General features: G+C 42.5%; 1 protein-coding gene across 2 annotated transcripts; it reads right to left on the bottom strand.

The window, feature by feature from the left end:
- Window positions 1-35635: 35635 nt before the first annotated feature.
- Window positions 35636-46792, bottom strand: LOC106608111 (leucine-rich repeat transmembrane protein FLRT2). Of its 2 annotated transcripts, none has more exons than XM_014205828.2 (2): window positions 46142-46792; window positions 35636-43176 (listed from the first exon to the last, which is right to left on the bottom strand). In XM_014205828.2, exon 2 carries the CDS (start codon window positions 42662-42664, stop codon window positions 40652-40654), a length of 2013 nt encoding a protein of 670 aa, XP_014061303.1. In that variant the 5' UTR covers window positions 42665-43176; window positions 46142-46792; the 3' UTR covers window positions 35636-40651. The 2 variants fall into 2 exon arrangements, with proteins under 2 accessions (XP_014061303.1, XP_014061304.1); XM_014205829.2 differs by having other exon boundaries at window positions 46366-46792.
- Between the last annotated feature and the right edge of the window lie 25297 nt (window positions 46793-72089).

Raw genomic sequence — 72089 nt, 5'->3', positions numbered from 1 at the left:
TTTTCTCAGTTGCTCTGCTAGAATCCTCCCCCCTGGATTCTTGTACTACATGAAACCAATTAAGCAGGAACAGAGAGGCTCCTCATGTTGTGTGTGATTGTTTTTAAATAACAGTGCAGGTAAAAACAGCTCCTCTAATTGCTCATCCAACACATTACACTTCTTTGTTTGAATTCCAGCCAAGCTTCTGGGAGATCGTAATGGTTTTCTTTTAAATAGTTATCATCCAATACATTCCCACTAAATATTAAACAGTATTGAGGCTGCGTAGTAGCAAATACCATATGTGCTGCATGTGTTTGTCCATATGTTTTAAACGGCCCCTGATGCTTTGCACTGCTTGTCACCATAATTGTTATTGTCTAAAAATCCTATTTAGACCTTTGCCTGGTAGTCACACGGTCATGCAGCCAGATCTTCATAATCATAAATCTCAAGTCTTCCTTGAAAGGAAACGAGGATGAATTTGCGGCATTTGTGCCGCGGCGGTCTAAATGAATGGGAGAGCAACATTTTTTACAGAGTACGAAGTCGTTAGTGTCGTCTTAGAAATGTTACCCTTCAACAATGAATTGAAGGTTGCCTTAACGGCGAGGGAGACAGGACAGGTGAAATAAAAGGCATGCTTATAATTACCAAACCATTTCATTTTAAAATGAATGCCGTTGTGTCCTCAGAGTTCCACTGTCTCTTTTTTTTTTGCTGTGGCCCGATGCCAGGCACCCTGTCACCGTCCCTGATACTAAATATGCAGTAATGTAAACATATCATGTGTAGGACGGGAGAAGTAGTCTGCAGATGGAGTACACAGCTGTATCAGGGTACGCATCAGTGTTATCCAACACTTCATTGGAGAATTATGCTGTATGGGCTTTTGTGAATCATGAAGTTAGGTTCAAAACAGTTGATGTGTAGCATGTGCAGGGTCAGCAGTACTGTATGTCAAGAAAGACTCCTAGGCCTGTATTTTTAAGTATTTTTAAAAATCTTTATTTAACTAGGCATGTCAGTTGAGAACAAATTCTTATTTACAATGACGGCCTACACCGGCCATACCCAGACAACTCTGTGCCAATTGTGCGCTGCCCTATGGGATTCCCACTCATGGCCGGTTGTGATAGAGCCTGGATTTGAACCAGAGTGTCTGTATTGACTTGGTATTGTAGGCCTAACTTCAAGACATCACTTGCTAACTTCACGTAAACATATTAAATCTATACCAAGTACTAGATACTAGATATTCACTTTTTTCTCTATCTCGCTGTGTAAACTTCCCAGCGTATTTTGATTCTAAGACAATATGAAAAGAACCTGACATGGTAGAATGAAATAACAGAAAATGACAAATCCAGAGGTGGATTGGACATGGCATTTTTTTTTATCAGCGAGGCAGTTTATTCATTAAGAAGCCCTTGAGCCATGATACACAGTACCGGTGTCAGACGCCAGCTCCTCACAGGAAGACCGAAAGTAATCCGATTGGAGCGATGACATACAAATCATTTTATCCCCATCGTTCTTGTTGAAACACCGGAAGGCTTGTCTTGCAGACGGCCCCTGACTGTCAACCCACCCTGTTGATGTATCTCCTCTCAGGATCGGCTTCCTTTGACAGTTGGGTTTGAAAAGACAGAGGAAAACAGTAGGTCACGTATGCAGTGAGAGGGTTGTATTTACAATGTAGAAGAGGTGACGGATGGTAGCATAAAAACACAGCCGATTGATAGGATTACCATGGATATTCTATGTCAGAGCTGCAATAGAGAGAGACAAAGACTGGAAGGAATCCTGTTGATCAGGCTCGCACCTTCATCTGACACTCCTGCTGCTCCAGAATCCCATTTCCACACTGTTGTGAGACAATGTCAGCCTCCTCCACTACTGTAAATGTCAAGGACACACTACGGTAAGGGAAATGCTTACCTCAATTTTGTATTTTCTTTAAGTCAATCATCTTAAAGGGCAACAAACATGCTCCTGTCAATGCGATGGGATGGGAGTCCCGCAGAAAGAGTCCAGTTGTTGAGAAAGACCATATACAGTATGCGATGGATCTAGTAGAAGAGCCAATGGTTGTAGCCGTCACTTTGGTTACAAAACAACAACTATAAGCACCCTTTTTTCACCTTTACCACTTATATTGGAACTGGAATCCTTACTGGAGTTTTTGACATCAGCGCAGGTTCAACGCAAGGGTCAAAGTGTGTGCATCACAAAGTAAGGATTCGACCCTTACTGTTGTTTTTCACTATTTCAAACACAATACATATAGCTACACATGCATTTTAGCAGGTGGCTAGCTTAGTACTGACCCTTTCTCATAACACTGTTGCAGTGCACTAAAAGCTGATCGCCTTCTATGTACTTCATATATATATATATATATATACACTGCTCAAAAAAATAAAGGGAACACTTAAACAACACAATGTAACTCCAAGTCAATCACACTTCTGTGAAATCAAACTGTCCACTAAGGAAGCAACACTGATTGACAATACATTTCACATGTTCTTGTGCAAATGGAATAGACAACAGGGGGAAATTATAGGCAATTACCAAGACACCCCCAATAAAGGAGTGGTTCTGCAGATGGGGACCACAGACCACTTCTCAGTTCCTATGCTTCCTGGCTGATGTTTTGGTCACTTTTGAATGCTGGCGGTGCTTTCACTCTAGTGGTAGCATGAGACGGAGTCTACAACCCACACAAGTGGCTCAGATAGTGCAGCTCATCCAGGATGGCACATCAATGCGAGCTGTGGCAAGAAGGTTTGCTGTGTCTGTCAGCGTAGGGTCCAGAGCATGGAGGCGCTACCAGGAGACAGGCCAGTACATCAGGAGACGTGGAGGAGGCCGTAGGAGGGCAACAACCCAGCAGCAGGACTGCTACCTCCGCCTTTGTGCAAGGAGGAGCAGGAGAAGCACTGCCAGAGCCCTGCAAAATGACCTCCAGCAGGCCACAAATGTGCATGTGTCTGCTCAAACGGTCAGAAACAGACTCCATGAGGGCCCGACGTCCACAGGTGGGGGTTGTGCTTACAGCCCAACACCGTGCAGGACGTTTGGCATTTGCCAGAGAACACCAAGATTGGCAAATTCGCCACTGGCGCCCTGTGCTCTTCACAGATGCAAGCAGGTTCACACTGAGCACATGACAGACGTGACAGAGTCTGGAGACGCCGTGGAGAACGTTCTGCTGCCTGCAACATCCTCCAGCATGACCGGTTTGGTGGTGGGTCAGTCATGGTGTGGGGTAGCATTTCTTTGGGGGGCAGCACAGCCCTCCATGTGCTCGCCAGAGGTAGCCTGACTGCCATTAGGTACTGAGATGAGATCCTCAGACCCCTTGTGAGACCATATGCTGGCCCTGGGTTCCTCCTAATGCAAGACAATGCTAGACCTCATGTGGCTGGAGTGTGTCAGCAGTTCCTGCAAGAGGAAGGCATTGATGCTATGGACTGGCCCGCCCATTCCCCAGACCTGAATCCAATTGAGCACATCTGGGACATCATGTCTCGCTCCATCCACCAACGCCACGTTGCACCACAGACTGTCCAGGAGTTGGTGGATGCTTTAGTCCAGGTCTGGGAGGAGATCCCTCAGGAGACCATCCACCACCTCATCAGGAGCATGTCCAGGCGTTGTAGGGAGATCATACAGGCACGTGGAGGCCACACACACTACTGAGCCTCATTTTCACTTGTTTTAAGGACATTACATCAAAGTTGGATCAGCCTGTAGTGTGGTTTTCCACTTTAATTTTGAGTGTGACTCCAAATCCAGACCTCCATGGGTTGATAAATTGGATTTCCATTGATTATTTTTGTGTGATTTTGTTGTCAGCACATTCAACTATGTAAAGAAAAAAGTATTTAATAAGATTATTTCTTTCATTCAGATCTAGGATGTGTTGTTTAAGTGTTCCCTTTATTTTTTGGAGCAGTATATATATACATATGTATATATACTACATACTTTCAGGCTGTAAGTTTAGAATGAGACAGTGAGACTGAAGCGTTCCTTAACGAGCGTCTTATTGATTAAGAGTGGCCCTGAAACCATCCTAAACCATGCCTGGGATCAGATTTATCTCTCTTCCTCCCAGGTTTATCTTCACTCTAATGCCTCTTTGTTCAGCAGCCTATTGGTGTTTCTATCACGTTGCTGGGATCTGTGGCAGAATATCAGTGGCCCCGAATGGGCTCGTCCAAGTGTCAGTTCGTTCTAATCTATAGCGTAATATGGACGGCAAGAAAAAGGAGGAGAAAGAAGTAAAATCATGCCATACTATCTCTATCCTGATTGATGTCATTTAGAATAGAGAGGGAGAGAGAGAGAAAGGGAGAGAGAGAGGGAGAGAGAGAAAGGGAGAGGGAGTGGGAGAGGGAGAGAGAGAGAAAGGGAGAGAAAGGGAGAGGGAGTGGGAGAGAGGGGGAGAGAAAGAGAGAGAGAGAGAGAGAGAGAGGAGAATGTGTGACAGCATTTGCTTTGTAATCAGATTCCGGAGTTCTCTTCAATATGTTTGGTACATTAATTTAATATCGCCCTTGACAATTCTCCTCATCTCATCTACAGTACACCTCCTCTATGTCTGTGACACTAGCTACGTTTCCATTAACTTGTCAAGTGATTTGTTGACATTAAGAAAGTATAAGGGCACAAGGCGAGACCCATATGCAGACACAGGACGCAGATATTTATTATAACACAAGGGGTAGGCAAAATGCAGGTTGGGTACAGATGAGAGTTCATAAACCAGGAGGCATTTTACCGTGTATGCCGGATGGCCATCGATGACACAGGGAGGAGGGGTGGGCCTGGACACAGAAGACAAAGGGCTGTGAGACACGGGCTTAATCCTAGACAAATGGAAAGTAGGGTGAATACAGAGGGTACGTGGTAACAAAATACCGACAGCAGTGGAACTAAGGACTCTAGAGATGGGGAAAGGACTAATGAAATGGGGGGACAGTTTGCGGGACTCCACCCGAAGGGGCAGGTCCCGTGTGGAAAGCCATACCCTCTGCCCAATGCGGTAGCGGGGAGCTGGAGTCCGGCGGCGGTCCGCTTGTTAATGATACCTGGAGTTGGTCTTGAGAAGCACCGCCCAAGCTCTTCTCCAGGTACATCGGCTGCGGCGGATGAACATCTGGGCTGAGGGTACGTTGACTTCCTGCTCTTGTTCTGGGAAGAGTGGAGGCTGATACCCCATAGAGCACTCAAAAGGGGAGAGTCCTGTGGCCGAACAGGGAAGGGTGTTCCGGGCATACCCCACCCAGACCAGTTGTCGGCTCCTGGTAGTGGGGTTGGTTGAGACAAGGCATCTTAGGGTTGTTTCCAGGTCCTGGTTAGTTCGCTCCGATAGGCTGTTGGATTGGCGGTGGAATCTGGAGGACAGGCTGGACGACGACCCAATAAGAGTGCTTAACGCATTCCAGAACTGAGACGAGAACAGAGGACCCCGGTCGGAGACCATGTCCAACGTGAGTCCATGGATCCGGAAGACGTGCTGCACCATGAACTGGGCCTTCTCTTTGGCAGAGGGTAGTTTAGGGAGAGGGATGAAATGGGCGGCCTTGGAAAACCGATCCACTAGCGTCAGAATGACGGTGTTGCCCTCAGACAGAGGGAGCCCAGTGATAATGTCCAGAGAAATATGGGACCAGGGACAGGTAGTGGCTGAAGGAGGCCTGAAGGAACTTGCTGCGGAGTCTTGTTCTGAGCACACACAGTTTACGCGGCGACGAAGGCAGAGACATCAGGAACCATTGTGGGCCACCAGAAACGTTGTCAGAGGAAGGCTAGGGTTCGATGGGAACCCGGATGACAGGTCAACCTGGAGGAATGAGCCCATTCCAGGACCAGGGTCTGGACTGAATTAGGGACAAACAACCGGGTGCCCGGCCCCCTTCAGGAACAGGCGGGGAACGTTGTGCCTTGCGGACCAGGGTTTCAATACCCCAACCCACTGAAGCAGCAAGGCATGAGGTAGGGAGAATGGTCTCGGAGACAGAGGATGTGGCAGAGGAACTGTATAGCTGGGAGAGTGTGTCAGGCTTCACATTGTTGGACCCTGGGCGGTAGGAAATGGTGAAGTTGAATCTGGTAAATAACAAAGGCCACCAGAGCTGCCTGGAGTTAACCTCTCTGGGGTATGTGGGACGCTAAATTCAAAACAACAAAAATCTCATAATTCAAATTTCTCAAACATACAACTATTATATCCCATTTTAAAGATACACTTCTTGTTAATTCAACCACAGTGTCCGATTTCAAAAAGGCTTTACGGCGAAAGCATAACATTAGATTATGTTAGGACAGCGCCTAGACAAGAAAAACCACACAGCCATTTTCCAAGCAAGGAGAGGCGTCACAAAAGAACAGAAATACAGCTAAAATGAATCACTAACCTTTGGTGATCTTCATCAGATGGCACTCATAGGACTTCATGTTACACAATACATGTATGTTTTGCTCGATAAAGTTCATATTTATATCCAAAAACCCCATTTTACATTTACATTTACATTTAAGTCATTTAGCAGACGCTCTTATCCAGAGCGACTTACAAATTGGTGCATTCACCTTATAATATCCAGTGGAACAACCACTTTACAATAGTGCATCTAAATCTTTTAAGGGGGGGGGTTAGAAGGATTACTTTATCCTATCCCAGGTATTCCTTGAAGAGGTGGGGTTTCAGGTGTCTCCGGAAGGTGGTGATTGACTCCGCTGTCCTGGCGTCGTGAGGGAGCTTGTTCCACCATTGGGGTGCCAGAGCAGCGAACAGTTTTGACTGGGCTGAGCGGGAACTGTGCTTCCTCAGAGGTAGGGAGGCGAGCAGGCCAGAGGTGGATGAACGGAGTGCCCTTGTTTGGGTGTAGGGCCTGATCAGAGCCTGAAGGTACGGAGGTGCCGTTCCCCTCACAGCTCCGTAGGCAAGCACCATGGTCTTGTAGCGGATGCGAGCTTCGACTGGAAGCCAGTGGAGAGAGCGGAGGAGCGGGGTGACGTGAGAGAACTTGGGAAGGTTGAACACCAGACGGGCTGCGGCGTTCTGGATGAGTTGTAGGGGTTTAATGGCACAGGCAGGGAGCCCAGCCAACAGCGAGTTGCAATAATCCAGACGGGAGATGACAAGTGCCTGGATTAGGACCTGCGCCGCTTCCTGTGTGAGGCAGGGTCGTACTCTGCGAATGTTGTAGAGCATGAACGTACAGGATCGGGTCACCGCCTTGATGTTGGTGGAGAACGACAGGGTGTTGTCCAGGGTCACGCCAAGGCTCTTAGCACTCTGGGAGGAGGACACAAGGGAGTTGTCAACCGTGATGGCGAGATCATGGAACGGGCAGTCCTTCCCCGGGAGGAAGAGCAGCTCCGTCTTGCCGAGGTTCAGCTTGAGGTGGTGATCCGTCATCCACACTGATATGTCTGCCAGACATGCAGAGATGCGATTCGCCACCTGGTTGTCAGAAGGGGGAAAGGAGAAGATTAATTGTGTGTCATCTGCATAGCAATGATATGAGAGACCATGTGAGGATATGACAGAGCCAAGTGACTTGGTGTATAGCGAGAATAGGAGTGGGCCAAGAACAGAGCCCTGGGGAACACCAGTGGTGAGAGCACGTGGTGCGGAGACAGATTCTCGCCACGCCACCTGGTAGGAGCGACCTGTCAGGTAGGACGCAATCCAAGTGTGGGCGGCGCCGGAGATGCCCAGCTCGGAGAGGGTGGAGAGGAGGATCTGATGGTTCACGGTATCAAAGGCAGCAGATAGGTCTAGAAGGATGAGAGCAGAGGAGAGAGAGTTAGCTTTAGCAGTGCGGAGAGCCTCCGTGACACAGAGAAGAACAGTCTCAGTTGAATGCCCAGTCTTGAAACCTGACTGATTAGGATCAAGAAGGTCATTCTGAGAGAGATAGCAAGAGAGCTGGCCAAGGACGGCACGTTCAAGAGTTTTGGAGAGAAAGGAAAGAAGGGATACTGGTCTGTAGTTGTTGACATCGGAGGGATCGAGTGTAGGTTTTTTCAGAAGGGGTGCAACTCTCGCTCTCTTGAAGACGGAAGGGACGTAGCCAGCGGTCAAGGATGAGTTGATGAGCGAGGTGAGGTAGGGGAGAAGGTCTCCGGAAATGGTCTGGAGAAGAGAGGAGGGGATAGGGTCAAGTGGGCAGGTTGTTGGGCGGCCGGCCGTCACAAGACGTGAGATTTCATCTGGAGAGAGAGGGGAGAAAGAGGTCAAAGCACAGGGTAGGGCAGTGTGAGCAGGACCAGCAGTGTCGTTTGACTTAGCAAACGAGGATCGGATGTCGTCAACCTTCTTTTCAAAATGGTTGACGAAGTCATCCGCAGAGAGGGAGGAGGGGGGGAGGGGGAGGAGGATTCAGGAGGGAGGAGAAGGTAGCAAAGAGCTTCCTAGGGTTAGAGGCAGATGCTTGGAGTTTAGAGTGGTAGACAGTGGCTTTAGCAGCAGAGACAGAAGAGGAAAATGTAGAGAGGAGGGAGTGAAAGGATGCCAGGTCCGCAGGGGAGGCGAGTTTTCCTCCATTTCCGCTCGGCTGCCCGGAGCCCTGTTCTGTGAGCTCGCAGTGAGTCGTCGAGCCACGGAGCAGGAGGGGAGGACCGAGCCGGCCTGGAGGATAGGGGACAGAGGAAATCAAAGGATGCAGAGAGGGAGGAGAGGAGGGTTGAGGAGGCAGAATCAGGAGATAGGTTGGAGAAGGTTTGAGCAGAGGGAAGAGATGATAGGATGGAAGAGGAGAGAGTAGCGGGAGAGAGAGAGCGAAGGTTGGGACGGCGCAATACCATCCGAGTAGGGGCAGAGTGAGAAGTGTTGGATGAGAGCGAGAGGGAAAAGGATACAAGGTAGTGGTCGGAGACTTGGAGGGGAGTTGCAATGAGATTAGTGGAAGAACAGCATCTAGTAAAGTTGAGGTCAAGCGTATTGCCTGCCTTGTGAGTAGGGGGGGAAGGTGAGAGGGTGAGGTCGAAAGAGGAGAGGAGTGGAAAGAAGGAGGCAGAGAGGAATGAGTCGAAGGTAGACGTGGGGAGGTTAAAGTCACCCAGAACTGTGAGAGGTGAGCCATCCTCAGGAAAGGAACTTATCAAGGCGTCAAGCTCATTGATGAACTCTCCAAGGGAACCTGGAGGGCGATAAATTATAAGGATGTTAAGCTTGAAAGGGCTGGTAACTGTGACAGCATGGAATTCAAATGAGGAGATAGACAGATGGGTCAGGGGAGAAAGAGAGAATGTCCACTTGGGAGAGATGAGGATTCCAGTGCCACCACCCCGCTGGCTCGATGCTCTAGGGGTATGCGAGAACACGTAGTCAGACGAGGAGAGAGCAGTAGTTGTAGCAGTGTTATCTGTGGTAATCCATGTTTCCGTCAGCGCCAGGAAGTCTAGGGACTGGAGGGTAGCATAGGCTGAGATGAACTCAGCCTTGTTGGCCGCAGACCGGCAGTTCCAGAGGCTGCCGGAGACCTGGAACTCCACGTGGGTCGTGCGCGCTGGGACCACCAGGTTAGAGTGGCAGCGGCCACGCGGTGTGGAGCGTTTGTATGGCCTGTGCAGAGGAGAGAGAACAGGGATAGACAGACACATAGTAGACAAGCTACAGAAGAGGCTACGCTAATGCAAAGGAGATTGGAATGACAAGTGGACTACACGTCTCGAATGTTCAGGAAGTTAAGCTTACGTTGCAAAAATCTTATTGACTAAAATGATACAGTACTGCTGGCTGGTGGAGTAGGCTAGCTAGCAGTGGCTGCGTTGTTGACTTTGAACGTGTAGCTGGCTAGGTAACCTCGATAGTTTCAGTACTACACCTTGGCATGTACTACACCTTGGCATGTAATGTTCAGAAATGTTTTGCCTCCCAAAACTTCCGGTGAATGAGCACATCAATTTACAGAAATACTCATCATAAACGTTAATAAAATATACAACTGTTATTCAAAGAATCATAGATACACTTCTCAATGCAACCGCTGTGTCAGATTTCAAAAAAGCTTTACGGCAAAAGCAAACTTTGCAATAATCTGAGTACAGCGCTCAGACATCAAAACAAGATATACAGAGACCCGCCATTTTGGAGTCAACTGAAATGACAAAAATTACATTATATACTGCTCAAAAAAATAAAGGGAACACTTAAACAACACATTCTAGATCTGAATGAAAGAAATAATCTTATTAAATACTTTTTTCTTTACATAGTTGAATGTGCTGACAACAAAATCACACAAAAATAATCAATGGAAATCCAATTTATCAACCCATGGAGGTCTGGATTTGGAGTCACACTCAAAATTAAAGTGGAAAACCACACTACAGGCTGATCCAACTTTGATGTAATGTCCTTAAAACAAGTCAAAATGAGGCTCAGTAGTGTGTGTGGCCTCCACGTGCCTGTATGATCTCCCTACAACGCCTGGGCATGCTCCTGATGAGGTGGCGGATGGTCTCCTGAGGGATCTCCTCCCAGACCTGGACTAAAGCATCCACCAACTCCTGGACAGTCTGTGGTGCAACGTGGCATTGGTGGATGGAGCGAGACATGATGTCCCAGATGTGCTCAATTGGATTCAGGTCTGGGGAATGGGCGGGCCAGTCCATAGCATCAATGCCTTCCTCTTGCAGGAACTGCTGACACACTCCAGCCACATGAGGTCTAGCATTGTCTTGCATTAGGAGGAACCCAGGGCCAGCATATGGTCTCACAAGGGGTCTGAGGATCTCATCTCAGTACCTAATGGCAGTCAGGCTACCTCTGGCGAGCACATGGAGGGCTGTGCTGCCCCCCAAAGAAATGCTACCCCACACCATGACTGACCCACCACCAAACCGGTCATGCTGGAGGATGTTGCAGGCAGCAGAACGTTCTCCACGGCGTCTCCAGACTCTGTCACGTCTGTCATGTGCTCAGTGTGAACCTGCTTGCATCTGTGAAGAGCACAGGGCGCCAGTGGCGAATTTTCCAATCTTGGTGTTCTCTGGCAAATGCCAAACGTCCTGCACGGTGTTGGGCTGTAAGCACAACCCCCACCTGTGGACGTCGGGCCCTCATACCACCCTCATGGAGTCTGTTTCTGACCGTTTGAGCAGACACATGCACATTTGTGGCCTGCTGGAGGTCATTTTGCAGGGCTCTGGCAGTGCTTCTCCTGCTCCTCCTTGCACAAAGGCGGAGGTAGCAGTCCTGCTGCTGGGTTGTTGCCCTCCTACGGCCTCCTCCACGTCTCCTGATGTACTGGCCTGTCTCCTGGTAGCGCCTCCATGCTCTGGACACTACGCTGACAGACACAGCAAACCTTCTTGCCACAGCTCGCATTGATGTGCCATCCTGGATGAGCTGCACTATCTGAGCCACTTGTGTGGGTTGTAGACTCCGTCTCATGCTACCACTAGAGTGAAAGCACCGCCAGCATTCAAAAGTGACCAAAACATCAGCCAGGAAGCATAGGAACTGAGAAGTGGTCTGTGGTCCCCACCTGCAGAACCACTCCTTTATTGGGGGTGTCCTGCTAATTGCCTATAATTTCCACCTGTTGTCTATTCCATTTGCAAAACAGCATGTGAAATGTATTGTCAATCAGTGTTGCTTCCTAAGTGGACAGTTTGATTTCACAGAAGTGTGATTGACTTGGAGTTACATTGTGTTGTTTAAGTGTTCCCTTTATTTTTTTGAGCAGTGTAAATATTTACTTACCTTTGATGATCTTCATCGGAATGCACTCCCAGGAATCCCAGTTCCAGAATAAATGTTTGTTTTGTTCGATAAAGTTCATCTTTATGTCCAAATACCTCCATTTTGTTCGCATGTTCAGTCGAGTAATCCAAATTCACTGTGCTCGCGCAGTAAGTTCAGACGAAAAGTCCATAAAGTTATATTACAGTTCGTAGAAACATGTCAAACGATGTATAGAATCAATCTTTAGCATTTTTTATCATAAATCTTCCATAATATTCCAACCGGACGATTCCTTTGTCTTCAGAAATGAAAAGGAACACACCTAACTCTCACGGGAGCGCGCACGATTGAGCTCATGTCATTTTCTCAGTCATCTGACTCCATATGCGCTTATTCTCTCCCAATTCACAGTAGAAGCATGAAACAACGTTCTAAAGACTGTTGACATTTAGTGGAAGCCTTAGGAAGTGCAAAATGACCCCACAGACACTGTGTATTAGATACTACAAACCTCAGATTTCCACACTTCCTGGTTGGATATTTTTCTCAGGTTTTTGCCTGCCATATGAGTTCTGTTATACTCACAGACATCATTCAAACAGTTTTAGAAACGTCAGATTGTTTTCTATCCAAATATACTAATAATATGCATATCCTACCTTCTGGGCCTGAGTAGCAGGCAGTTTACTACGGGCACGCTTTTCATCCGGACATCAAAATACTGCCCCTTACCCAAGAGAGGTTAACCTGTTGGGGCTAGGGGGCAGTATTTGCACGGCCGGATAAAAAACGTACCCGATTTAATCTGGTTACTACTCCTGCCCAGTAACTAGAATATGCATATAATTATTGGCTTTGGATAGTAGTGTCCCACCTGGCCAACATCCGGTGAAATTGCAGCGTGCGAAATTCAAACTACAGTTTTATAAATATTTAACTTTCATAAAATCAAGTGTAATACATCAAAATAAAGCTTAACTTCTTGTTAATCCAGCCGCTGTCAGAAAAAGGCTTTATGGCAAAAGCAAACCATGCGATTATCTTAGGACAGCGCCCCGCATACAAACACATGAAAAACATATTTCAACCAGGCAGGTGCGACACGAAAGTCAGAAATAGCGATATAAAAAAAGCCTTACCTTTGATGATCTTCTTCTGTTGGCACTCCAAAAGGTCCCAGTTTCATCACAAATGGTCCTTTTGTTCGATAATGTCCTTCTTTATATCCATAAAAACTCAGTTTAGCTGACTCAGTTCAGTCAATAATCCACCCAGTTTCCCTCCATGAAAATGCATACAAAATTAATCCCAAACGTTACTAATAAACTTTTCCAAACAAGTAAAACAACATTTATAATCAAACCTTAGGTATCCTAATACGTAAATAAATGATTAAATTTAAGGCAGAGCATCGTTATTGTCTTTACCGGAGAAAAATACCAAAGAATGCGTTCTCTTCCACACGCTTGGAAACACTACAGCCAAAATGGGAGCCACCTAGAAAAACTGCAATTTCTGACAAATTTTTCCAAAAACCAGCCTGGAACTCTTTCTAAAGACTGTTGACATTTAGTGGAAGCCCTAGGAACTGCAATCTGGGAGGACTTGGCCTTATAATAAAAGTGATAGCCATTGAAAATAATGGTAGGCTGAATTTTATATTTTTGGGATGGTTTGTTCTCGGGGTTAAGCCTGCCATATCAATTCTGTTATACTCACAGACATAATTTTAACAGTTTTAGAAACTTTAGAGTGTTTTCTATCCAAATCTGCATGCATCTACAAATCTATATGCATATCCTAGCTCCTGGGCCTGAGTAACAGGCAGTTGACTTTGGGCACGCTTTTCATCCGGATGTCAAAATACTGCCCCCTACCCAAGAGAGGTTAAGGCAATGGGAATGACAAAACGGGCTTCAACAGAGGATGGAACTCGTGGTCCAGTCAATAACAGGGTTGTGTTTTTGGAGCCAAGAAAATCTCAAAACAACAGGAACATGGGGGGATTCGATGAGGAGGAACTGTATTGTTTCGCTGTGATTTCCTGAAACCTGTATATGAACGGGAGCTGTGCTATGGGTGACTCTTCCAATTGAGCGGCCGTCCAGTGCCCTCGCATCCATGGGAACAGAGAGAAGTTGAGTGGGAATACCTAAGTCAGAAATTTTGGTAGCATCCATAAAACTTTCATGAGCCCCAGAGTCAATGAGCATCCGGAGAGACTTAGGCTGGTCTCCCCACAACATAATCACAAAAAAAGTGTGCGGGTGATGGGACTCCCGGTCTGGCTCACCAGAATACTTGTACCCAAAAGAGAAAAAGGTTTCTTAACAGGGCAGGTGGCTATATAATGTCCCGCACCCCCACAGTACAGACAACATTTAGAACTCAGCCTACGTGAACGTTCCTCAATCGATCATCTATCTCTTCCCAGTTGCATGGGCTCAGGAGTAGCAAACTCACCCGTCGCCGATGATTCTCGGGGGACCTCGGGTGTTTTCGGCTCCCCTCAGAAATACACACTTCGGGGATTTCCAGATTCCTTAGGACGTGCACCAGCATCAGCTGATGAACGAGTGTTCCCGAGGCCCAACCTCCTCTCACACCGGCGTACTCGTAGGCACCCATCAATCCTACTCGAAAGGGCGATGAGGGAATCGAGGTCCAAAGGTATTTCCTGAGCTGCGAGCTCGTCCTTTATCCCCTCCGACAGTTTGTGGAGGAAGGTGTCCAACAGAGCCTCAGGATTCCAGAAAATCTCAGCGGCCAATGTGCGAAAATTGACTGTGTAGTCTGCAACACTATGGGAGTTCTGATGTACCTGCAGTAGTTTTCGAGCTGCCTACCTCCCGGGCACCGGAGAATCGAAAACTTTCCTCACCTCTGCCATAAATTCCTCCAGGCTATGGCAAACAGCGGATTGCTGCTCCTACACAGCTGTCGCCCAGGAGAGCGCCCTTCCGGACATTAGCGTAATTAAATACGCTATCGTTGATCGGTCTGATGGGAACAAAGAGGGCTGAAGTTCAAAAATGAGGGAGCTTTGGGAAAGGAACGCCCGGCAGGTACCAGGATCGCCAGCATAATGTTCCAGAGGACATAAGCGGGATTCTCGGGGAGCCGGGGAAGGTTGAACAAATCCACCACCACTAGTAGAGAGGTTACTGAGTGGTTGGGAGGTCTCAGATGTGGAGTGCTGCCTATGAGCTAATTCACAGATTTGTTCCATTACCGATTTGAACCCTTGGTAGTGGCATTCCACCAGAGAACGAAGTCCTTCCAAAAGGTCCCGCAGTAGCTCCGCATGCTTCCCAATGGTGGCTCCCTACAGCGAGACAGCGTGACGGAGCTGGTCCAAGTCTGCTGGGTCTGTAATGGCCAGTTCATACTTTAAGGGCATAAGGCGAGACCCATATGCAGACACAGGAGGCAGATGGTTGAGCTCCGATATTTATTATAACACAAGGGGTAGGTAAAAGGCAGGTCGGGTACAGGCGAGAGTGCATAAACCAGGTCAGAGTCCAAACAGTACAGGGCGTTAGACAGTCTCGAGGTCAGGGCAGGAAGAATGGTCAGGCAGGCGGGTTGTGTGTCAGGACAGGCAAGGGTCAAAACCAGGAGGACTAGGAAAAACAGAAACTGGGAAAAATAGGAGCAAGGAGATAAACACTGGTTGACTTGGCAAACAAGATGAACTGGCACAGAGAGACAGAAAACACAGGAATAAATACTCCGGGATGATGAGCGACACTGGGAGGGGGTGAAGACAAACACAAGGACAGGTGAAACAGATCTGTGTTTGACAGACAGTTTGCATAGAAAATAAATGTGACAATTGCCTACTACAGTCAGTTTCCACTGAACGGTCTGGTGTTGACCGTTCAGAACGGTCTGGTCTGTTATATCTGGAGTATTTCTCCTGTGTTATCGGTTGTCCTGTGTGAATTATAAGTATGCTCCCTCTAATTCTCTCTCTCACCCTCTCTCTCTCTCTCTTTCTCTCTCTCTTTCTCTCAGAGGACCTGAGCCCTAGGACCATGCCTCAGGACTGCCTTGCCTGATGACTCCTTTCTGTCCCCAGTCCACCTGGTCATGCTGCTGCTCCAGTTTCAACTGTTCTGCCTGCGGCTATGGAACCCTGACCTGTTCACAGGACGTGCTACCTTGTCCCAGACCTTCTGTTTTCAACTCTTTAAAGACAGCAGGTGCTGTAGAGATACTCTGAATGATCGGCTATGAAAAGCCAACTGACATTTACTCCTGAGGTACTGACATGTTGCACCCTCTACAACCACTGTGATTATTGTTATTTGACCCTGCTGGTTATCTATGAAAATTTGAACATCTTGGCCATGTATTGTTATAATCTCCACCTGGCACAGACAGAAGAGGACTGGTCACCCCTCATAGCCTGGTTCCTCTATAGTTGTTTTTCCTAGCTTCTACATCTGCATTGCTTGCTGTTTGGGGTTTTAGGCAGAGTTTCTGTGTAGCACTTTATGACATTGGCTGATGTAAGAAGGGCTTTATAAATACATTTGATTGATTGCACAATGTGTGTGTCATTTCGGTCTTTTATCCACCTCTTTTTTAATCCTTTGTGATTGCTTATGTAATGTGGACAATTATATAAAAAAGTTGGAATTAGAACTCATCGAACTCAAGTGAAATGCATTAAACAGGAAATGCCCAAAAGTAGTTCTACAAAGCTACAAGATGCAAAGTGTATCTGGCACTGACTCACTAGGCACCCAGTGGAATCAGATTGACCAAAGAAATGCTTATGATTGAGCCTCAGAGTATCTGTCCAGCCAGTGTTGACCCTCTTCTTGCTCCTCTGCTCTCAGGTATTCATTGTGTTCCGAGTTGAGGCCTAGGAGAGCGTCCTGCGGATGTCCTGCGCCACAATGCCCCTTCCACCCAATCAAACATCATTAGACTTTATTGTCTCCGTGGCATTTCTGCCTTTGACATTCCTGCCTCTGGAACTGAAGATGAGCCAGTGGACACTGGACAGCAGCAGCAGCATGTTGTTAACCAATGAAATCACAGGCAGGGACATGAAAGGGACATTAGGGAAGAGTACTTGATGGACTCTTGGTCGTTTTAAGAACTTTGATGATGACTTCATCAATTCGTAGTGACAAGCATTGCTATTGCCCTTAAAAAGGCTTTAACAAGAGTAAACACAGAACTATGTAATGCTTGACACTTCACCTCTTGACATACAGTATATATGAGTGTAATGCATAGGTCAGCAGCACATGTTTGAAACTAAGGCAGGTAAAGCTGTCTGCCAGATCACTGGTCCAAAACCATTAGACTGACTGACACAGAAAGAAGCAGAGGGGTAGGAAATGACAATACAGACTTCTTGGCCAGCATCCAGAACCTTCTGTCAGCCAGGAGAGTGAGGAGACTAAAATTATGGAGTTAGGATGGATGGAGATAATTTGTCTGTGTTGATACATCATTCATTTTGTCTGATTTTAGAATTGACCAATGCAACCTTTCAGCCACACTCTTAGAAAAAAAGGTTTCCGAAAGGGTTCTTCGGCTGTCCCCATAGGAGTACCCTTTGAAGAACCCTTTTTGGTTCCAGGTAGATCCTGGAACCAAAAAAGGGATCTACATGGAACCCAAAAGAGTTCTACCTGGAACCAAAAGGGGATCTACCTGGACCCAAAAACGGTTATTCGAAAGGTTCTCCTATCAGGACAGCCAAAGAACTTCTTTAGGTTCTACATCTAATATTTTTTTCTTAGAGTGCAGGCTCAATCTCTACAGGCTAGAGGGTTTTATTTATCCAAATATCTTAATGGACAATGAATAACAGGCGTCCCTCAGTAATGTGTTTATGGTCTTGGAATGAAGCTTCACAGCTTTAGTTAAAAGCCCTTGAAACTTGGGTGTTGTATTACATTTCAGTCCTATTCTTCAAGAGGAGCAAGGATGACTGTGTTAAATTTTCCTGTCCTTGCTTTCATGTTTTTCACTTATGATGAATGGCTGTATTTAGGCTGCTTCCTCTCTCTCTCACACTGATATCTTGCTCTGTATTGAATCTTTCTTCAAAATCTCATCTCCACTTTTTGTTGTCTCAATTACAGTTTCTTTTTTTGGGGCGTTCAATGGATAGCTCTCTGGCATCATATCCATCCAACATGGCCATTACCAGGGCTCATTTCATAAAATGTTGTCTATAAATCCTTGAACGTCTCTTTTATTCAATATGAGCATTGAGTGAGATTTTACCAAATAAATAGTTATCCTGAGTTTGAACCCCCCTAGCATCCATACTATATAGTTTCTGGCATAGAGCCAATACTACAGCTAAGGTATTGCCCAGATTCAAATGGAAATATTAAATTGTTTTTGAAGATGAGAGGGCAGCATGACAGAGCCTTGTTGTATCGATCAAGCTGGTATGAATAATATGATCTGGGTGAGACCCCATATTGGCTTCATATTTATCTCTGTATTGCGGCATATTTATTCACTGTGAGGGAGGTATCAGTGACTCAATGAACAGTGGTTTCAAAAACCAGGGCCGGCTCTAGGCTTTTTGGGATCCTAAGTGAGATTTGGTTTGGGGGCCCCCCACCAAGCGGTAATTGTTTTGTTGTTGCAGTTTTAAAGCAAATTTCCTGCATTTCTACACATTTTACCATGACTTATGCCATGATAATGATATCTGAATGAGAGTGACTAACAAAATTAATGGGGGCCCCCTGGAGGTCAGGGCCCCTAGGCATATTCGGCCATGATTACATCAAGTTTAGAACTGGCTAAACTAACTCACAAATCAAAAAAATGTTTAGCTGACATTGCAAATTGAGTGACTGTCAAAACGAGAGAAAAATGTTTGATGCACAACCAAATTTCTACTATTCTAACTCTCAACAGTAAGTTGAGACCGCGACTGAGTACCCCCCCCCCCCCTCCTCCCCCCAAGAAAAGTACAATATTTTCTACTGTATTTTTTTTAGGGGAGCCTCTGGCCTAAGCAACCGCTTATGTAATTTATGCCTGGAGCTGGCCCTGCACACACACATGCACACATACACTCATACACAGTGCTGCTGAGAGAAAACACATTCAAAACTAATCTAATTAATCATTTTGTGTTCAATTTACCAGCTCGATATGTCTATAAAGCTATGGTATATGCTGTGCGCTGCACATTGAGACAGAGGCAGAGGTATCGACAGACGGCGAGCAGCCATTTCACGCCTGCACGGTTTAACAGCTAATGAGAATGGTTTGCATTTCCATGTGTGGGCTGGGTGGCTATGTGATCGAACACTATTTCATCTATGCAGGTATTAGATTAATTTTGTTACGAAATCACTTATCAAAGCCAATATTTTGTGGGTTTTGATTGGATGATGTATTGAAAGAAAGATCTCAATACTGTTATTTTGACATTCCATAAATGTCAAGTTCCAAGCATCAATTATATAGTTTCCATTGTTAGCAATGCATCAAATTTCTCTTTCCTTATCATTCAACAAACATATTTAAACATTTTGTACTGCAATGTTGAGGGACATAGCATGTAAGCATTTCACTGCACCTTTTATCCCTGTTGTAAACTGTGTACGTGATGAATACAATTTGATTTCAACGCACATATTTCCACATTCCACATAACATCAATGCATGAACATCCAACATCCTTAAACAGCAGACCCGCTACACAGTTCATCCACTACTCCATTTCCAGTCATTGTCTGGATCCTCAGTGACCTTTATTTCTCCATGGGATTGGAGATGCCCAAAGCTTCCAAGCTGCATTCCAATGGCTGCTAATTGAGAACCGTCCTGTCATCCGGGCTGTGATTGAAGGCATAATTTATGACGGGTCTGTTTGTAAGGCGTGTATATGGGAGGCGAAGCCAAGTGCAGGAGAGCGGAGTATAATAAACAGGCGCACTTTAATACCGGTTAACATATGACAGCAACTAACACATACCAGTGCAAATAACACGGTCTAAAACAAAAGTTCAGCGCCTGACAAATATCCACGTAACAATAAACAATCACTCACAGATACAACATGGGGAACAGAGGGTTAAATAATAAACAAGTAATGGGTTGAGTGAAGCCAGGTGTGATAAGACAAAGACAGAACAAATGGAAAATGAAAAGTGGATCGGCGGTGGCTAGAAAGCGGGTGACGTCGACCGCCGAATGTCGCCCGAAGAAGGAGAGGGACCGACTTCGGCGGAAGTCATGACACTGTTTGATGGAAATTCCTGGCATGGGGCTAATTCCTCTCTATGTCGGCCTTTGTGTGGATGAAAGGCGAAGGAGGAGGAGGAGGAAGAGGAGGAAGAGGAGGCAGAGAGTCCCTGGAACTCTAGTCTAACGCTAACCTCGTCTCTGTTATATGAACAGCGAGGTGTGCTGAACTGATGTGCTGTTGTACACTCCTGGCCTGGCTCTCTCCTTTAACCCTAGGGTGGTGGTCATGTTTTTGTTATTCACCCAATGTTCGCGGGTCTGATGGACCCACACCATTATTGGGTATTTAAAACAATACAGCCATAAAAATGTACGTAAAAGTACTTAATACTTAGATGTTGACTTATATCAATTACAAGAAATATGGACAGCATACATGGTTAATATTTGCCATTTACCTCTGCTAGATCACATTTATCAATAAAAGCGCAATTCGTTTTTTTTAAATAAAATGTGATTTTTGAAAACAAAATGAATTATTATCAAGACATGGGTGGAAAAAATAATGTTTATCTTGAACAAATATAAATGAAACAACATTTTCATCACTATTGATGTTTATTGCTTTGAACTGAACAAATTGGAAGGACAAATTTTACATACAGTATTTTATGGAAATTAAACATTAGCCCCATTGAACACAAATTAAGGCCGGTCTACACACCATATGAGGGACAGAGTTTTACTGTGTGTGTGTGTGTGTTGGAAATGTATTTCTTGCACTTGATCGATGTGTACTGTGTCTTCCTTCTTGGGTCCACACACATCGCAGCGCTTCTTCTTGTTGCTACCGGCTGCAATCTAGAATGATGAAAACACTTAGTTCAGGAATTTTACTAACATCTCACTCACTCTCTCATATATATATAGTTACAGCAGGCCAATGTAGGGGAGTCAGACACACACACATGCAACAACATCACTCACACTTATTGGAGTTGTTGGTTTTGTGGGTCGGGCGGATGGGGCACCAGCATCCTCCTCCTGAATCCTCCTCACGATGGCTGCAGAAGCTGGGGTCCTTGAGATATGTTTAATCTTCTGGAATTTATGTCTGACGATGAGCCTTGCCCAGCTCCTCGAGAAAGAGCCGTCTCATCTGGAGCTTCCCTCTGTTCCAATCTGGATTCAACGCCATCCAGATGACAAACACATTGTATGCCGAGATGTCCAAGATGTTGAAGAATATCACAAGTGGCCAGCGTGGGGTTCTTCTTTTGCAGCTGTAGCCAGTCGCCAGCTTGTCTAAAATGTCCACCCCTCCTTTTGTGGCATTGTAATCCATTATGATTTCTGGTTATTGATATTCCTGCCCACAGATTCTCCCATCCCTATGCAGCGTACTCATGAGTACCACATTTTTGCCTTTCTTTGCCATATAGGACTCTAGGGACATGTCGGCCGTGAACACAAAATTAGAGGAATTGATAGGCCTGTTCAGTGTATTCAACAGCTGAGGTGGGAGAACTGGCTTGTTTTTTCGTACTGTTCCTACCATCGTAAGCTTCCTCTTGAGGAGCTCCTGTCCCAGCTTGTGTGAAGTAAAAAGTTATTGCATGTGATTTATGGCCACGGAGTCCCTGTATCATGTCCAGGACAACCCACATCTCTTGGTTCCTCTCTTCCATCTGGCTTCCCTGTATACACTTGCAAGTTTCACACATATGATGAAGCAGCATCACAGGCTGCCCAGATCTTGAGTCCATATTTTGCTGGTTTAGACGATATGTACTGCCTGAAGGGGCAGCGGCCCTTAAATGGCATAAACTGCTCATCAACAGTAATGTTGGGCCCAGGGTTGTAAAACTGGGAAAGGCGGTCCACCCACTTGTCCCACACTGACCTGATTGCAGCTAGCTTGTCTCTCTGCCGCCGAGCTGGTCTGGTGTCTCGGTTATCGAAGCGGATAATTGTTGAATGGAAAAGTTCACTGCCAGTTTCTGCATCCCACAGGGATTCTGTGGATTCCCCATTCGATCTGAAAACACCAGCAAGGATAAGTAGCCCAAAGTATGCATGTAAATGAGTTTTGTCCATCTCCTCCCATCCTTCTCGGAAAACATGTCTTCCCTCCAAATTAGTGCAGTCCAGAGAATTTTTCTGGCTGGTGTTTGGGATGAACAGTTCAAAAGAAGACCATCCGCATCAGGCCTGGTTGCATCCTTATCACTTTGGAAGCCATGCGGGTGGCTCATTCCTTGGGAAAGAAGACCATTCAATTGCCCAATTTTTTGACATCCATATTGCTACTCCTGCAGGCTGCTGATGAGCTGGTTGCTGACGGGCTGGTCCTGGGGCTAGCTGAGGGTCAATCTCATTATTTTCTTCCAACTCACTGTCAGACTCCGAATTGACAGAGACATGAACCTCATATTCATAAAATTCTTCATCTTCCAAAGTGGAAGCTGTCACGCCCTGGCCATAGAGAGGGTTTTTGTTCTCTATTTTGGTTAGGCCAGGGTGTGACTAGGGTGGGCATTCTATGTGCCCTTTTCTATGTTTTGTGTATTTCTTTGTTTTGGCCGGGTATCTCAATCAGGGACAGCTGTCTATCGTTGTCTCTGATTGGGAGCCATACTTAGGTAGCCATTTCCCACAGGGCTTTTGTGGGTAGTTAATTTCTGTTCAGTGTTTTGCACCTTACGGAACTGTTTCAGTTATTCTCTTTGTTATTTTTGTTTAGTGTTCTGTTTATTAAAGAAAGCATGAACACTTACCACGCTGCGTTTTGGTCCGATGATTCTTCCTCCTCAGACGACGAAGACTGTTACAGAAGCTTCTCTATCTGCCAAAAAAAAAATGTCTAATGCCCTCTGAGCAGAGATTATTTTTGACATTCTGATTGACTGTGGTAAGGAGCCACAGATGCAAAGCTACAGTTGAAGTCGGAAGTTTACATACACTTAGGTTGGAGTCATTCAAATTCCCTTTTCAACCACTCCACACATTCTTGTTAACAAACTATAGTCTTGGTAAGTCGGTTAGGACATCTACTTTGTGCATGACATAAGTAATTTTTCCAACAATTGTTTACAGACAGATTATTTCACTTATAATTCACTGTATCACAATTCCAGTGGGTCAGAAGTTTACATACACTAAGTTGACTGTGCCTTTAAACAACTCGGAAAATTCCAGAAAACGATTTCATGGCTTTAGAAGCTTCTGATAGGCTAATTTACATAATTTCAGTCAATTGGAGGTGTACCTGTGGATGTATTTCAATGCCTACCTTCAAACTCCGTGCCTCTTTGCTTGATATTATGGGAAAATCAAAAGAAATTAGTCAAGACCTCAGAAAAAACATTGTAGACCTCCATAAGTCTGGTTCATCTTTGGGAGCAATTTCCAAATGCCTGAAGGTACCACGTACATCTGTACAAACAATAGTACACAAGTATAAACACCATGGGACCACGCAGCCATCATACCGCTCAGGAAGGAGACGCGTTCTGTCTACTAGAGATGAACGTGCTTTGGTGCGAAAAGTGCAAATCAATCCCAGAACAGCAAAGGACCTTGTGAAGATGCGGGAGGAAACAGGTACAAAATAATCTATATCCACAGTAAAACGAGTCCTATATCGACATAACCTGAAAAGCCGCTCAGCAAGGAAGAAGCCACTGCTCCAAAACCGCAAATTAAAAAAAGACTACGGTTTGCAACTGCACATGGGGACAAAGATCGTACTTTTTGGAGAGATGTCCTCTGGTCTGAAGAAACAAAAATACTGTTTAATTGTTTAGCCATAATGACCATGGTTATCTTTGGAGGAAAAAGGGGGAGGCTTGCAAGCCGAAGAACACCATCCCAACCATGAAGCACGAGGGTGGCAGCATCATGTTGTGGGGGTGCTTTGCTGCAGGAGGGACGGGTGCACTGCACAAAATAGATGGCATCATGAAAAAGGAAAATTATGTGGATATATTGAAGCAACATCTCAAGACATCAGTCAGGAAGTTAAAGCTTGGTCGCAAATGGGTCTTCCGAATGGACAATGACCCCAAGCGTACTTCCAAAGTTGTGGCAAAATGGCTTGACAACAAAGTCAAGGTATTGGAGTGGCCATCACAAAGCCCTGACCTCAATCCTATAGAACATATGTGGGCAGAACTGAAAAAGCGTGTGCAAGCAAGGAGGCCTACAAACCTGACTCAGTTACACCAGCTCTGTCAGGAGGAAGGGGCCAAAATTCACCCTACATATTGTGGGAAGCTTGTGGAAGGCTATCCAAAATGTTTGACCCAAGTTAAACAATTTAAAGGCAATGCTACCAAATACTAATTGAGTGTATGTAAACTTCTGACCCACTGGGAATGTGATGAAAGGAATAAAAGCTGAAATAAGTCATTCTCTCTACTATTATTCTGACATTTCACATTCTTAAAATAAAGTGGTGATCCTAACTGACCTAAAACAGGGATTTTGTACTAGGATTAAATGTCAGGAATTGTGAAAAACTGAGTTTTTAAATGTATTTGGCTAAGGTGTATGTAAACTTCCAACTTCAACTGTATTTATTTGTTGTGTCCCTCCCCCAATTTGCGCCTGGCTGGGGTCGAGTGTGGGAAAATTCAGATTTTCTTTACAATGTATAGAAATAATGTATTGAAATAATGTATTGTAATAACATATATTCAGGTTTCCGCAAGACATTGTGTAGTTTCACACACTACAAATGGTTGAGTGTGAGAAAAGCAGGAGACAGGCAGACAGGATGGGAGACAGACAGGTTCTTGGTGCTATGTTTGAAACAGCAGGCCCAGGGAGGAGGAAGACAGAGTGAAGGCACACACAAAATCTTTTTGTTTCATTTATACATGTTTTCACCTACACACACAATTTTCCACGCTATTATTACACTCGGGTCCAGTAGACCTGAACACCACATATGTAATATATATGTGTAATATAATTATTTTGGTAAACATTGAAAAAACATTGAAAATGGGTCCCACAGACCTGAACAACACACAAGGGTTAACAATGAGCCACCGAGGGAGCGGGAGACTGATTAAATTAAACTGTCTCACACGCAATCACGACAAGGTCAAAGGGATGCTGAGCAAACTGCTTTTGGCACCAACTTTCTCCTCTCTCTGCGTACAAGGCAAGGCGGCCGGTTGGATATCTGAAGATGTGTGAGGAGACACCACTACATGCGGGGGCCTGGATTGTAAAACATTTAGTTGTCACTATCGATTCTACTGCGTGCATATTGGAGAGCAATAAATAAAAAAAGTATAGATATTTTTGTGTGTGTGTGTATTTTACCCTCTTTTTCTCCTCAATTTCGATCTTGTCTCATCACTACAACTCCTCAGCGGGCTCGGGAGGTGAAGGTTGAGTCATGCGTCCTCCAAAACTTGACCTGCCAAACTGCAGTTCTTAACACCCGCCCGCTTAACCCGGAAGCCAGCCACACCACTGTGTCGGAGGAAACACCGTTCACCTGACGAGTCGCTAGAACACGATGAGCCAACTAAAGCCCCACCCGGCCAAACCCTCCCCTAACCCGGACTACGCTGGGCCCATTGTGCGCCGGCCTATGGGACTCCCGATCACGGACAAATCAACTTTTAACAATGCAGGGAGTGATATGAGGTCCTAGTGGGAGCTTGTATGACACAGAGACCCTAGAGTATGGATGTTGGTTCTCTGGCCTTATGGTCAACGAAAACAACCTCTCTCAGAGGTAGGCGTACCGCTGTTGACAAAGTATTGTATAGATGCACAGTGGAACATTTGACCCATGTATGTTTGCGTTAGCAGTATACAGTCCCAAGACGTCAGGGCATTTTTTTAAGCCTTGTGTTTGAATCAATACTATAACAATCATATGAAACTCTACAAATATGGCTTACAGAGTTAAAACAAACAGTGATGGGGAAATATTATTTTTGTGTCACTTAATTTAAGATAAGCACTGTGTAAAAGTGCTTCCAGCAGGAAGAAGGAGCGGGGCTGGATGATGAGAGAGAGAACAATATATGTGGAGTGAACATTGGACGGTATATTTCGAATGAGTGGCATCCAATCAGTACTCTTCATTTCTTAAGTGATTTCAAGGGATGTCGGTGCTTGATGACTCACTATTGGAGCGTGTCCATGTCTCATGGACGGAGTCAGAACCGTGCGCCATCAGATGGTCCTGTCTGAAACACTAGTGTCGTCGGCAGCATATGCTTAATTTGCAGTTTGAGCCTCTTGCTCCGCTGTCCGTGTTCCAACTCATTACCATGTAATGAGCACTCTGGACCATAAGTCTACCGATGTGTGTGCCTGTCGTTACATTTAAGCAGCCATGAGACCATGGGTTTTGCCCAGCTTTGAGACAAGAGTGGGTTTGTCTGGCGATGGAGTGGTCTCTCTTTTTTAGCTGTGTGATCTAACGGCACCTTTCCATCTCAGGCCATGTTCTTGTAGTTTTCTTGTGGGATAGTGTTCTCACTAGGCTAGTTTTAGACAAATAGAGAGAGAGACAATCTTGCACTGACCCCTACACACACACTCTTCCCTTCCTACTGTGAAATGTTGGGATTTGGATCTTTTTTGGAAAATCAATTTTTTTGTCTTCTTGAAGTATACTGTCAGGGACCATGGATATTTAGATTATGCTGTAGAACTTCTTTGTGGGTAACAATACAGCATGAATTTAACTTCCGTGTCATACAGGGTGAGACCAGGTTCTGTGGACTTTTCTAATAGTTTTTCCATTTAATTTATATATATATGTTTAATAGAGTGGGGGCTGCAACCCTGTCAGACTCCCCGACCCTGAAAAAAGTTGTTTGTTTGTTTGCTTCCAATTCTTAATGCACATTTACTGTTTGTATTCATATAGATGTCATTTCTGCTTGGCTGTCAATTAATTGAAAGAAAAAGAAAGCAAGAAGGGCTTTTTACGGCATCAAAAAACACATTAAAATTAACATACCAACTAGAACCTGGCTTAAAATATAAAAATCGAGAATTGAACCAATTTCCCTATATAGAAGTGGGGTGTAGGGTCCACAAACCAATCAATATTTTTTTTAAATGGGACGAACATCCAATTGAAATCTTTCATGCAGAATTCTGCAAAAGCATTCTTAGAGTACAGAGAAAAGCCCCAAATAATGCATCCTGCATGCATTATTATTATTTCAATTGGATGTTCGTCCCATTTAAAAAGAATATTGATTAGTTTGTGGGCCCCACACCTCACAGAATTAGGTCAATATCCATAACTAATTCATATCCAAAAACAAGCCATCAAATTCTATAACTACTTAAATTCAAGTGATTCCCACTTCTACCACTACAAAGCCCTGAAATGCAGAGATGAACATAGAGAAAAGTCCACTCATCCAGCTAATCCGGTGCTATGTTCACAAATCACTACTAACCCAACAAAGCCTCAGGACAGCTCTCAGACAATTTGGCCAACCCAAAATATAACCAAACCAAAATAAAATGATATTACCTATTGGGAAAACATGACAAAATCTCAAACTGAAATGCTATTTGGCCCTAAACAGACAGTACACGGTGGTAGAAAACTGAGGAAAGAATTGACAATGTACAGACTCAGTGAGCATAGCATTGATATTGAGAGAGACCGGCATAGGCAGACATGGCTCACAAGAGAAGACAGGCTAAGTGCACACTGCCCACAAAATGAAACTAAGATGCACTTCCTGAACACTTCCTGACCTGCCAAATGTAAAACCTTATAAGAAACACATACTGTATTTCCCTCAGAATACAAGGACCCGAAAAGTATTTGAAAAAAAATCTAATATTGACAAGCTTCCGTATCTGTTCAGTGAAATACCACAGTATGCAACCATCGTAGCAAAATGTGTGACCTGTTGCGATAAGAAAAGGGTATCTGTTGATTTATTTTCCCTTACCATTTATACTTACATTTGTTCACACAACACGTGCACCAGCTTGCTGCGCGGGCCCTAGTGAAGCCAGCATGCTTTGTAATATGCAATTAGTTACATTTGTCTGTGAGCTATTTTATCTTAATTTATAGGCAATTTTACATTTTATTTAGTGTATAGACCAACGGGTTTGTGTTTGTTTTTGGGCGTAGTTAATCATTTAACCTCTATGGGCTAGGTGGGACGCTAGCGTGCCACCCGTGGTGCACTCCATCAACAGCAGGTGCATTTCAAGAGCGGCAAATTTGAATCCAAATAAATGTCAAAATTCAAATTTTTCAAACATACAACTATTTTACACCCTTTGAAAGATAAACATCTCCTTAATCTAACCACGTTTTACGATTTCAAAAAGGTTTTACGGCGAAAGCATAAATTTAGAGTATGTTAGGACAGTACATTTACAAGAGTTGTGTGTAATGTTTTGTCAAGTCAAAGACAGGGTCACCAAAACCATAAAACCAGCTAAAATGATGCACTAACCTTTTACAATCTCCATCAGATGACACTCCTAGGACATTATGTTAGACAATGCATGCATTTTTAGTTCTATCAAGTTCATATTTATATCCAAAAACAGTGTTTTACTATGGCATTGATGTTGAGGAAATCGTTTCCCTCCAATAACCGGCAGTCAAGTCAGCGTCACAAATTAAATAATTAAAATTAGAAAACATTGGTAAAATATTATATTGTCATTTAAAGAATTATAGATTTACATCTCTTGAACGCAATCAACTTGCCAGATTTAAAAATAACCTTACTGGGAAATCACACTTTGCAATAATCTGAGCACTGCGCCCAGAAAAATACGCGTTGCGATACAGACTAGACGTCATGTTGGGGAGATCTAAAATCGAAAATACTATTTAAATAATCCATTACCTTTGATTCTCTTCATCAGATGTCACTTCCAGGTATCACAGGTCCATAACGAATGTAGTTTTGTTCAAAAAAGCTCATCATTTATGTCCAAAAATCTCCGTCTTGTTAGCACATGATCTAAGCCAGCCGGACTTCTCGTCATGAACGAGGGGAAAAAATATATTTACGTTCGTTCAAACATGTCAAACGTTGTATAGCATAAATCATTAGGGCCTTTTTAACCAGAACATGAATAATATTCAAGGTGGACGAATGCATACTCTTTTATAACGTATTGGAACGAGGGTACCCAACATGAACTCGCGCGCCAGGTGTCTAATGGGACATCATCGTTCCATGGCTCTTGTTCGGTCAGATCTCCCTCCAGAAGACTCAAAACACTTTGTAAAGGCTGGTGACATCTAGTGGAAGCAATAGGAAGTGCCAAAATATTCCTCAGCCCCTGTGTTTTTCAATGGGATAGGTTTAAAGGTAATACAACACATCAGGTATCCACTTCCTGTCAGAAAATGTCTCAGGGTTTTGCCTGCCAAATGAGTTCTGTTATACTCACAGACACCATTCAAACAGTTTTAGAAACTTTAGAGTGTTTTCTATCCATATATAATAAGTATATGCATATTCTAGTTACTGGGTAGGATTAGTAACCAGATTAAATCGGGTACATTTTTTTTATCCAGACGTGCAAATGCTGCCCCCTAGCCCTAACAGGTTAACATTTCAAACGTTTTTCTCTTTTGAAATGTTTGTGTGTTTAATGTTAACTGTTAATTTGTGATTGTTTATTTCACTTGCTTTGGCAATATTACTGTATGTTTCCCATGCCAATAAACAATTGAATTGAGAGAGAGAGAGAGAGAGCAAGAGAGAGAGAGGGTGAGAGAGAGAGAGAGAGAGAGAGAGAGAGAGAGAGAGAGAGAGAGAGAGAGAGAGAGACAGACAATGAGAGAGAGAGAGAGAGCAAGAGAGAGAGAGAGACAGACAATGAGAGAGCGACAGAGAGAGAGAGAGACAGACAATGAGAGAGCGAGAGAGAGAGAGAGAGAGCTTGCCTTTCTGCACTGCCCTAATTTATCTCATCTAATGTGAATGTACTTCATATTCCTTTTACGAGGGGGATATGGACAGTTTCAAAGCTACTTCATTTTGTCTGTTGAGGAAAACGTCCAACAGGATCTGTACAGTTTGAGGCCTGATTGAAAGCACTATACCGGCAACTCATTTCCATGGTGTTTTTTTAGCAGATTGCTGATTCTCTGTGATAATGTTGCAAAGTACAGTATAGTTTCATTTCAACTATTAAAATCCGTTGATCCGGCACAGTAAACAAATGCAGTTTTTGCATCAACATAAAGTTTTTGTTGAAATTTAAAACTAGCAACATTTTACAGTTGGTTAGTCATCCTTAAAGCGATGAGAGACCTTTTGTCTTTTACTATTCATCAATGTCTTCCTTCATTACAGGATTTCCCAGACAGAGCGTTGCGCTCAAGGTCACATCTGCTCGCTCCCACCTGGAATTGTAACCCCCCTGACCATGTGGCCTAGCGCATATGGAGTTCCTACCATGTCCATGCAGTCCAGGGGAGAGAAAGTTTAAAGTTTAATTTAGGAGTCTGTCAGGGAATTTGCTCTGAGTTTATCCTGGCAAGTGGAGTTTTAATAATTTACTTAAATGCTTGGTTCACATTTAGTTTAGATGTGGATGACTTATCATTACGAACAACACATTGCAGCCAGATATGTAAATGCATTTGTTGCAAAGAGGCAAGTGCTCAACAATTTGGGCATTTAGATTTTGGTTATTTCTATTATGCCTCATTTGTGCTGTGCATGCATGAACCTTTCCCGAAATGAGATCTTCTGTTGTTGCATTTCAGTAGTGTATATTATTGATAACTCAAGAGGCAGTTAAAATTGCTTCTCTCCCTCTACCAATGATACCTACTGAACTAAAGTACAATGGAACAGTGACGCAACTTACTCCAATTATTCCCCTGTTTTATTATTCTATTGTAATTATTATCCTATTCTGTTATTTTATTATAATCCTTCTCCTATTCCATTATTGTATTACTGTATTCAAATCATTCTCCTGTGCTATTATTGTATTCTAATCCTTCTCCTATTTCATTATTGTGTTCTAATCCTTCTCCTATTCTGTTATTGCATTCTAATCCTTCTCCTATTCTGTTATTGTATTCTAATCCTTCTCCTATTCTATTGTTGTATTCTAATCCTTCTCCTATTTTGTTATTGTATTCTAATCCTTCTCCTATTCTGTTATTGTATTCTAATCCTTCTCCTTTTCCGTTATTGTATTCTAATCCTTCTCCTATTCTATTATTGTATTCTAATCCTTCTCCTATTCTATTATTGTATTCTAATCCTTCTCCTATTCTGTTTTTGTATTCTAATCCTTATCATATTCTATTATTGTATTCTAATCATTCTCCTATTCTATTATTGTATTCTAATCCTACTCTGTTATTGTATTCTAATCCTTCTCCTATTCTGTTATTGTATTCTAATCCTTCTCCTATTCTGTTATTGTATTCTAATCATTCTCCTTTTCCATTATTGTATTCTAATCCTTCTCCTATTATATTATTGTATTCTAATCCTTCTCCTATTCTGTTATTGTATTCTAATCCTTCTCCTATTCTGTTTTTGTACTCTAATCCTTCTCCTATTCAGTTATTGTATTCTAATAATTTTCCTATTCTATTATTGTATTCTAATCCTTCTCCTATTCTGTTTTTGTATTCTAATCCTTCTCCTATGCTGTTATTGTATTCTAATAATTTTCCTATTCTATTATTGTATTCCAATCCTTCTCCTATTCTGTTATTGTATTCTAATCTTTCTCCTATTCTGTTATTGTATTCTAATCCTTCTCCTTTTCTAGTATTGTATTCTAATCCTTCTCCTATTCTATTATTGTATTCTAATAACTCTCCTGTTCCATACTATTATATCAATGCATTTGTATCATTCTTCTGTTCCATACAGTTTAAATGATCAATTTCCCTGGGAGCTTTCCAAGAACAGATTGCTTATTAAGTGATCATAATAAGTTATAGCAGGTAATTGCCAATTACCAATTACATTATTGTAATCCAACACCTGAGACGGAAAAATGTATTTGACGTCAAGAAAAAATGTGTAGATGACATTAATACTATTCTGTAATCAGAATGTAGACTGATGCAAAATGGCTTATAGATTCATCAATTTAATGAATGGAACAAGCAAATTGCTTACCAGCTGTGTCATTCAATTATTTAGCACAGAGTTAAATAACAAACTTGACCTATTTTAGCAGTACCGTAAATATACAGAACTCAGTGCCTCTGAGACATACAGTATACTGAGGTTTGATCTAGAGACATACAGCATACTGAGGTTTGATCTAGAGACATACAGCATACTGAGGTTTGATCTAGACACATACAGCATACTGAGGTTTGATCTAGAGACATACAGCATACTGAGGTTTGATCTAGACACATACAGCATACTGAGGTTTGATCTAGAGACATACAGCATACTGAGGTTTGATCTAGACACATACAGCATACTGAGGTTTGATCTAGACACATACAGCATAATGAGGTTTGATCTAGAGACATACAGCATACTGAGGTTTGATCTAGATACATACAGCATACTGAGGTTTGATCTAGAGACATACAGCATACTGAGGTTTGATCTAGATACATACAGCATACTGAGGTTTGATCTAGACACATACAGCATACTGAGGTTTGATCTAGAGACATACAGCATACTGAGGTTTGATCTAGATACATACAGCATACTGTCATGTCCTGACCAGTATAAGGGGTTATTTATTATTGTAGTGTGGTCAGGACGTGGCAGGGGTGTGTTTGTTTAGAGTGTTTTCGGGGTTTGTTGGGTATGTTCTGTTTTAAGAGGGGTGTGTTTGTTTAGAGTGTTTCGGGGTTTGTTGGGCTATGTACTTTTTTAAGAGGGGTGTTTGTTTAGAGTGTTTCGGGGTTTGTTGGGCTATGTTCTATGTTAGTATATTTCTATGTTTATCTAGTATGTCTAGTTCTATGTTTAGTTAATGGGGTTGACCTTCAATTGGAAGCAGCTGCTCCTAGTTGCTTCTAATTGAAGGTCCTATTTAAGAGGGGTGTTTTTCTGTGGGATTTTGTGGGTAGTTGTTCCTTGTTTAGTGTTTGTGCACCTGACAGGACTGTTTCGATTTTGTTCTTTTTTGTATACGTATTTAGTTGTTTCTCCTTCTTCAAAATAAAAAGAAGATGAGTATACATATTCCCGCTGCATTTTGGTCAAATCCTTACGACAACCGTGACACATACTGAGGTTTGATCTAGAGACATACAGCATACTGAGGTTTGATCTAGACACATACAGCATACTGAGGTTTGATCTAGAGACATACAGCATACTGAGGTTTGATCTAGACACATACAGCATACTGAGGTTTGATCTAGACACATACAGCATACTGAGGTTTGATCTAGAGACATACAGCATACTGAGGTTTGATCTAGAAATACCAAATAGTGAGGTTTGATCGAGGTCAAGACAATCATAACATTCATTTAGGCCAGTAATCTTTTTATAATGTCATATCATCCACTTTTAAATTCTAAAGGGGCCATTCAAAATGTTCTACCTCAGCCGATCAAAACCACCACCGAAAAATAACAAGTGTTGGTTTTAGTGAGGTGAAGACGGTCATTTGTGAGATGGGGAGTGCGGAGTTTAAAAGCCTGTGGTTGTTATTGGGATTGTAGGGATGGGAGAGGCATCCATGAGATGTTGACAGCCTCAGAGCTGCCATAGCTGGGTCTCTGGGGAACTACTGATGGAGCAGCTTTCAGACGGCAATTTTATTCTGAAAAACATTTTGTCGCCAATTAGGCTCAGGAGTAGCTGAGATGCGTGTGCTTGTATAAGCTCTGAGAGGCAGAACAGAATGTATTTTGCGCGTGAAAACAATGTATGCTTGGGAAAGTAGGGAGGAGATTTTCACTGGGTTGTGAAAGCGAGTCTCTTCGGCGGCTGTAAGCCTGTCATTTTCACACTTGTGTTCCTTTTTGGTAAATAGGGTATATTAGATGGTAATCTCCATTGGGTTGCATTGCTCATATTTTCAATCCAGTTGTAGAAACCTTAGAAGGAGCGAACTGTATACACTTGATTACTTGTAATCTCTAGACAGGTAATTTGTAGTTGGGAGGACATTTTCTCACTTCTCAATGCATTTGGAATACACTTATTTTTCTGAGAAAATAACAGCAATTGGTATCTTTGGTGTTTCAATGGAATCCAATGTTTTGGCCTTATGGGTAAAGGTCGTGGATACAGCTACCAGCATCTTATTTGTGCAAAATAAGCCTTAAGGACAGGGTTCCCCAACTGGCGGCCAGACGAATTCGGCCCGCGGGTGGTTTTATTCTAAATATGTATGTTTTATATTTTCATTGTTGGATATAAAAGACTGTAGAAACACCAGAAAACCAGCTCCAAGTTATTTTAATTTTGAAAATCTGTTCCCAAGTATTCTTACGCATAACAGAGAGATTTAGGCAAATGTAGGCAAGGTTTGAAATTATTATGTTTTAGTCAAATATTATATATGTTTGGGCTTCTTGCGGTCAATTTGCAGTTTGCAAATGATTAGAAATCATGTTCTAGCACCCTGACCATCCGCTCAAGAAACAATTGGCCCGGGGCTGAATCAAGTTGATTAATCAAGTTGATCTCTGCCTTTGAAAAATGACTACCTCTTACCAAAATAAACTAAAAAAAATTCCTGTGATAGAAAACCAGTCCAAATATCCTTCCAATTGTTTCTCTCAACCATTTAGCCAAAGCATTTTACTCACTAAGCAGTAGCCTACTTAAAAAAATGTTCCATCAATTTGTGTGTTGATATTCCACTCAGAACAGTAAGCCAAGGCAATGATCTTCAGTGGATTTGCTGTCTCCTTTTACTTAATGATTATTACCCTCATCAGTGGAGGCAGATGGGCAGAGATCCAGAGAAACATTGTATACATTGTTATAACCCTGCAGAACGGAGAGGGCAAGGCCTCACCTCCATGCAGGCTGTAATTAAAGCCTATTGAATGGGACAGAAGATGGAATTTGGGGAATTGAATCAGAACTAGAGCATTTAGCAGGCAAACTGCTCAAATGGAATCCAAGTTGACTATATGTACAACTGGACATCAATGTTACATTTAATAAGCGTCAATTAACCAGCTCATCTACAGTTGTAGGATCTTCATTTGATTATCCTATTGCAGGATAACTTTTCCTGCACCGCAAGAAATGCAGATAAGCTTTGTGATATACATACATTTGTCAATGACATAAATAGGGATGCACTTGTGTTACATAGTAGAACAGTACCGTATTCAATTGAAAGCTAAGCAGGATAGCTGTAATGTGACGTGTTGAGCTACAGTATTAATGATAACCAGGTACAAATATGTGGATAACTATAGATGACACATTGTAAGCATAATTGGATTTAAAGGTCAATAGGTAGATAACTCTGTAGATAGGAATTAAAGCTCAGTGTTTTACCCAGAACAGTAGCTATTTGTGCTCTATTTTAAAATGTCACTGTCTTCCCACACCCGCATACACACACATACACCCGCACACACTGACAGCTGTCAGCTACTGTAGAATGCAGTCACCAGAACAGAGAACCAATGCCATGTAAACAATTACAAGATCAGTAACATTGTCAGTGGATCTACTCAAGTTGTGGAAAAGTACCTCTCTAGTACATCTGCTGACATCTAAAGTAAACTAAATGTTTCAGAGAGCTTATACAAAACATTCTGATTGAAATGACAATGAATCAAATCCCAAGGAACTTTTATTTGCAAAAATCTTCACTTCTATATTTACATTTTGTGCAAAAACATTTAAAGGTTTCAAGAACTTTACATTGTAAGTTAACCTCAAGGCACATACATGGGACAACAACAAGATTTCATCATGAGAACAAAAATTGTACTTTGGTTCCTAAATAGCATATTGGTTTATGTTGTTAAAGTCAAAACAACGCAATGTCTAAATGAAAAGCCATAATAGTCAAGAACACCCTAAAGAAGCCAAATTACATGCATGGTTGATTTTCAGCATACTTTCTTCTGTCAAATGATACATGAACAAATAGCCTGTCGTTGTTCATATTATTTCAATTAATTCAACCCAGCAGCTGTATGGGGAAGTGTTGATTATCCAAAACACAGAAAATTCAATTACTTCAAAAACCCATGAATAGTTTGCTGAAGACTTCTGTGAATAGATGCACAAATCCTTGAATTAATTTGAGTCTATAATGGAAATTTGCAGACAGTAATTCACATGAGGGGGATTTGCCCTCAAACTGAAAATTAACGAGAGACGAAACAAAGATAACTTAAAATGTATTACATTTTATCCACTTGGGTACTTTGTTTGAATTGATCTCTCAATGGTTTAACATAGTTATTCCAATGAGAATCAATGAGCTTTAAGGACATTACTATCAAAGCCTGAAACAGTAATAAACCAGAGGTTTCAGTATGTCTCTCTATTTTTCACTTCTCTCTCTCTATAATGTGTTCGGTCTAATTCCATTGGTCACACCATTGCATCTGTGTACTTTCTTTACATGAGGGAGGAAATTAAGAATAATGTACTGCTGCAAATAACCAACAAGGCTTCTCAGTCACTTTGTATCATTCATTACCCAGCACCACTCAAGGCGTCGTAACGAATGAACAGTCTTTCATTAGTTATGTGTCAGATCTATTGTTGTCGGTCAATCTCTCTTTGTTGTTGCAGAAATATGAAAATGTGTGCTTTCCATACAGTAACTATTCAATCATTAGTTTAAACCTTGCTTCTGCTCTGAACAAGTAATTGAACTAACCAAGTACAGTTAGCCCATACAGTACTGCATAAAGGTAAGGCAATAAATGGACTATTATCACTCCTTGGAACATTCGTACCTTTGGGGACTTGTTGCAACAGGTTGGCCTGACTGACTAACAATACATTTAAAACCTAATCCCTGGTAAAGAAAACAAAGACGCTTTGCTGTATGGAATTATTGTCAGATAGGATAACTGTTCTACAGGCAGGTAGGTTAAAGTGTTCAGTGGATACATAACCTGTCATAAGCACTAGGGCCATGTAGCAGTGTGAAACTGACCTTAGGTCAGTAAATGTCAGTTGGATGTTGTATGTAACTTGCGATGTAGCAGTGTCAAACTGACCTTAGGTCAGTAAATGTCAGTTGGATGTTGTAGGTAACTTGCCATGCAGCAGTGTCAAACTTAATGTGTGTCAAACTGACCTTAGGTCAGCTTACGCTAGTGGGGCTAGTTGGACGTAGCTTTTAATACAGGTTGAGACGCTGATATGTGTACGTTGTTAGAAAAATGTGGAGACACTTTGATAACCACAGAAGAGCAACTGTCATTTCTTAACAAAAAGAGTTTCTGCATTATAAATGGAAATTAGACTCAAAAAGCACGTATGAAAGATTAAACGTCAAGATGAATGATGGCGTCATAGTGTTTATAGCATCATAAACTCCCCACTTCGGGGAATACTGATGGAATTAACACTAATACATGCACTGGCATGGCAGTTCTTCAAATACAGACAATACAACAGAGATTCTAGCCATGAACAGCCCAGCACAATACAAGAGTTTGACCTTTAAAATGGTTTTTACTGTTGATAATGTTACAATATCCATCCAAAATTATTTTTAGTCAAGGACAGTGATTCCCAACCTTGGCTACCCCTGAAGCACCCCCTCATTTGCATTTTACCTGTAGGCCTATGGTCATGAGTCTTTTCAAGTACCCCCTGTGGATAGGCCAAGGTCCTCATACCCCTCGTTGTGAACCACTGGTCTAAAGTCCAGCCAAACCATTGGAATGCCGTGGTTTATTAATGGTGTATTTCAGCCAGTGGCTTGGTGCCCCGTGAAGTGAAGTGTTATCTCGTGTCATTTGGCCCTCCTCCCTCTCTCAACTTGTGATTCACACGGCCAAGTCTGGAAAATAAAGTCTGGAAAATAAAGTCTGCATATTTTTCTCCCTTTTTTGGATGAGGATTATGAGGAGTAGGGCGGGTGGATCCTTTGAACTCTGCCCGCAAAATAAAATCATGTCAAAGCAAATAAAGTCGGAGTAAGAAGTGTATAATGATGACTTCTCAGTGGCACCAGGCATTCCTAACTTGGAGCCAGCTTGCCTGAAAAAAAGAGCTCTGTCACAACTCACAGGCTGAAAAAATACACACATACTGTAGACACACTCTGTTTATGGCCAGATAGCACCTCCCTCTCTCTCTCTCTCTCTCTCTCTCTCTCTCTCTCTCTTCTCTCTCTCTCTCTCTAAGCATCAGAAACACTATAGTTTTAATTGAGCCGATGCAGTCTGAGAAGGTTTAAGATGAGGGAGATCAGATAAGGACATGTTCATGCTTCATGTATGGGGGCAGCTCCAGATTTAGCTAACATTGTTTTGAATTGATGGTGAATTTGTCGTTTGAACCAATCAATCAATGAATGAATAGAATAGCCAATCCCAATGGAAATTATTCACATGCTACAGCAGGAAACCCCTTCTATCAACTCAGTGTAAAGCAGATAAAAGATAAACACATTGATAATTCGTTGTGATACACACATTTGTCATTTAAATACAAAACAATAAAGGACAATATAATGGTAGCGGACTGTATAATAACTGTGAGTGTATCTCCTACACATTCATCATCATTGCAGACACCTCCTTGCAAAGACACGATACCCAACACAACCTCATCGGCCTCCCCCATGATAATAACACACTGTGGTAAAAATCCATATCATTTAGCCGCTGAACAACAAAGCTGAGCACAGTTAGTTTTAAATTATTCCACATCATTAAGTAGCTCCGCGAGCATTAATACTCAGAGCAATGCCATTTGAGATTGAGTAACGGTCGTCACTAGTTAACACAGCCACAAAGTCATAATTATGTCTAAAACCCACCTATTTCTACAATTTATCTTCCTAAAATCTCATTTGAAACCTCGTCTGAACCTTAACCCTAACCTTAACCACACTGCTATTCTTATGCCTAACCACATTTTTGTCTTCATTCATCTTTACAATATAGCCATTTTGACTTTGTGGCTGTGGTAACTAGTGACAACCATGAGCTATGGTTGCTGGAGGGATTGCTGGAGCTAAAGGATCTTTACTGCTAACTCTCTCGCTTACCCCTCTATACTGACTGAGAGAACATGCCCCCTAGTGGCCACGGCTGGTACTACCTCATGTGTCACTGAAGGACAATCTATATCCAGTTGTCAAAGCAGTCTCCCTGCCATAGGAGATTGGTGGCACCTTCATTTGGGAGGGTGGGCTCGTGGTAATGACTGGAGCAGAATAGGTGGTATGGTATTAAATACATCAAACACATGGTTTCCAGGTGTTTGACACTATTTCATTTGCTCCATCTGGCCATTATTATGAGCCGTTCTCCCCTCAGCAGCCTCCACTGCTCCCCGCCTACCACATTCATACATGTTCACTTAGTCCTGTGAAGGCATCCTCCCTGCCTACCACATTCATACATGTTCACTTTGTCTTGAGAGGGCAATAGGGGGTGTTGAAAAGTGTGCGCTTTCCTCTCTGATGGGATTTCCACAAAAAGCTAATTTCCTGGATGGCTGCTTACTCTCTCTGTTACATTAGAAAGTGCACTTTGATTCTTAAAAAAAACACCAGCAGTGCCTTTTCTCCACTGCAGTCTAATCAGCAGTGTTACTATGTCCCTGACCACCGTGTTATCGTAACTAATGTTTCTGAGGGGGTGGCTCTGCATAAAGACCATCATTTAGCTCCTGTGGTTAGCAAAGAATCCCATCCCTCATAGCACCCAACAACCCAAAACCTGAAAGACAGGACAGCGTTTGTCAGAACCAACCCAGTGTGTCGTAATGGTACAAATTCCTATATACAGTACTTAAAATTAAGGATCTGACAAAAAAAACAAAAAAAACACAGAAAATGACATACCCAAATCTAACTGCCTGTAGTTCAGGCCCTGATGCAAAGATATGCATATTCTTGGTACCATTTGAAAGGAAACACTTTGACGTTTGTGGAAATGTGAAAGGAATGTAGTAGAATATAACACAATAGATGTGGTAAAAGATAATACAAAGAAAAAACCAACCGTTCTTTTGTATTTTTTTGTACCATCCTCTTTGAAATGCAAGAGAAAGGCCATAATGTATTATTCCAGCCCAGGTGCAATTTAGATTTTGGCCATTAGATTGAAGCAGTATGTGTGTAACGTTTCAGACTGATCCAATGAACCATTGCATTTCTGTTCAAATGTTGTATCAAGACTGCCCAAATGTGCCTAATTTATTTATTAATAACTTTTCATGTTCAAAATTGTGCACTCTCCTCAAACAACAGAATGGTATTATTTCACTGTAATGGCTACTGCAAATTGGACAGTACAGTTAGATTAACAAGAATTTAAGCTTTCTGCCAATATCAGATATGTCTATGTCCTGGGAAAATGTCTTGTTACTTACAACCTCATGCTAATCGCATTAGCCTACGTTAGCTCAACTGTCCCGTAGAAGGGACACCGATCCCGAAGTTAAGCAAAAAACACTTACTGTAATTTAAACCCACTGATTAGAAAACCATTTGTATTCCTTCTAAGAGTAAAAAAGATAGCAGATAGAATTCCACACTACTGTCCACAGTATAAATTACATGGCAGACAGAACTTGGAAATATCTATGGTACAGTATATATTTTTTCACAAACAACTGGAGTGTGAACATCCTGTTAGAAGCGTCACGTGTGGCAGAACTCGGTGCTGGGAACGTTGCTGCTCTTGCAGTAGGCTAAGCTATTGTTACTGAGGTGACAGTCTCTGAAGCCAATGCCTCCATTGGGTGTGTAGATGGGCTGAATCCTGTAATCCCCTTTCAGAAGTTGCTCATTGTTCAGGGAAACTATCTGAAAGCTGGTCTCAGTCATTTCCAGTATAGAGTTATCCTTTTTGGTCCCCGCCTCGCAGTAGTCGTCTTTTCTCCTGCCACGGTTGTATTTCCACTTGGACGATTCAGAGCGGCTCTTCTTGTGCATGTGCCAACAAAACAGGCTCAGCAGCATTACCAGGACGACAAGGACTGCCCCGCCAATCACTCCGGCCAAAAGGAGAGTGGAGTTGGTGTCCTGTTGAGCTTCCTCCGACCCTGTGGCCTTGTTGTTGTTGGAGCTGGATGAGGTCGACTTGGTTCTGGCGTCTGAGCATATTGTATCCTCCCCTGGGCGGTAGGAGTTGAGGGTGTCCAGCACATAAACACAGACCCGGTACACCGACCTGGGTTCCAGGTTGGTCAAGCTAAGCTTCCGCCTTTCCCCACTCACCGTCCTTTCGCGGCTGGCGTCGCTCATCAGGCTCTGGCCCATCTTGACCCAGGTCACCTTGTAGGCTGTGACGGTGAAGTAGGAAGCCCAGCTTACCTCAATGCAGGAGGCATTGACCACGTGGAAGGATATCTGTAGGGGGTCCTCATAGGGGGGCAGGGGGCCAGCGGGGTGGGGAGGCAGGGCAGGGGGAGGGGAGGGTGATGTGGGATAGGAGGAGGTTGTGGAGGTGGGAATAGAGCTGGTCATGGAGGAGGTAATGAGTGTGGTGGTGGTGGTGGGGAGTTGGGGGTGCGGGGAGATGGAGCGCAGGGTAGGCCAGAGGTCGGGCTGGAGGTCCGTCCCAGCTGGGCACTGGATAGATTCCAGGGTGAGTTCTCTGATTGCCATGCCGCGCACCCTCGCTGGGCTCTGGCACATTGAACCGCGCACATTGATGGAGCCTGGCAGCGACTTGAGCCACACCACCACCCATTTGACGGTGCAATCGCAGCGCCACGGGTTGTTCCGAACAGTGAGCTGTCTGAGGCTGACGAGCCCGTCAAAGACCCCCTGTGTCAGCGTCTGCAGCTGGTTGTTGGAGATATCCAGTCTCTCGAGCCTCTGCAGGCCGGAGAAGGCGGTCACTGGGATCTGGTCCATCTGATTATCCTGCAGGCTGAGCTTGACCAGTGACTGCGTCGGGAGGAGGGGCGGGGGGAACGTCAGAGAGTTACGGGCCAGTGCCAGCTCCCGGAGGTTGGACAGCTCCTGGAATGTCCCCGGGGCCACGCCCTCGTCCGTCAACAAGTTGCCATCCAACAGGAGGCGCTGTAGCCGCGTCACATTCTGGAACGCCTCCTCAGCGATGACGGCGATACGGTTCTCGTCTAATCGCAGCTCTGTGAGGTCCTCTGGGAGACCAATCGGGACACTGCTCAGGTGGTTCTTGGTGAGGAAGAGCAGCTTGAGGCTGACAGCATCCCGGAATGCCCCCTCCTCCACCCCAACCGTAGAGATGGAGTTATCGTCCAGGTGGAGCTCCTCTAGGCGGGGCAGTTGGGCCAAGGCAGCCCTGGAGATGGTCTGGATGTTGTTCTCTTGCAGGTGGAGCACCCGTATGTTCTTAGGCAGGTTGATGGGGAACTCGTCCAACTGGTTGCCGTAGAGATACACTGTCTCCACGGACGCCACGTTGTGTAGTTCCCATGGGAACCCTGCATTGTTGATCTGGTTGTTGTGGAGGTAGAGGATCTTGTAGCCCTCTGTCACCCCCAGAGGCACAGACGTCAGGCTCCGCTCGTTGCAGTAAACAAAGGTTTTGTCGCAGCGACACTCTTCTGGGCACGAGGTGGCAGGGCAGCTGAAGTGCACATTGAGGCTCAGGATGACTGTCAACCAGAAACGCAGAAATGAACCCCAATCTTTATTCCACAGCCCAGCCTGAAACTCCATAGTGTAAAATCAGAAGGAGGGGAATGTCCTTGGTTTGGAGAAATTAAAAAGCAACGCACCAAAAAAAAAAAAAAAGGGAAAAGTATTGAAAGTATTGAAGTAAATCCACCAAAAGAGTCGACAAAAAAACAGTCCTCTAAAAGAGTTTGATGATGCTGAGCACCTCTTTTTCACGGGCGGTAGAACAAGAAGCCGTAGGGTTAGGCTTAATCCCCCTGTAATTGATTAGTCCTCAACTTTAAGAGAGACAGCGGTCTCATTAGGAAGAGCAGGTCCTCTAAGTGAAGTTGACTCTGACGCCATTCATGCTGAGATATCAGACCAGAGCACTCTCTGCTCGTCCTCACAGGACAGGGCACAGCCTGGGCCAATTTAGTGCAGAATCGCAGCCGAAAGCCGATGTGTTTGTGGCCTCCTCCTCTCCTCTCCTCGCCACCCACCCGTCACCGTCACACACTGCTGGTCCCCGCCTGGGGCAGCGTCCAGGGGGGGTGACATTTGGATCCAGAGACCTGTTCCAAAAGACAAAAGGAAAGGCGAGATTAGTGGCGGGATTTAGGGCAGGGGTGGTCTGTTTTTCTCTGTGAGAAAAAAAGAGCTCTGTCACAACTCACACACAGGCTGAAAATATACACACATACTGTAGATCCATAGAGACACACTCTGTTAATGGCCAGATAGCATCTCTCTCTCTCTCTCCCCCTCTCTCTCAGGAACATGCTTAACCCACACACAGATCCACACAGTCTCACACTTTCACACTCCTTTGAAATGTATGCACAGGCTATTTCTTTCGAAATTTCAAACCATCTGATAAAAATGCAGGAGAGTTCTAGAACATCCGGTTTTAGCAGACATAAAGGGGGCTTTCATTCCTTCCTCTCAGTCAAAGAGAGAGGAGAGAATATAGTAGATGCCAGGACAGCATGCACATTCTGAGATTTCCACAGCAACAAGTCAATGCCTCAGTGCTAAATAACATGCTAATAAACACATTGCAATTATTTTGAACCGTATGAAACATAAATGAGACATAGCAGAGATATGAAAGGAAAACATACAGACATATCAGGCAGCTCTTTTGTGAAAACAGTCTTTGCTTCTTCTTTGTCTTTGTTAGAGCAGACAGTGTTTTGAAGTCAGAGCTGGTAAACATGTTGTGCTTACAGTAAACAGAGATAGGTGTTTTTCTCCTCTAAAGGTTCCCCTTACATATTACAAACCACCAACCATCTCCAGCACACGGACATGAAATGAGGCACTGCAAAATGAAATATAAGGGGAGTGTGTGTGTGTGTGTGTGTGTGTGTGTGTGTGTGTGTGTGTGTGTGTGTGTGTGTGTGTGTGGGGGGGGGATTTTTATACCAACCCCAGAGTGACAAACACAGCCTGTCAAATGAAATGGGATTGGAAAAGAATTTAGCTCCTCCACTTGCGATAAATGATCGATACTGGACCATTTCTTAACATGGTTTAGAGGTTTAGAGTGGGCACAAGGCCACCCGGTTACAGTATGGGCCTCGGCACAAGGCCACCCGGTTACAGTATGGGCCTCGGCACAAGGCCATCCGGTTACAGTATGGGCCTCGGCACAAGGCCACCCGGTTACGGTATGGGCCTCGGCACAAGGCTACCCGGTTACAGTATGGGCCTCAGCACAAGGCCACCCGGTTACGGTATGGGCCTCGGCACAAGGCCACCCAGTTACGGTATGGGCCTCAGCACAAGGCCACCCGGTTACGGTACGGGCCTCACCACAAGGCCACCCGGTTACAGTATGGGCCTCAGCACAAGGCCACCCGGTTATAGTACAGCAGTTAGGCCATCCTGGGTGGTAGCTAACCTAGCGGTTAGAATGTTGGACCAGTAAACGAAAGGCCGGTAGTTCGAATCCCCAAGCTGACAAGGTGAAAATATGTCGATGTGCCCTTGAGCAAGGCACAAACCCTAATTGTTCCAGGGTTTCTGTTGATAATGGCAGACCCTGGCCGTGACCCCACTCTCTGAGAGTGTCTCAGGGAGAGTTGGGATATGAAGAAAAAAAATCAAATTAATGCACACTTTTACATGTGTGAAAAAGGACAAATATAAGCAACCACAAAATTATTATTACAGTAGGGCCTCAGCTCCCCGCATCCCAGTATTCACGTTTATTGCCTATTACACATTTCCTCTCCATCAGTGCTTTTAACTTAACAGGAGCACCACCCTGTGTCAATGCTGAATAGACCCATACCTTTAATACAAAACAGGTTTGATTGGCTGCCTTTTAAATAGGGGATTGGGTAACATAGCCAACGAGGAATGTGCATATGGATAGAATAAAGTTATCTGTATTGTTAGGTTGCTCTGTAGACTGATGAGATGGGGCACTGCTCCTTATAAAGATGCAACAAACAATATGAAATACATCTGCGATCTACTTTTCGAAATTGAAAAGGGCTAAATTTAATCAAATAAGCTTCAGGGGAAATAAGCAGCAACCACATGCGGCAATAAATTTGCTGCCACAGCAACAGTACCTAAAATGATTATAGCTGCATAAATAACGACATTGGACATTGGAAGGAATTGTGGAGGAAAAAATAAACCTTTAGAAGCAAGGCTGAATAACACGTCCAATACACACACAATAAAGTTGGCATTTCCATGTATCCAAATACAAAATGTATTGCACAGAGAGAGAAATGTGCACTCGGACCAATTAACTCAGCGGGCAAGTTGTGAGCCAACTGCCAATGTGTCTGTGCGAACAGATAGAATAACGTTTTTCGGCTGAGGGAGCACAGTTCTTGCCAGATGAGAATTAAGTGATATCGCGGCCAAATTCAATCCGATTAGGATTGGATTAAATGACAATAACGCAATTAGAAGTTTAAAACGGGTAGGATATTTAAAAGGCGATAAAAGGCGGATCAGGTATACTTCAAAGGCAGCTCAGTGAGTGGTGTTCATTTGAATGAATTATTACAAAGGGACATTGAGAGCCGTAACAGAGCATTGAAATTTCAAGTGCAAACGGAGGCTTCGCTTTTCTCTAAAGGAAAAAAAACTAAAACCGTGCGCTTTGTAGCACATTGATCTTTGACATGATGAAAAACCTAATTAACGGATTAATAAATTGTACCATCTATAAACAAATATTTTTTAAAAACTATTGACAATTGACAAGTTGACCACATTTCGTTTATAGATGGCAGTAGATTGTAAAGAAAATATAATATATTAGGAAACGGCGTGCTTTGAATAAAAATAATACCATAGCGCTTGAGTTTTAATACCTCCACAATGTATGAACCAAATCCAGTTCAATCTACTCATATAGCCTATAAAACAAGAACTCCACAAAAAAAGATTGAAATACCTTGTAGTAAGCTATAGTTGTTAATTCAGCTCGACATTATAGAAACCCAACTGCTGTGAGAAAAAAAAATTGCCTTTATGGTGCTATAAAACATTTGCACTACTGTAGCCTACCTTAGATGAGGCTTTGTCCGTATCCATTGTATGCCTCTTAATCATGTTAAACTTTTTTCTTTATCGCTTTGCCTTGACCCAGCGCCATTCGGTATTGTTTGTGCGAAACGGTTCCGAGCGCCCTGCCACCCGTAGGTATACCGGACAGCATGCTGCCTGAGTTCGGGAAACAGTTTTCTGATCTGTCCGCAATTTTCTCCTATTCCTATTCTCCTACGACTCACCTCAGCGCTTCTCAAAACCTTGGGCAAGGCATTAGAGCGGGAGAGCAGGACTTGAGGCAGCAGAGGCAGCACCGACTTCTTCTGTTGCAGTCCCCCGAAACAGCGAACACGCACTTTTCAAGGAATCTGGCTGATCCCCCAATCATGACGGCTTGCGTTCAGGTTGTTTTGGGGACGCTAAAAACTTGCCTTCCATGCTTGGAATACCAGAGGTATTTTGCTAAAATAAATTCAGTTGATAGTGATGTGTGTGCACCGCTCACCTCTCTCTCTCTCTCTGCTCTCTCTCTCTTTCCGTCTGTCTCTTATCTCGCTCTCTCATCGTCACTCAGGTCCCTCCTACCCTACTGGGCCTACCCTTCCTTCCCTGAATAAAGAATGCATCTCCCGGAGCAGCTCGGAGAGAGATGGTTAGGAACCACAGCTCCTCCCAACACTGACGCCCTCATACCTCTCATTTTACATGGTAAATTCAACTTTCTTGTTTGTCTGGACTAGCCTAATTTATATTTATCTTAGTTAACTATATATTTTCCGTAAACACAAAGTTCATTAGGAATGGTCCTAGACGATTGATCTGGATAAAGTACATGTCCAGACCATTCTCACTTCACATTCTATTCAGTTTCTATTGGAAGGCAGAGCTCTATGCATAATTCTGTTGGCATTTATTTTGATCTCTCCTTCCTTTCCATGATTTGAGACTTCCAGACACATGCACTGACAAGCACAGTAATTTCCTGTGAATATTCAGCCTCTTTCTAAGTACTGATTCAGCATTAAACAATTGCTTTTCCGCTCTCTCTCTCTCTCTCTCTCTCTCTCTCACACACTCTCTCTCTCACACTCTCACTCTCGCTCTCTCTCTCTCACACACACACACTCTCTCTCTCACTCTCTCTCTCTCTCACACACACACACACACACTCACGCACGCACACACACAAACACGCGCGCACACACGCACACACACACACACACACACACACACACACACACACACACACACACACACACACACACACACACACACACACACACACACACACACACACAAAAGAGGTATGGTGTGAGGGAGCTCAATATGAGATCTTTTGGTCCTGAATGCTGTAGGGGAGTGTGGATTAAGTTGAGACATTTTTTACATTCAGCATCATTCCATCAAGGGAAATATAGTATTATTTCTAACAAAGACATCTACATACATTTCAGGATGTGTATCCCTGGAAATAATCAGAAATCATGTACATATTACAGATTTGAAAACATAACTTGTGCAAATATAGTGGTCTCTTGGCACAATTTACAGGGTAAATCGTGGGGTAAATTGAGGTAAGGTAAGTTAAGCCGCCTACAAATGTCTTAACTGAATTAATTATTACCACTACCTTTTTAAAACCTATATTTATTTCCCAAACACATTTCAACACAATCATAATAGCTTTTTGGTATTTTAATAATTTGAAGCATCTTTTAACACAGGCTTAAAAGCTGATATGGATAGGGGGCAGTATTTTCACGGCCGGATGAAAAAACGTACCCGATTTAAACTGGTTACTACTCTTGCCCAGAAACGAGAATATGCATATTATTAGCAGATTTGGATAGAAAACACACAAGTTTCTAAAACTGTTTGAATGGTGTCTGTGAGTATAACAGAACTCATATGGCAGGCAAAAACCTGAGAAAAAGTCAACCAGGAAGTGGAGGATCTGAGAATTGTAGTTCTTCTTTCTAGTCCTTTTCAAAACTACAGTATCTGTGCTGTTACGTTGCACTTTCTAAGGCTTCCATTGGCTGTCTAAAGCCTTCAGAAAGTGGTTTGAGCCTTCTCCTGTCACTGGGCAGAGTATAGGAGCTCAGTTACTGAGTGGTCTGCCTGGCAACAAAGGGATTGGATATGCGCGTTCCCGCGAGCACGCTGTTTTTCTTTTTCTCCTTGAATGAATACGCTATTGTCCAGTTGGAATATTATCGCAATTTTACGTAAAAAATACCATAACAATTGATTTTAAACAGCGTTTGACATACTTCTAAGTACAGTAATGGAACATTTTGACTTTTTGTGTCTCGAATTTTGCTCGCGCGTTACCCTTTGGATAGTGACCTGAACGCACGAACAAAACGGAGGTATTTGGACATAACTATGGATTATTTCGAACAAAAACAACATTTCTTGTGGAAGTAGCAGTCCTGGGAGTGCATTCTGACGAAGATCAGCAAAGGTAAGAGCATATTTCTAATACTAATTCTGAGTTTAGGTTGCCCCGAACTTGGCGGGTGTCTGAATAGCTCACCGTGTTGGCTGAGCTATGTACTCAGAATATTGAAAATGTGCTTTCTCCGTAAATCTATTTTAAAATCTGACACAGTGGTTGCATAAAGGAGTTCTGTATCTATAATTCTTAAAATAATTGTTATGTATTTTGTCAACATTTATGATGAGTATTTTTGTAAATTCACCAGAGGTTTTTGGTGGGAATACATTTTCTGAACATCATGCGCCAATGTAAAATGCTGTTTTTGGATATAAATATGAACTTGATTGAACAAAACATACATGTATTGTGTAACATAATGTCCTAGGAGTGTCATCTGATGAATATCATTAAAGGTTAGTGCTTCATTTATCTGTGTTTTGGGTTTTATTGACATCTATGCTTGCTTGGAAAATGGCTGTGTGGTTATTTTGGTCTATGTACTCTCCTAACATAATCTAATGTTTTGCTTTCGCTGTAAAGTCTTTTTGAAATCGGACAATGTGGTTGGATTAAGGAGAAGTGTATCTTTAAAATTTTGTAAAATAGTCATATGTTTGAGAAATTGAAATTATTGGATTTTTGAGGTTTTTGTATTTCGCGCCACGCTGTTCCATTGGATATTGGCTAGGCGTTCCGCTAGCGGAATGTCTGTCCTCAACAGGTTTAACACCTAACAAACACTTTGTCCATTTTAAAACACTGTTAGCATGGGTCAGGCCCTGTTGTTACCTCATATCCCAGTGATAATGCCTTGCATAATAAATAAACGCTTACATTTGCTCAACTTGCCATTGGCTCAAATATTGGCTCAACTTACCCCAAGGCCATTGACTCAACTTACCCCAAGGCAAACATTTTTACTATATTAGCCCACACAGCTACAAGGATGCACTTTCATGCTAGGTTTAAGACCTCATATTGAAGCTCATAGAGACCCCAATTGATAATTGAATTTGGTTTAGATACAAGCATCATGAAACCTCTAACACAATAAATTGATTTGACTTGGTGGAAATCCGTTTTTTGGACTTATCTTGCTTACCATTTTTCCATGTGGTTTCTTACTTCACAGATAACCTCTTCCTAAATATTTGGTCAAATTATAAATGGTGTGTACCGTTTCCTATAAACAAGGTTGGCTCAATTTACCACTTTGGCTCAACTTACCCACTCTCCCCCATTGGATAATGAGAAGTTGTATTTTAGCAGGAGGTCTTTCCATATTCTTACTTGCATACATTATTATTCCACAATTCCTGTGTGTGTGCGTGTGTGTGTGTGTGTGTGTGTGTGTGTGTGTGTGTGTGTGTGTGTGTGTGTGTGTGTGTGTGTGTGTGTGTGTGTGTGTGTGTGTGTCACGGTAGCAGAAGCAGCATGTGCTGCAGTCCTGTTGTGAAATGTAATAGACGCCACACTAACAGGTCAGCAGCTGCTAGATTATCTTTGATCACAGAGTTGGTGCCAATCAATGATTAATTAAATTAACCCTTTGAAACACAAGACACAGTTGCTACATGCCCAGGTGAGTTGTCTCTACCTCCAAGCTATTGGAAAATAAAGATGATATGTAGACTGTCAGGGAAGAAAAGTCAACTCTGAGCCAGCACATGGCGATTCCATTCCTCTATTTTATCAACCCTCCATGATACGATTTTGTGAGTTTCATTCTGCTTTTCATGTTTAATTTTGTCTGCCACAGCCCAAAGATTGACTGCCTTGCCATGTACAGTCCACACAATTTAATGTATCCATAAATCACAAAGCTGTACACAGGATGAATTATATATTGGACATGAAGAATGCAGGCTGAAATAGCCTATTTTACGGACGGACATGTTTTGCAACATAATTCCAATACATGGAATGTGGCATTATACACAGTTATAAAATGTTTCTCTATTAGAAATGACAAATATTTTACAGTTGTTGGATATGTAGCACATTTTATTAAAATATCCTATGTTTGTGTAGGCCAGGGTTTATATCAGTTTACTTTTAGCTATGGTAATTGAGCTACTAGGCCCGTCTGTGGGTTTGAGATATAGGATTTCTTGGTGAAATGTGATGTTCCAATCATTATACCTTTCAAAGTTTCATTCTTGACCTATTGTAATTTAGAATTTCCAATGCAAGACAAGTATCCTTCACAGAGGAAAAAAAGTAAACATGTATAATCTGTGTTTCCCTCAGTGGAAGTCTCCTAAACCCTAAGTATCTCCATTCACCTTGGTACCTTTTTGTGTACGTATATTGAAGATGGGTCAGGAGGTCAAGTGTACCTACACTCTTTGTTCTTTAAAGGCTAAATAATCATTGAGTTGGCCTGCGTAGATGCTCTACCTTAACTGCTGGTATTATGTTTCACTTCTGTTGAACTATTCTAAACTTTCCCATCATTCTTATATCTGACGTGACCCTTACACACTTACCAATATCAAGCTACAAGTCATGAAAAGGCTAATCACGAACTTCCTGATATTTGACTGAAGGTTTCTGTTCCACCCGAAATGCAGCCTTACAGGACAGAATGCAGCAGATAGACCTGTATGGCAGTGTGTACACTTATTACTATGAAATTATTAACGTGAAACCAGTCCAGTTATTGGACGAAATGGCCTTCTATGAAGACCTGACTCATGAGTTATTTTAGTAATAACTCTAGAAGACTACAATTACAATAATAGTAATACATTTATAAATCTGAAGGTATGAATTCTTATAACAATAACCATATTAGGCAGAAAACAAACTCTCTGACAAAAGTTTATCCCCTCCTTTATTTAAAAAAAAGTATAGAAAATGCCTGTCTTCAGCACCATCATCCATCTCTCAGCGATAGAATAGAGCCTAAATGGGTTGTGGATTGTTTTGACCAGACTGTATAACTTACTGTATCTTGCTGAAACTGTAGAAACACTCAACACTGGCCCAAGGGGTGATGAAAGTTCGGTCTAGGATTGCAAAATTTGAGTAACTTTCCCAAAAGCCACAGGTTTTCCAGAAATCCCAGTAGAAATATTCACAAAATCAGGAGGGAATAAGCAGGAAAACCGTAATCCTCCAACCAGGATTTCTGAAAAGAATTCAGGGAATTTTGGGAAAGCTACCAGAATGTTGCAACCCTAGTCCAGTCCCATGGTTCCTTCAGGGCAGTTTGACCAGGAGCAGAACATTTGTACTCAGATACACACTTCTTTTTTTCCCCTATATCCATACATTCTTAAGTCCCTGTAGACATCATTATCTTAGCACTTAGCATGTTCCTCAGTACAATGTTTACATCAGAACTTCACAAGGGCACACTTCAAAGTCGTTTATCGACTTTTAACTTCCTTTCAAGAGTGATTGACAAGAGTGATTGGCAAGATCTCTGAAAGATGTGATTGTGTAATTATTATAAATATTTGATTATATCAAAATGATTATATCACCAGATGCCATAATGAGACTAGAGAGAGACCTCCTGCCGCGGAGTGTAACAAACGCTGACGATGTTGTTAACATTATAGTTGATCAATACATACATTAATTATATTTGTCCTCAATCTAATCATCTTTATGCGTGTCAATTATCAACCTACTATCATTTAATTTTTCAACACAACTCCCACATGAGAAAAGCAACATTTTCAAAAGTAAACCGTCAAAATGTGTTTTAAGTGCATGCTACTGTTTCACCACCATATCAATCGATGACTGTGTTTCCGCCGCTGTAATGCTGGTGTAGGCGCTCCATTAAATGAAATAAAGAAAACTTGCAACCTTATAGTTCCTTTTAATAGAATAAACCTGCTTGTCAAACTGTTGGATGGAGGAAGGAGGAGGCAGTTCTCAATCAGCCTGGTAGTCATTTCATCAGTAGGACATGTTGTGAATTATGGAGGAATATACATTGGCTTGCGAAAGTATTTACCCCCCTTGGCATTTATCCTATTTTTGTGCCATACAACCTGGAATTAAAATAGATTTTTGGGGGGTTTGTATCATTTGATTTACACAACATGCCTACCGCTTTGAAGATGCAAAATATTTTTTATTGTGAAACAAACAAGAAATAAGACAAATAAACAGAAAACTTGAGCGTGCATAACTATTCACCCCCCCAAAGTCAATACTTTGTAGAGGCACCTTTTGCCGCAATTACAGCTGCAAGCCTCTTGGGGTATGCCTCTATAAGCTTGGCACATCTAGCCACTGGGATTTTTGCCCATTCTTCAAGGCAAAACTGCTCCAGCTCCTTCAAGTTGGATGAGTTCTGCTGGTGTACAGAAATCTTTAAGTCATATCACATATTCTCAATTGTATTGAGGTCTGGGCTTTGACTAGGCCATTCCAAGACATTTAAATGTTTCCCCTTAAACCACTTGAGTGTTGCTTTAGCAGTATGCTTAGGGTCATTGTTCTGCTCGAAGGTGAACCCCCGTCCCAGTCTCAAGTCTCTGGAAGACTGAAGCAGGTTTCCCTCAAGAATTTCCCTGTATTTAGCGCCATCCATCATTCCTTAAATTCTGACCAGTTTCCCAGGCCCTGCCGATGAAAAACACCCCCACAGCATGATGCTGCCACCATCCTGCTTCACTGTGGGGATGGTGTTCTCGGGGTTATGAGAGGTGTTGGGTTTGTGCCAGACATAGCGTTACCTTGATGGCCAAAAAGTTCAATTTTAGTCTCATCTGACCAGAGTACCTTCTTCCATATGTTTGGTTAGTCTCCCATATGCCTTTTGGCGAACACCAAATGTGTTTGCTTATTTTTTTCTTTAAGCAATGGCCTTTTCCTGGCCACTCTTCCATAAAGCCCAGCTCTGTGAAGTGTACGGCTTAATGTGGTCCTATGTACAGATACTTCAATCTCCGCTGTGGAGCTTTGCAGTTCCTTCAGGGTTATCTTTAGTCTCCTTGTTGCCTCTCTGATTAATGCCCTCCTTGCCTGGTCTGTGAGTTTTGGTGGGCGGCCCTCTCTTGGCAGGTTTGTTGTGGTGCCATATTATTTCCATTTTTTATAATGGATTTAATAGTGCTCCGTGGGATATTCAAGGTTCCGGATATTTTTTTATAATCCAACCCTGATCTGTACTTCTCCAGAACTTTGTCCCTGACCTGTTTGGAAAGCTCCTTGGTCTTCATGGTGCCGCTTGCTTGGTGGTGCCCCTTGCTTTGTGGTGTTGCAGACTCTGAGGCCTTTCAGAACAGGTGTATATTTTCTGAGATCATGTGACAGAAGGTAATTGAACGTAATTGGTTGCACCAGATCTTATTTAGGGGCTTCATAGCAAAGGGGGTGAATGCATATGCACGCACTACTTTTTCTTTTACATTTTTTTGAATTCTTTGAAACAAGTATTATTTTTAATTTCACTTCACCAATTTGGACTATTTTGTCCATTACATGAAATCCCCCAAAAAATCAATTTAAATTACAGGTTGTAATGCAACAAAATAGGAAAAACACCAAGGGGGTGAATACTTTTGCAAGGCACTGTACCTGTGAATGGTAGCTAGTTCCTCACTTAAGGCTGCCCTGTGCTAATGTCACACTGTAAAAACAGACTGACAAAAACAAGCTGGTCCCTGTGATACTGCAGAGAGAGGGGGAAGAGAGAGAGAAGGGGTTAGAGACGGACGGACGGACGGACGGACGGACGGACGGACGGACGGACGGACAGACAGACAGACAGACAGACAGACACTACAGGAAATGTGCACTTAACTGAAAAACAGATACTACTTTTTACTATGAGTATTTCTGCAAAACCAGTGAATTCCCCCTGGATTAAAACTCTAAATTGCTCCTTTAAATTGTAAACCACATCATGATCTATTGAACATGCCTCATTTCCATAGTAACAGACAGCTGATGAATTCCGACACTACTTCTATCTGTTTTAGCTATCTGCAGAACATAGTGCTGTATCACTTCAAGATTTCTTATCGGTAGGTCTTTGCACATCGACATGACATGAATGTTCCTATCAGTTGACACATCACATGTGCCGCACTATTTTAAGTAGAATTTGTTTTGCAGACAGAGTGAAATAGAACGGTATAGAGAGAAAGAGAGAGTTGCTAGATATATAAAAAAGAGATGGACAGAGAGAGTGAAATAGAAATAAAGATGAACAGAGGGAGATTAAGACAGAGAGAGAAAGAGAGAGAGTGAAGCCAGGAACAGGTCAAAGGATGGGCCTTATCCCACCTTCAATCCCTCCAGCTTTCACTCTGTTTGAAGTCACATCTGGCCTGAAGTTCCCCTCCTGAGCTGAGCATAGAGGAAGTCTTATTCTGGCTGTTCACAGCCTGGATGTGGAGGTGAGCTAGCGTCTACCTCCCAGGCTATAGCTGTCTCTCTCTCTCTCTGAGTCTCTTTCTGTCACAAGACCAAATCTGCCTGCTGCTGTCCAGACCAAATCTGCCTGCCTGTCTGGTGCTGTCCAGACCTGACCTCACTCTGTATATCTGCATGATGGACACATGGCTGGCTACTACTGCCTGGAAGATCTGCTGCATGACCTCGTATGGCTCGGCTCTTACAGGGCCAGGAGTTGTCCCTGTCTTTGTGACCTGACCAGGACAAACTCTGGACCCAACAAGCGTCCTGACACAACAAAACTCTGGACCCAACAAAACTCTAGTCTGGACCCAACATATCTCTGGACCCAACAAAACTCTGGACACAACGAATCTCTGGATCCAACAAACCTACATTTCTTCTGGTCAGGACAGATGTAGGACATATTATGTCTCTTTGACAAGTAGTTTCTTTTTGGATTACCTTCACTTTTCCAAACAATAATGCAATAATTCCCAACACAGAATTTACTTCTATATTCATAAAACTCTCCACAGTTACATTTCATTGTTTCTATTCTGTTGATGAGTCGATTCATTATTGTATTGGCTCCTAATTAGGGGAGGGTGGAGAAAGACCCAGACCAATTTACAGCCATAATGACCTCAGATTATTATTACTAATTATTATATATGAATGAATGTTAATTACGATGTGTCATTAGGGATTTAATTATTTATTCAACAACTACTTAACTCCAAGGATGTTGCACACTTTGGGAAGATATGAGTATGCTGCGCAGGCTCCAGTGCTTAGCAATCTAGACCAGAACAAAGCTGTGACATCAATTAAAGAAGTGATTTAATTTGTATGACAAAATTCACTGCTTGCTTATCTCTCCCAGTATCCCCAGGGGATGCCTGTAGCACAGTGTGTGTGTGTGTGTGTGTGTGTGTGTGTGTGTGTGTGTGTGTGTGTGTGTGTGTGTGTGTGTGTGTGTGTGTGTGTGTGTGTGTGTGTGTGTGTGTGTGTGTGTGTGTGCCTCCTAATTATAGTTCCAGTCTTCTGCATTTTGGGTTTTCCACTCCGCATTCCACAGTAATACTGGAATAGCCAGCCTGTTTTGAAGGCACTCATTTGCTTGTGAAGGGTTATAACTGTTCTTAGACTCATTGAGAAGATGATGGACATTTCTCAGGATCTGGGGCTACTTTTGGAGGTTAGTGTTCTCCTCGGTCTAAATCTCCCCTTCAACAAGAAAGGATTTTGGTTAATTCCAGATTACATATTTTTGTGGGGAATGAGAATACTTTTTAAAATCTCATTATGTAAGATTTTGATACAGCCCAAACTTCATACACAGTAATTCTACATACTGTATGTTTACCTGTCTAGTACTTCTCTAATGGCTGTTCTTTCCTATATGAGGTAATTATATGTAATGTATGATCCTTTGTTTACCGTCTTCTCCCAACTCCCTAATTTTTTATTTTTTTTTACCTCATATGGCCTTCGCTAAGGCAATAGCTCTCACATACCAATCGGTGCTTCCATCTGGTCACTGTGGTTTCACATTTACTGTTTTGTTCCCCCTAGCTTTCACTTACTGCCACAGCGAGTCTCCCCGTTTGAAAATAGTCTTGCAAACATCCTCAGGGTGTCTCCTTTGAATCTCAACACTGCCCAGAATACTGTTGGGAGGCTTGTGAAGAACCACACTGCCCAGAGTACTGTTGGGAGGCTGGTGAAGAACTACACTACCCAGAATACTGTTGGGAGGCTGGTGAAGAACTATACTGCCCAGAGTACTGTTGGGAGGCTTGTGAAGAACCACACTGCCCAGAGTACTGTTGGGAGGCTGGTGAAGAACTACACTGCCCAGAGTACTGTTGGGAGGCTGGTGAAGAACTACATTGCCCAGAGTACTGTTGGGAGGCTGGTGAAGAACCACACTGCCCAGAGTACTGTTGGGAGGCTGGTGAAGAACTACACTGCCCAGAGTACTGTTGGGAGGCTGATGAAGAACCACACTGCCCAGAGTACTGTTTGGTGGCTGGTGAAGAACTACACTGCCCAGAGTACTGTTGGGAGGCTGATGAAGAACCACGCTGCCCAGAGTACTGTTGGGAGGCTGGTGAAGAACTACACTGCCCAGAGTACTGTTGGGAGGCTGGTGAAGAACCACACTGCCCAGAGTACTGTTGGGAGGCTGGTGAAGAACTACACTGCCCAGAGTACTGTTGGGAGGCTGGTGAAGAACTACACTGCTCAGAGTACTGTTGGGAGGCTGGTGAAGAACCACACTGCCCAGAGTACTGTTGGGAGGCTGGTGAAGACCTACACTGCCCAGAGTACTGTTGGGAGGCTGGTGAAGAACCACACTGCCCAGAGTACTGTTGGAAGGCTGGTGAAGAACCACACTGCCCAGAGTACTTTTGGAAGGCTGGTGAAGAACCACACTGCCCAGAGTACTGTTGGAAGGCTGGTGAAGAACCACACTGCCCAGAGTACTGTTGGGAGGCAGATGAAGAACCACACTGCCCAGAGTACTGTTGGGAGGCTGGTGAAGAACCACACTGCCCAGAGTACTGTTGGAAGGCTGGTGAATCACACAACACATTTAGAACATGTCCTGCTCTCTTCCAGGTTTCTGTTTCATTAGTTAGCATATTATTTCCAGAGGGAATGAGGGAGAGGTAGAGGGCAGAAGGAAAGAGAGAGAGAGAGAGTGAAAATCAGACAGACATACAGAGTGAAAGTGAGGGAGAGAACTAAAGAGGAGTAGAGAGAGAAAAATGGCAATGTGGTTGGTGTGAGTGATGATGTAAGATCTTTCGATTAAAAGGATCACTTTTCATCCCTCATCCTTCACAGGGCCGTGATTCCCCAGAAGATTACTCTTTTTCTGTGTCCCTCTCCGTCTCTCTCCCTCCCATCTCCCCCTCTCTCTCATCTCTCTCTCTCTCTCTCTCTCTCTCATCTTTTACTCTCTCTCTCATTCCTCTCTCTCAGGTGGCACAAGGCCCAACCCTGGTGCCTGCCACCCTGTGCAGATTAATTGAAGCATAACGCTGTAAATTAATCACATAAGGCTAATATCTCTCCTCTCAGCTTTGCAGGGAGGGCCAGAGTCACATCGCTCTATTCTTCCGGGAGTCAGTCAGCGGTGCTTCGCTTTGTGTGACGCTCAGCGCTTAAAAAAACAGCACTCGGCACTCCAAAAATAGAAAATAATAAAATAAATGAAAAACTGTAAGGTAGCCAAGGTCAGTGGCTGGAGTCCCACTATATAATTCATGACTTTCCCCTTTTCAGTTTTCAGTTTTCATTTTTCATTCCTCAGTTCCTCCGGCCCACTCTCTCTCTCTCTGTTCATAACGCAGAACTCTAGATTAATTACATTGTTCCGGATAAGTATAAAGCAGCGGCGCACCTGTCCCATTGCCACCACGCATTAAGGTGAAGGGAGAGATCATAGTTTTAGTTATCATTAGTTATTTAAAAGGGCCACTGCCCAAAATAACACTTTACTGAGGAAGTGGGGAACGGCTGGTCATCATTAAGGGTTCATGGAGGTAATGGTCTCATGGAGTTCAAGGAAGTGAATTAATGACACGAAAGTGCAATAGAAGATGATTGAAGACTGAAACATCTGGAACATTCTGGAATGTTCTGGAACATTCTGGAAGATTGCAATGCATTGGCAGCAACAATAATGATTTTATAATGTTGTTGTGTAAACACAAAGCAACTATCCTGTACAACGTACACATATTCCTCTCAGCTACTCAGTGTAATCTCATCAATGATACGGACTGTCAACTTGGAGTTCAAACACTCGCTATTTTCTCCAGTCATGGGTTTGATTTGTTGCAGCTAGATTAGATTGCAGAGATCTGCGAAGGGACATTATTTCTGTAACTGAGGTCTGACATCAAAGGTCTGACAACTAAAAAGCTCCAGTACACTGTTGGTTCCCCTTATCATCTGGTTGATCAACAGTATTCATTGACTTGGCAAATGCCTTGATTGTACGGTTAGAAATTGAGGTAATCGGTTTGAAATGAATGTTAAAGGTCCAATGCAGTCATTTTTATCTCAATATCAAATCATTTCTGGGTAACAATTATGTACCTTACTGTGATTGTTTACAATTAAAATGGTAAAAAGAAACAGCAATAGCTTCTTAGCAAAGGGACATTTATGGGAGTGGTCTGAGTGGGGAGGGGAAACCTGAAAACGGGCTGTTATTGCCAGAGAGGTTTGGAACTCTTTCTTATTGGTTTATTAACTAATTTGGAGTTTTGGCCAACTCCATCCCACCAAAACAGGCTAAAATATCAAGCAGTCTTTTCAAACAGCTCTACACTAAAAGGGCATTATCATAATTTTCTAAATTTTACAGTTTTATTCCAATCTCATTGTGTGGAAATATATATAAAAACACAGGAAATCATGCTTTTGACTGTACTGTTTTTTTAAAAGTGGTTTTGCCTATGGGGATTTTTCCTCTTTAGCTTTGTCACGTCTTTGAGAACTAAAAACTTTCAAACAATAGACTAGCCTAAATACATGTTTAAATATTGAACACTTTCGGGGTTATTTGTCAAAGAAATGTTTGTGGTTTCAACTGCACTTTGATGTTACTTTCAAAATTCTGTTTCAATTCTGTGCCTTGAATTTCCCTACTGAATCCTATATTAAGGAATACAATGCTAAGAAATTCATACAGCAATTCCTCGCTCTTGTATATCAAAAGGAACAGAGTCTATGTTGTGTTATATTTAGTTGCAGCAGGTTAAACCTTTGTCTATCATCCTTGTTCTGCGTGGTGTATTTCCTGCTAATACTGTGTACACATGGTGTGATCTATTTGAGAGAAACAGGAGAACAGAATGGGATTTTGTTGGATTGATGTGACATTCCGCCCATGTGTTCTGTGTGATGTTTCTCCATATACTGTATGACAAGCAAGCCTGGGTCTGATTAAAAGTAATCTTGATGTGTGTAATGCATATACTGAACGCCATGTCCTCCATGCACACTGCCCACACACATTTGTCATTCCAAGCTACTTATTGTGATTAATGGGCTTTTTGAGCAAGAGGGAAAAATAAAGTTTTATAATACGTGAAATTTCACTTTAAATGCCAGGATGTCACACACATTTCGGCTTTTCAACTAGTAGTAGAATTTGCTGCACACTACTGAGGAAGAGCATCGTATTTTCACACTCACGTGTGTTCAACAGCAGCTGACAGTTAGAAAAGGTGCTCTACAAAAATATACGAATGATGAGGATTGCGCATTCGATGACGCCTTCTCAGTGTGGATGATTAGTATGTTGATATTTGTTTCACAATGCATAAGTTTGTACTAAACAGTATGTTCTAAATAGGATGCAGTACTATTAGGACACAGTATGCAGTACTATTAGTACACAGTATGCGGTTTAAGTAAGTAGTAAGCCAGATTTCAGACAAAGGCCATGTTGTCGTTTGAGGTGGCTTTAGCTTGATGGCTGCTGTATCAACACAGTGTGTGTCATTTCGCTGTACATTTTGCTGTCCTACATTCGCATTATTAACAGCAGGCGCGAATAAAACAAACAGAAAAAAAGAGCGAACGCTAACTTATTTAAACCGCAGGCTGGCAGGATTGCGTCTACAAACGCAAAAATGGTATTCCCACACAGTGAACATCTTTGTTCTTTCCACGACCTTCGTTCAGACACTTTTATTTGACATCGAGGTGTGTCCTGTTCCAGCAACTGTTGTTAAAGCATCTGAAGTCCCCAGAATTCACAGACAATGTGTGATTATGACTAATAAAACAACCTTGGCTCTGTTTCCCTCAGAAAATAAAAACAATAGCCAACACATGTGTGAAGCATGGCAAAAATCCCCCTTGTGTTACTTAAAACTGTTATGGCATCTAGAGCGAGCAGGTATTTCCCATGAGTATCCGTTTCCCCTGGGTGTTCAGTGTCTGAGGCGAAAAGTCTTGGAACGCCTGGAATAGGTAGTCACAATGGAGAATGCTCCACAACTGCACATGGAAGTGTTTTAGAGATACTCTGTGGAGGAGGCAGTTTGCCAGTGAAATCTAGGATCAAACATTGCTCAATGTCTTCTTAAATGCATCTCTTGGAAGCCTGGAAGGAGAGCGTTAGCACATGTGCGAACCTCTCTCGCTATCTGTGCATGTCTGAACTGTGTGGGAACTGTAACTGTCATGTCGCATGGGGGTTGTGTTAGAATAACCTGCCTCAGGACGCGAACGCTGGCTTCGGTCCAGTTCAACTGATAGGTTAACAAGAAGAACTTGTTCTTATCAATGGAGCCCTTCATGCTGTCTGTACACACATGCACACACACTCACACACACACATGCACACACGCCCATAAGCACGCATTCAGGCGTCAGAGAGAGGAGTGCTGACACCAGGAAGGCCCTTCCACCTCCACAGCATTCATCATCGCACTTCAGTAACACAAGCAGAAAGTCATTATTATATATAGAGAGGGAAAGAGAGAGAGAGAGAGAGAGAGAGAGAGAACGAGCGAGCGAGAGCGAGAGAGAGATCGAAATGGTGATAGGGAGGAGGAGAGATCTGTCACTTGTCTCTTGCTGGGGTTTTCTTGGCTCCTATAGTGGGTACAAGAAAGGGTGAGGTAGAGCAAACAGTACTGCCACTGAGCATGCCGAGTTCCGCATGCTAAACTCTCAACGTGCTCCGACCTACCCAGGCCGGCCCACCACCAAAAACAACAGTCCTCTGACAGCATTTAATTACAAACAGGCTTCCGACTGGGAACAGACGTCAATTTAACGTCTATTCCACGTTGGTTTCATGTCATTTTATTGAAATGACATGGAAACAATGTTGATTTCACCAGTGTGTGCCCAGTGGGTAGTGTCAGACAGCTACACACGCACGTACATGCGCACGCACTTACACACACACACACACACACACACACACACACACACACTCAGTGTCAGGTAACTCCTTGCTCTCACTCTCTCATACTTCATCTTCCTAGACCGCAATTATACCCTTTCACCCTTGTCAACGCAGCAGGGTTTTTTCCCTGCTCCGTGTAGCCAAACATCTACCCCTACCCTCCCTCCCTCCCTCCCTCACCTGTCCCCTACCTCAACTCATTCTCTACAGTAGACTTGCTTGTTTTGACACATAAACTGAAATTAGGCTAACTGTTAGACTTATTAGTGGTTTCTGCATAGTGCATCTTTAATTCGATTTGATTAATTAATGACTCATTAATAATGAGTATCCAAAGCAATAGAAGTGTTGTACTGTATCAGTTGAAAGGGAATTAGTGTGAAATGTAAAAAAAACTCTCTACTCTAGTGTTTTTAGTTAAACTGAGATCAACAGTGTTTCCATCTGGTTTCATCTGATACTCCCATTTATGACATGTTACATTCTGAATTTAAATAAGAGTTTTCTTGTTTTCAAGAAGAAATAAAGGTGGTAAAAACTATAAAGCCATTTAAATAGTAAAATCGTTGTTTTAGATCAGGGGCGGGCAACTTTGATGTGGACCACAAAAACGCTGAACTCATCATGTGGGGCCACAGTGGCTTGCAGGCTTGCGTACCGACATCCTTACCCACACGTGCAGTCAGAGCCGGCCCTAGCCTTTTGGGGGTCCTAAGCGAAATGTATAGTTTTACAGTCAATTTCTTGCAAATCTACACATTTTGCCATGACGAGGAGAGAAATGTTTGCAGTTTTTAATATGATATCTGAGTGAGAGTGACTACTAAAATCAATGGGGTAGCAAGAGAAACTTACAATATACTGTACCAGTCAAATGTTTTGATACACCTACTCATTCCAGGGTTTTTCTTTATTTTTACTATTTTCTGCATTGTAGAACAATAGTGAAGACATCAAAACTATGAAATAACACATATGGAATCATGTAGAAACCAAAAAAGTGGCAAACAAATCCAAATATAAGTAGCCGCCCTTTGCCTTAATGACAGCTTTGCACACTCTTGGCATTCTCTCAACCATATTCATGAGGTAGTCACCTGGAATGCATTTCAATTATCAGGTGTGCCTTGTTAAAAGTTAATTTGTGCATTTTATTTCCTTATTGTATTTGTGCCAATCAGTTCTGTTGTGACAAGGAAGGGTTGGTATACATATACAACGATAGGTCAAGGCAGGCAGGGGTCGATAATCCAGAGGTGGAGCAAAGGTACAGGATGGCAGGCAGGCTCAGGGTCAGGAACAGACAGAGTGGTCAGGTGGACTGGTACAGGGTTAGGACAGGCAAGGGTCAAAAACCAGGAGGACGAGAAAAGAGAGGCTGGGAAAAGACAGGAGCTGACAGGACAGATGCTGGTAAGCTGGACAAAACAAAAACTGGCCCAGACAGACAGAAAACACAGGTATAAATACACAGAGAATAAGTGGGTAAGATGGGCGACACCTAGAGGGGGTGGAGACAAGCACAAGGACAGGTGAAACAGATCAGGGCGTGACACCTTTAAGACATGAAAGTCAGTAAATCTTACTTTGAAAGATTCAAGTGCAGTCCCAAAAACATCAAGCGCTATAATGAAACTGGCTCTCATGAGGACCGCCACAAAAAAGGAAGACCCAGTGTTACCTCTGCTCGCATGGAATAGCCTTCATTTCTCAGAACAGGAATAGACTGACGAGGCTCCTTTGTGCCTTTACTCGAACCCACAAATGCTGATGCTCCAGATACTCAACTAGTCCAAAGAAGGCCAGTTTTATTGCTTCTTTAACCAGAAGAACAGTTTTCAGCAGTGCTAACATAATTGAAAAAAGGTTTTCTAATGATCAATTAGCCTTTTAAAATGATAAACATGGATTAGCTAACACAACGTGCCATTGTAACACAGGAGTGATGGTTGCAGATAATGGGCCTCTGAATGCCTGCTGTTTCCAGCTACAATAGTCATTTACAACATTAGCAATGTCTACACTGTATTTCTGATCAATTTGTTATTTTAATGGATAAAATCTTTCAAAAACAAGGAAATTTCTATATATTGATTTGTTTAACACTTTTTTGGTTACTCCATGATTCCATATGTGCTGTTTCAGGCTACCTAAGTATGGCTCCCAATCAGCGACAACGATGTACAGCTGTCCCTGATTGAGAGCCATACCAGGCCAAAACACAGAAATACAAACACATTGAAAAAAGGACATAGAATGCCCAAAACCCCAAAACACACAGAAAAACACCCCCTGCCACGCCCTGACCAAACTACAATAACAAATAACCCCTTTTACTGGTCAGGACATGACATCTACAATGTAGACAATAGTAAAAATAAAGAAAAACCTTTGAACGAGTAGTGCGTCCAAACATTTTTGTCTTTTGAAATTATATATTGTCTTTTGAAATGTATCCACGGGCTTACAAAAGGGGGCATGCTGGCCGCCAGTTTTAGATATTTAGAATGTAATTAGACAATCAACTTTTAAAATAAAAACTACTATTACATTTTGTTTGATTTAGCTGTCATTTGTATGCATTATCAAAACATTAATTATTATTAATGCATCACCATGTATTTGCATATGCCAATATTGTACAACATTGTGCAAATATGCATATTAAAAAATATATATTTTCAGAATAAAGTATTGCTTCAGGCAGGATACACAGCAGGCCTATAGAATAGTGCCATAGCATAGGACCTGCTTAATGAAAATATACATTTTAAGAGGGATCTTTCTGTGGTGATTAGGGGATTTGATGAAGGCTACTTGTCACCTCCTTAATACTTGCAGTACTTATGGGATAAAAGCCTGACTTTATTCTTCCCTAGCGTTGTTTTTCCGAGCCAGCCAGAGTCAATAAATACCAACACATAACTTCACCCTCAACCTCTCCCTCTTTACCGCAGCCAATTTCCTCCAATGGAGGTGATCCTTTCTGCTGCAGGCTTATTGAGATGGAGGCCACTCCGGCGTTTTCACAGTGGAGTGAAAATGAGGGATTTCTAATGACTGTGCACTCGGATAGTCTTCCAACGGAACAGGGCCCAAGGCCTCTGCCAAAGCCCCTAGATTCAAAGCTCCAACTCAGCACAACTCATCAACAGCCACATAACTCTCCCTACTATCCACCAGGCTATAGTAGTATATAGATGTAGGATCTTAATTTGAGCCAGTTTGCTACAGCAGGAAAATAATCCTGCAGCAACAGGAAATTATAATTATTATGTGGATTAATATTAATGGACATTTTTGTAGGGGTTGATACATTATTTGTAAAGGAAAATCAAGTCTGAAAGTGGAAATTGAACACTTCAGATGCCTTTTTAAATGTCAAATGCACTACAAGTTTGAAATATCCTAAAAAGCTATCCTACAACAGTGTGATCGAATTTGATCCTACGTCTGTACTGGAGACTGGAAGGGAAGCCGAGCTGCTCGCTCTTCTCTACGAGTATTAGCAGATGGAGAGAGTTAATGCCAGTGTGTAACTGAGAAATATGTGGCGTCAAAACCTTCAAAATGATTATATCTCATTATGGAGATTCCATCGTGACAGCAGGAGAATGGTCGGGTTGTTGATATCGTTTTCTAAGCCGTGAACATCTGCAGAGAAAAACGGTGGTGGATGCATCAGAGGGAAACAACACTGTGTATAAGCCAGTAATGCTAATGTAATGCATCAGTAATGAGCACTTAAATATGTAGTGTCAAAAATGTTAATGGACTCTCAGTTAATTGATTGAGTAATTAGTGGTATGTTTGTCCTGAGGTGTTGAATAACCTCAAAACTTCATAAGCGTTTCTTGAGAAAGCAATGTGAATGAAATGTTGCTTCTTGTTTCACGCTCACGATTTCCCAAAATAATATGTTTGAGTAGGGGATAAATATGTTTGTGTATGTGTTGTATTTCTCTGCTATATTTCCTTAATTATGATGGAAATAAATATATATATATTTGTTTTAGACAGCATGTGGAGTTTCAGTCTTATTTTAATCCTGAAGTCTCTCTGTGTAGTACAGTTGAAGTCGGAAGTTTACATACACTTAGGCTGGAGTCACTAAATCTCGTTTTTCAACCACTCCACAAATTTCTTGTTAACAAACTATAGTTTTGGCAAGTCGGTTAGGACATCTACTTCGTGCATGACACAATAAATGTTTCCAACAATTGTTTACAGACAGATTATTTCACTTATAATTCACTGTATCACATTTCCAGTGGGTCAGAAATGTAAATACACTAAGTTGACTGTGCCTTTAAACAGCTCGGAAAATTCCAGAAAATTATTTCATGGCTTTAGAAGCTTCTGATAGGCTAATTGACATCATTTAAGTCAATTGGAGGTGTACCTGTGGATGTATTTCAAGGCCTACCTTCAAACTCTGTGCCTCTTTGCTTGACATCATGGGAAAATCAAAAGAAATCAGCCAAGACGTCAGAAAAGAAATGTAGACCCCCAAAAGTCTGGTTCATCGTTGGGATCAATTTCCAAATGCCTGAAGGTACCATGTTCATCTGTACAAACAATAGTACGCAAGTATAAACACCATGGGACCATGCAGCCGTCATACCGCTCAGCAAGGAGACACGTTCTGTCTCCTAGAGATGAACATACTTTGGTACGAAAAGTGCAAATCAATCCCAGAACAACAGCAAAAGACCCTGTGAAGATGCTGGAGGAAACAGGTACAAAAGTATCTATATCCACAGTAAAACGAGTCCTATGTCGACATAACCTGAAAGGCCGCTCAGCAAGGAAGAAGCCAATGCTCCAGAACCGCCATAAAAAAGCCAGACTACGGTTTGCAACTGCACATGGGGACAAAATCGTACTTTTTGGAGAAATGTCCTCTGGTCTGATGAATCAAAAGTAGAACTGTTTGGCCATAATGACCGTCATTATGTTTGGAGGAAAAAAGGGGGAGGCTTGCAAGCCGAAGAACACCATCCCAACCGTGAATGACGGGGGTGACGTCATCATGTTGTGGGGGTGCTTTGCTGCAGGAGGGACGGGTGCACTTCACAAAATAGATGGCATCACGAGGAGGGAAATTATGTGGATATATTGAAGCAACATCTCAAGACATCAGTCAGGAACTTAAAGTTTGTTCGCAAATGGGTCTTCCAAATGGACAATGACCCCAAGCATACTTCCAAAGTTGAGGCAAAATGGCTTAAGGACAACAAAGTCAAGGTATTGGAGTGGCCATCACAAAGCCCTGACCTCAGTTCTATAGAACATTTGTGGGCAGAACTGAAAAAGTGTGTGCGAGCAAGGAGGCCTACAAACCTGACTCAGTTACACCAGCTCTGTCAGGAGGAATGGGCCAAAATTAATCCAACTTATTGTGGGAAGCTTGTGGGAAGGCTACCCAAAACGTTTGACCCAAGTTAACCAATTTAAAGGCAATGCTACCAAATACTAATTGAGTGTATGTAAACTTCTGACCCACTGGGAATGTGATGAAAGAAATAAAAACTGAAATAAATCATTTTCTCTACTATTATTCTGACATTACACATTCTAAAAATAAAGTGGTGATCCTAACTGACCTAAGACAGGGAATTTCCTACCATACAAGTACTTGAACAACTCTAGAGATAGTGTCACGGTTGTCGTAAGGATTTGACCAAAATGCAGCGGGAATATGTATACTCATCTTCTTTTTATTTTGAAGAAGGAGAAACAAATAAATACGTATACAAAAAAAACCGAAACAGTCCTGTCAGGTGCACAAACACTAAACAAGGAACAACTACCCACAAAATCCCATAGAAAACACACCCCTCTTAAATAGGACCTTCAATTAGAAGCAACGAGGAGCAGCTGCTTCCAATTGAAGGTCAACCCCATTAACTAAACATAGAAATAGAAAGACTAGAACGAACATAGAAATATACTAACATAGAACATTAACCACAAACCTCGAAACACATAAAACAAACCCCCCTCTTACATAAGAACATAGCCCCGAAACACTCTAAACAAACACCCCCTGCCATGTCCTGACCAAACTACAATAATAAATAACCCCTTTACTGGTCAGGACGTGACAGATACGGTTGTTTATATAAGGGGGATTCAAATTCAAATGTGAGGGGTAAGTCAAAGGCTCATTCTGTAACATTTACAGCCATTTTTATAATACAAATGAACGATATACAGTGTCATGACGTGGCCTTCTTTGGAGATAGCGAGTACCATCCCCCTCTATCTGCACCATCCCTCTCTCTCTCTCTCTCACCACCTCTCTCTCTTCCCCCTACACCCAGGCTCTGTTATGCAGGTCATAAATTCCTAGAGGAGTCTCTCTCCTCATGGCCAGACTTATTGTATTGAGAGAGTGAGTTTCACAGGAGAACAATGGAACCTCTTCCACATCACAGAACTTGAGAACTGAACAATGTCCATGTTTTGGAGAATGTGTACACGGTCGGGGGAGAATCCAGCTACGACCGGTCCATTTTGTTTAATGTTTGTGAAACTCATGAGAGACAATACAGCCACATGACCATAACTCTGTTTATACAAAAGTCTCAGTTGTGAAGCTTGCATCTAACTGTTGTATAAAATTAACGAGTAAAGATTAAACTATTTGTGAAATGATGTAATGTAATTTTAAACTGTTTAACCTGTCAAGGTATAGGGGGCAGTATTTTTGATTTTGGATGAAAACGTGCCCAGAGTAAACGGCCTAATACTCGGGCCCAGAGTCAAATATTTGCATATTATTAGTAGGTTTGGATAGAAAACACTCTGAAGTTTCTAAAACTGTTTGAATGGTGTCTGTGAGTATAACAGAACTCATATGGCAGGCAAAAACCTGAGAAATATGCTTGCTTGGAAAAATGCTGTGTGATTATTTGTGGCTATGTACTCTCCTAACATAATCTAATGTTTTGCTTTCGCTGTAAAGCCTTTTTGAAATCGGACAATGTGGTTAGATTAACGAGAGTCTTATCTTTCAAATGGTGTAAAATAGTCATATGTTTGAAAAATGTAAATTATTGCATGTTTGAGGTTTTGTATTTCGTGCCACGCGGTTCCACTGGCTGTTGAATAGAGTGGCACGGTGACGTCCCTCCTAGCCCATGGAGGTTAATGAAAGAAACTCTAATTCCCTTTGGAGTTTAACTAAGTCATAGGCTCGCCCCATGAGCACAGACATTGATCTGGCATCATGGGATAGCCCTTTCCTACTGTTCTGGATATAACCGACCACCTTGGGAATTTCCCTTTAGACCAGTTCCTCAATCACAGAGGGAGCTAAGGTTTGAGTAGAGACCAAGCTTACCTTGATTACCGAGTTGGCTAAGGTTTGAGTAGAGACCATAAACCTGAGTAAACCTGAGTATAAGCTAAGGTTGTAATGGTTGTTGAAACTCTGAGACTATCGATACCGACAGAATAAGAGCAAATATTTGATACTAATTACTAGTCTGCAGCTAGGAATTCTATACCATTGAATGCGAAGGCTGACAACCACCGAAACATCTATTCTATAACAACATTTCTGAATGGGACTATGAAGTATCCATTCTAACCACGAAAGACGGGCGGATGAACTTCCAACAGAAAGAAGGACGATTCCAACAGAGATCACGATGACACACTACGCGTAAATATATATATTGATTGCAATTGTTCCCGAATGAGTGAGCGTTCATGTGCAAAGGATTAACATTTCAATTGTTATAATTATCAACGGTGTAGTGTCTTTTTGTCTTTCGCGCCCTTCTCAGTCCCATATCTACTTTGTTTGTTTGTTTATGCATTTCTGTGATTGTTTAGTTACTTAATAAATAAATGATTCAGACAATTGATGTATGGATGATACATAGTGAAGACTGGGTTCATGCAGATAATCAACAATTTACGACGTTTGGAATGAGACTAATGTGAGGTAAAGAATAATTAATTAATTAGAAGACTAATTGATCAGATGTTAAAATATCTGAAAAGTTGTATTAGGAAAATTATAACTTTGTAATCTGAATATTTTCCTTGGTGCCCTGACTTCCTAGTTAATTACATTTACACGATTAGAAGAATCACGTAATAATCACGTTTTTGTTCTGTGTCTTTGTGAGACTCAGTGTATGTGAACGGATGATCTTTATATGTGTGGTTCCCACCGTGAAGCATGGAGGAGTAGGTGTGATGTGTGGGGATGGTTTGCTGGTGACACTGTCTATGATTTATTTAGTATTCAAGGTACACTTAACCAGCATGGCTACCACAGTATTCTGCAGGGCTACGCCATCCCATCTGGTTTGCCCTTAGTGGGACTATCATTTGTTTTTCAACAGGACAATGACCCAACACACCTCCAGGCTGTTTAAGGGCTATTTGACCAAGAAGGAGAGTGATGGAGTGCTGCATCAGATGACCTGGCCTCCACAATCAGCCGACCTCAACCCAATTGAGATTGTTTGGGATGAATTGGACTGCAGAGTGAAGGAAAAGTAGCCAACAAGTGCTCAGCATATGTGGGAACTCCTTCAAGACTTTTGGAAAAGCATTCCAAGTGAATCTGGTTGAGAGACTGCCAAGAGTGTGCAAAGCGGTCATCAAGGCAAAGGGTGGCTACTCTGAAGAATGTAAAATGTAAAATATATGTTGATTTGTTTAACACTTTTCGGTTACTACGTGATTCCACGTGTTATTTCATAGTTTTGTTGTCTTCACTATTATTCTACAATGTAGACAATAGTAAAAATAAAGAAAAAGTAGGTATATCCAAACTTTTGACTGGTACTGTATATACCCATTGATGCTTGACGAATTTCACTTATCAACGCCTTACGAGAAATACCTTTATTCAATGGGAGTTTCGAGCTTCATGATTTCTTTTGGTGGAGATTCTTCAGTTTTTGATCTGGTTCCAGTGACAGGTTTGGGATAGATAGATACAACATAGATAGATAGATAGATAGATAGATAGATAGATAGATAGATAGATAGATAGATAGATAGATAGATAGATAGATAGATAGATAGATAGATAGATAGATAGATAGATAGATAGATAGATAGATAGATAGATAGATAGATAGATAGATAGATAGATAGATAGATAGATAGATAGATAGATAGATAGATAGATAGATAGTAGACACTAGGGGACTAGCCTCACAGGGTCAACACTCCATATGTAACAGGAGAACATCTCTCCCTGGTCAGCGTTAGCTCTGTGTAATAGAAGAACGTCTCTCCCTGGGTCAGTGTTAGCTCTGTGTAACAGGAAAACGTCTCTCCCTGGGTCAGCGTTAGCTCTGTGTAACAGGAGAACATCACTCCCTGAGTCAACATTAGCTATGTGTAACAGGAGAACATCTCTCCCTGGGTCAACATTAGCTAACCCTTGACCCCTACTTTCTCCATCTACCGACATATTCCCCTGCCTGGGTAATGCCTGGGTAATGGGCTTTTAAATATCAGTTTTAAGACACACACACACACACACACACACACACACACACACACACACACACACACACACACACACACACACACACACACACACACACACACACACACACACACACACACACACACACACACGCAAGCCATATCAAAGAAACACATGAATAAGTGCCAGCACACACACGCACACACGTACACACCATATCACACAGACTTGGGTTCATCACTCCCAGATTATCTTTTATTTTCTACTGGAGAGAAACATTTTTGCTTCTCTTTTCATTGACGTACCATGTCCAGGATGTATGTGTTTTAAAGGAATTATTTCCTTAACATTTGCCTTGTGACATTCAACTGAAGCAAAACAAATTCCACTTAAAATAGTGCGGCACAAAAACAGATGTGTCAACTGATAGGAACATTCATGTCATGTCGATGTGCAAAGACCTACCGATAAGAAATCTTGAAGTGATACAGCACTATGTTCTGCAGATAGCTAAAACAGATAGAAGTAGTGTCGGAATTCATCAGCTGTCTGTTACTATGGAAATGAGGCATGTTCAATAGATCATGATGTGGTTTACAATTTAAAGGAGCAACTTAGAGTTTTAATCCAGGGGAATTCACTGGTTTTGCAGAAATACTCATAGTAAAAAGTGTTCCTACTTGTAACATTTATGTATCGGTTTTTCAGTTATTAAGTGCACATTTCCTGTAGTGTCTGTCTG

Source organism: Salmo salar, chromosome ssa06 (genome assembly GCF_905237065.1).
Source record: "Salmo salar chromosome ssa06, Ssal_v3.1, whole genome shotgun sequence".
NCBI classification, from domain to species: Eukaryota; Metazoa; Chordata; class Actinopteri; order Salmoniformes; family Salmonidae; genus Salmo; species Salmo salar.
Note: the sequence above shows the minus strand (reverse complement) of the source record. Positions and strands in the feature narration are given on the sequence as shown.

Coding starts and splice junctions, on each gene's coding strand:
- LOC106608111 (XM_014205828.2), bottom strand. CDS start 42,664: ATGGAGTTTCAGGCTGGGCTGTGGAATAAAGATTGGGGTTCATTTCTG.